Source organism: Microplitis demolitor, chromosome 8 (genome assembly GCF_026212275.2).
Source record: "Microplitis demolitor isolate Queensland-Clemson2020A chromosome 8, iyMicDemo2.1a, whole genome shotgun sequence".
Classification (NCBI taxonomy): Eukaryota; Metazoa; Arthropoda; class Insecta; order Hymenoptera; family Braconidae; genus Microplitis; species Microplitis demolitor.
This window is the reverse complement of record NC_068552.1, coordinates 4,243,230-4,315,318: the sequence shown is the minus strand read 5'-3', so window position 1 is coordinate 4,315,318 and position 72,089 is coordinate 4,243,230. Positions and strand designations below refer to the sequence as shown.

The 72,089-nt window shown below is 27.4% G+C and overlaps 4 protein-coding genes and 2 long non-coding RNA genes across 7 annotated transcripts in view; 3 read left to right on the top strand and 3 right to left on the bottom strand.

Annotated features, from left to right (window-relative positions):
• LOC128668381 (uncharacterized) overlaps positions 1–5,411 on the top strand; it is a 5,985-nt gene extending 574 nt beyond the window's left edge. Inside the window, exons 2-3 of the long non-coding RNA XR_008404114.1 lie at positions 4,884–5,024; positions 5,339–5,411. This is a non-coding gene — a long non-coding RNA (uncharacterized LOC128668381). The remainder of the gene's footprint in view (positions 1–4,883; positions 5,025–5,338) is intronic.
• A 379-nt stretch (positions 5,412–5,790) lies between these two features.
• Positions 5,791–6,804, top strand: LOC128668416 (uncharacterized). The gene is made up of 2 exons (XM_053741356.1): positions 5,791–6,606; positions 6,711–6,804. The coding sequence occupies exons 1-2, from the start codon at positions 5,791–5,793 to the stop codon at positions 6,783–6,785; spliced, it is 891 nt and encodes a 296-aa protein (XP_053597331.1). The 3' UTR covers positions 6,786–6,804.
• A 3,913-nt stretch (positions 6,805–10,717) lies between these two features.
• LOC128668414 (uncharacterized) lies at positions 10,718–11,559 on the bottom strand. Its single transcript, XR_008404151.1, has 3 exons — positions 11,280–11,559; positions 10,919–11,096; positions 10,718–10,831 (listed from the first exon to the last, which is right to left on the bottom strand). It is a non-coding gene; the product is annotated as an uncharacterized LOC128668414 (long non-coding RNA).
• A 7,934-nt stretch (positions 11,560–19,493) lies between these two features.
• LOC106693174 (uncharacterized) lies at positions 19,494–22,693 on the bottom strand. The gene is made up of 4 exons (XM_053741355.1): positions 22,444–22,693; positions 20,769–21,406; positions 19,925–20,708; positions 19,494–19,498 (listed from the first exon to the last, which is right to left on the bottom strand). The coding sequence occupies exons 1-4, from the start codon at positions 22,691–22,693 to the stop codon at positions 19,494–19,496; spliced, it is 1,677 nt and encodes a 558-aa protein (XP_053597330.1).
• A 6,462-nt stretch (positions 22,694–29,155) lies between these two features.
• Positions 29,156–54,714, top strand: LOC128668371 (probable ATP-dependent RNA helicase ddx42). Of its 2 annotated transcripts, none has more exons than XM_053741106.1 (3): positions 29,156–29,340; positions 52,284–52,441; positions 53,846–54,714. In XM_053741106.1, exons 2-3 carry the CDS (start codon positions 52,298–52,300, stop codon positions 54,446–54,448), a joined length of 747 nt encoding a protein of 248 aa, XP_053597081.1. In that variant the 5' UTR covers positions 29,156–29,340; positions 52,284–52,297; the 3' UTR covers positions 54,449–54,714. The 2 variants fall into 2 exon arrangements, with proteins under 2 accessions (XP_053597081.1, XP_053597082.1); XM_053741107.1 differs by lacking the exon at positions 29,156–29,340 and adding an exon at positions 52,017–52,161 and having other exon boundaries at positions 52,289–52,441.
• LOC128668415 (homeobox protein Hox-B3-like) lies at positions 32,869–35,191 on the bottom strand. The gene is made up of 3 exons (XM_053741354.1): positions 34,984–35,191; positions 34,454–34,596; positions 32,869–33,516 (listed from the first exon to the last, which is right to left on the bottom strand). The coding sequence occupies exons 1-3, from the start codon at positions 35,189–35,191 to the stop codon at positions 32,869–32,871; spliced, it is 999 nt and encodes a 332-aa protein (XP_053597329.1).
• Positions 54,715–72,089: the final 17,375 nt, after the last annotated feature.

Genomic DNA, 72,089 nt, shown 5'->3' with positions numbered 1-72,089 from the left:
TTCAAATTTAATTTATTTATATTTGATGATTTATATATTTTTCTTAAACATTAAAAATTAATTATAGTCTGGTAGAATCGTAGTTATTCATTCTTTTGTTTCAGTGATTTATTTCAAATTTTAATTACAAAAATTTCTTAATTATTTCGTGTTCATAATTTTAAAAATTTTTCATTATTTTAATTTATGTGACTGTGAATCTAGTCATTCAGAGCGCATTTAAAGAATTTTAAAATTTATAAGTACATTTTTTCCAATCAATTTATATTTTTTTATTTTTATACATTTATTAATTTTCTGAAAAATGTGTATATCTGCTGGATTCACAGTCATTCTTTGATTCATAAATTTTTTATTACTTAAAAAAATATTAAATAAGTCCTATTTCAAATTTAATTTATAATTTTAGATGGCTTGAAATCTCTTACAGAAATATAGCTTAAAAATCCCTCAATTAATACGACTGCCCAATTTTAAAACACAGGAATTGAAAAATTTTTAAACTTACTTTTTTCAGTATTGTCGCTTTTTCTATTACATGAAGTACACTATCTAATGATTTTTATCTTCAAAGTTTTTCTATTAAGATATCTTTTGGACATAAATTTAGTTTTTTACCAATTTAGAGTGTAAAATTTTTTTTCATGAAGTAATTTTAAAAAATCTAAGAAATGTAAGTTATTGTGTTTTGAAATCGGACAGCCGAATATATTCTAATACAATTTTATTAAGGTAGTACGATCGTAGAGGATGTAGCAAATTTCTCGTGAATGGCAATAGGATTGTTTTGTTGTAGATCATAGTAGTGTACATTTAGCTACATAAGAAATAAAATTTTAATTTCATTTCAATTTTTTTTACAATTATAAACCGGTGGATAGTATTTTTATATATTCACTTATTGCTAGAAGTATTATCTTTCTCATTCATGTTTTTTTTTTATTTTTTTTTTTTTTCAAGCGAAAGTCATCAAACATTGATGTTTATTAATTTATGATCACATTCACTTATTCATTCATAAAAAAAACAATGTATTTTATGTTTTAATTTTAATTCAATTTTTCATTGCATAAGCTCCGTTAACATTCTAATTTAAATTAACGATATTTACTTATTAAATATTTGGAAGAAGGAGTAGTATGACCGTTATTTTGAAAATCTATTCATTTTTTTAGGCAATATTGATTGTAATTTTTATTCTGAATTCTGAGATCGATTTATAGATTTATTTTGGGATGTACACAATTTAAGTTATAAAGTCTGAATTAGACAAAAACTATATAAGATATTAAAAATTACATCATAAATTTAGGAAAATTGAACTTTTTTTTGTTATTTATTTAAAATAAAAAACAAAAGTATTTTTTTTCAGTAAAATTGCAGTCACATCAATAGTATAAAGTTTCTAAAACTGTGAACAATAAAAAATCTTCACTATTCTTTAACCATGACATGAAGATATTGTCAAGTAAATTTTTCAGTTAACAGTCATTAGAAAATAAACTCATGCGATGCATATACTAGGTATTTAAATATTTATAATTATACATCGTAGAAGAAATAATATTTTTATATTTTCAGATTTTGAATGTGTCAATCAGTTTTTATTTTTTTTTTAGCATAATTTTTTATTTGACTTACGAATACAAATCTGAATAATTTATTGTTTTCTTTTGCAAACATAAAATTAAAATCTAAATTCGATAAAGTTAGACGGTCTATATTTTTAGAATCAATATTTATTCTATAGCTGAATATAAATCTAATTTTCAATACAAATTGCTAAGTTTGAAGATTTTTAATAATGTTTCACTGCAAACTTTGTGTATTTGTGCATGTATCATTTAATCATTACGTTAAACATCTCAAAGAACACTCGAACTTGACTAATAAGTTAATCTGCGGATTTAATCATTGTAATAAAGTATATTCCGTTCTAGCGTCATTACAAAGCCATGTACATCGCTGTCATAGTGCGAAAATAACTAATAACGTATCACCAGCTGTTATCATTCAAAGTACCATATCTGAAGGCTGTACCGTAGAATTTTGTACTCAAAAATATACCGATTACAAACAAATGATAAGTCATTTGAGAATGCACATTAATGACGGCATCACAATAAAGTGTGGTTATTTAGATTGTGAAAAAACTTACAATAAACTTGATTCATTTTCATCGCATGTTACAAGATATCATAAAAAAAAACAGTAAAGCAATCATCTAATTTATATAGTGGCAGCAATCATATAGACTCTTCTGATCTTGTAGTTGAAAATGATGATAACTTGATAGAAACAACATTATCTCCAGAGGAACATTATCAATACTGTGAAGAAAACAGTTCAGATATTTTCTTAATGAATTTAGCACACTTTTTTCTCAAATTAGAATTTAAATTCTCTCTACCGGCATCGACAGTGCAGTACATTGCAACAGAAATGTGTAAAATGAATTAAAAAAATGAAGAAATTATACATAATAATTTATCAAAACATTTAGACCAATATAATATATCAGCGGATGTGATCAAAGATATTATCGATGCTTCTTTTGAAAATAATTTATTTAATAATATTGAAGATAAATTAGGAACTAGTTTCAAACGTAGGAAGTTTTATGAAAAAAAATTTTCTTACGTTAACCCAATTCAAATTTCGTTGCCTTCTGAAAATGGCAAAAAACGTTTTTATCACTATGTTCCATTAAAAGAAACTTTAAAACATTTTTTTATAATAAATCTCTTACTCACGAATTGAAATTTCAACTTCCAGAAAATAATAGCAAAGTTTTGAAAGATTTTACAGATGGAAGTGTATTTAAAGAAAATAAATTTTTTCACGAAAATCCAAACGCGCTTCAGCTCATTTTATACCAGGATGCTTTCGAAACGGTGAATCCATTAGATTCTGCTAAATCTAAGTATAAGATTTTGGCCGTTTATTTAAGTATTGGGAATTTTCCAGATAGAATAAGGTCTCATGTGAACTCTATGTATCTTGTGGCATTATGCAAAGAAAAAATATTTAATCACGAGAAAATTTTTGGTAAGATTGTTGACGACTTAAAAGAAATCGAAACTTCCGGGATTGAATTTGCGCCTAATCAGTTCATAAAAGGATCATTAGTATTTGTAACTGGAGATAACCTTGGGAGTCATGCGTTAGGAGGATTCGTGGAAAATTTTAGCAAAGCTCAATATTTTTGTCGGTATTGCTTGATGACCAAAAAATCATTTGATTCAGATAGTGGAGTATTTAAAACTTACCCTGATAGAACAATTGATTCGTATGAAAAAGTTATAAAATGTCTTGATAAAAAAAAAAGTTCTTGCACTAAATTAAATAAAACAAGTAATAAGAAACCAGTTATCATAAAGGGAATCAAATTTAATTCTGCCTTCAACAAACTAAAATTTTACCACGTTTGTCTTCCGGGTTTGCCTCCTTGCTTAGGACATGACATCTTTGAAGGTGTTCTTGCGTACGATGTAAAACTGTTTCTTGATAATCTTGTGGAACAGGGTTGGTTTTCGTATAAATTATTAAACCGAAGAATAGAAAAATTCAAATATTCTCCCGAAGATCAACGTGACAAGTTATGTTCCGTTTCACCAAGCTCTCAAAGACTATCAGGTGCTGCTTGCCAAATGTAGACATTTCTTCGGTTATTGCCGTTAATAATTCATGACAAAATTGATGATATTGATAATGATACTTGGAAGTGCATATTATTGCTGTCGGAAATTATCGAGATTATATGTGCTCCTGCGATTCATGAAACGTTTATTGTTTACTTAGATTCACTTATTCGCGAATACATCGATTTACGACGGTCATTATTTCCAAAGCCTCTTCGTCCAAAACATCATTACCTTTTACATTATCCAGCTCTTATTCGTCAATTTGGACCATTAATGAAATCATGGACATTACGGAGCGAAAGTAAACATTGTTTCATGAAACGAGCAATACGATTTTCGAGGAATTTCATAAATATCACAAAGTCACTGAGTATTAAACACGAACTTTATCAATGTTTTGTGCGTTCAGGCGGCGAAATTGATGCTGACATAGAATTAAAGAATAGCATAAAATTTGACATGAAGAAATACAGCGACAATATTCAACAAGCCTTATCAAACATCGTATTGAATGATGAATTTGTTGAGTGCTATGAAATAGTCAAAACGGTATAGTATATCGTCATGGGGATGGATTATTTGTTTCAAGGGAAGGATACCAATACAACGTGGTTGTAGGAAAAATTTGTATGATACTCTACGATAGCATTGAAGTGTACTTTGTCGTAGAAATTTTGAAAACTGAATTTATACTTCATTTAGGCGTATACAGTTTGGGAAGAGTATTAGAGTACAAATGTTTAACATTTAGTCAGCTCGTCAGTTTTGAAAAATTACATATTTATAATATTAACGTTTTTTCATGTGTTAAACCAAAATACGGGTTAGTCTCGCAAAGTCTGTAAAATTATTATAATTTCAAATTTTTATAAATGTACATAATTTTAACTTTTTTTTTTTTTCACTATAAACCAAGACAGTACTTATGAAAATTTATACCGTATTTAATTAGTTTTATTTCATTTGATGAAATTCATCAATATATTATTTTATTATATAGGATCAAATTCAAAATTTAAACCAGCTAGTGATTGACGGTCACTTGTGTTGCTTACAAACTATAACTTATAAGTAATTGCTATTATTGACTAGAAAATTAAGTAAATAAGGCTATAAAATAGATAATTAATATACACGTACGATTTGAAAATCCAAATGATTCGAATAAGTTTTCATTATATTACATAGAGGAATTATTGTACATAAGCTAATAAAAAAATTTTTAAACTGATTGACAAGAACAAGAACATCATGGCTGCCTTATTCAAAGTCGCTCGGCACGATAAGCCAACTGAAAGAAAAGCCGTCAAAGCTGCGTCAATAAAAGAACTTATTTCCGGAGCGAAAATCAAGTTAAAACTCACCGACGAAAACTATAAGGTACTTTTATTATTATTATTGATATAAATGAGTTTTTTGTTTTATATTGATATGTTTAATTTCATTTTCTACTTTCGTAGTAGGAAAAAAATTTTCAAACTAATTTTAATTTCAAATGATAGTATAATTATTATAATTAACAGATACATGATAAATCATTTACAACTAAATAATTTTTAGTGATTGAGTAATAGAAAAAATTTAATTTTCTTAGCTAGAAGGATTCAAACATTTATCATTCATAAAGAAAAATATTTATACTTGAAATAATTTTTTTATAACTATGGAATTCATGATTTTTACTATTTTTATAGTTGTATACTGATGATTTCACGGAAATTGACGAAGACGAGATTTTAATGGACTTAGCTAAAGCCAAAGGTAGTGATCAACTATTATTGACAATTGTTCCTGAAGAGACCCCTTGGAATGGCAGCATTTCACCAGAAACTGCTTCTGCTTCATCAAGTGGTACGCATGAAAAATTTTTTACACTATGAATAGTTTTCATCGACGTTTTTTTTAAACTTAAGACAATTATTATAGTTTTTTAAAATTAATAACATCAGTCTATTTTATTTTAGAAATCCCAAAAGAAGCAGCTCCTAAAACTTTATCTTCACATCAAGCAGATTTCCCGTCCTCAACGTCATCATCATCCTCAAGGCGAACGGATCATTTGTCAAAAATTTTTCCGAAATTTCCTACTAATGTTCAAACGTCTTTGCGTATGGGTTTATCCTTGTCACCTCGTAGTCGAAAAAGAATGGTTCACACAGTTCGAGATTATCTACTAAATGACTTGAATAATATATCTCGCAAAACCACTCAATCCATAAGTCAACAAATTGTCGACACTTACAAAAAGAGCTTCATAACAAAAATTGCAAATCAGAGTACGGATGGTCAAGTGGAATCTCTCAGACAATCCATTTATTTCGCAGCACAGTATCTCAACGGTCAATCCGGAGATGGTAATGAAAAATTTGATAATCTAGATGACGATTTAACTATTGACAAGCCCAAAGTTCAGGATGAGTATGGGTGCGTCGCTTATTTGCCAGCTCAACCCAAACCCGACGTCTTGGCGTCATTAGAAGAGCAAAGATTGAAATTGATTCAGATTTTCAAGTCTAAGAGAGATGTCGATGAAGAAATAATTGAGTTAATGGACGCGTGTTATTATTTTCAGCGAAAAAAAATTCATACAGAAAAGGAGTTATCGATAATCTTTGAACACTGGTCTTACTTTCATTATAGTAAATTGATTATAAAGCACGCCAATCAACTACTTGGAAAAAATATTAATTCCATATGGAAGTTATCATTAAAAAAACTATCTAAGCCCATCAATCGTTATTCAAAAAATGGAGAAATAGCTCGTGAAGTGACCGCTAACAAAAAAAAGAGTAAAGCTGATGCTGATACAGAAGCAGAAAGTAAATACGTTCGCAACACATTAAAATTAGCTCAACAGTACAGCGATAACTTGAAAAATGATGAGCCATATGAAGCAGTTGTTTTTGCCTTTATTACAAAGTTCATGAAAGAAAATTTAAATTTTTTTTATGTTTTAACAAGTGTAAGTTATAAATTATAAAAAAATAGAAATAATATATGATAGCGAAATTTTGATAAATTGAAAGAATGCCATTTAAATGTTGTAATTTTTTTTTTAATTTTCAGGAAGAATTGACTGACGAAGAATTATTGGAACGTGTACCTGTTGCTAATCCAGTTTTGATGATTAGAGGTATGTAACATTTGTATACTCATGTAAAACTAGCCTTTTTTTCTTCGATAAAACATTGACGTTTTTAATGTTGGACAGATATACATTTTGATGACTTGTTTTTTTTTTTGCTAATGAAAATGTTTTTATTATTTTAGGAAAAGATTTACACGACTCTGGGAATATATATCATATCGTGATTAACAAGTCAATAATGATATATGCTCCATCATTTACTGAAGGGATATTGACAACATTCCTATGCTATTATGTATTTAGCATTGTTTATCCCCCGGAAATCGAAGGCACACTTGAAGCTATTCAGCGGTGAGTGTTAAAAATTTAGATTATTCTTGGACTGATTGACACTGATTTTTAATACTTTTTCAACCCAACTAAAACAGTCATTAAATGAAACAATTGTTTTGTTAATATACATTTAAAAATTTACTTGAATGAGATGATTCTTTAATGCTTATCAGACTAGTTTGATGCTAGTAAAATTTGTATAAGAGAAATTCTAAAGCATAAATCGTAAGATTATTTTCAGAGACCTGTCTTCACTAAATTACACTAGACTAGCTACTTTAAAAACCACAATACTTTATTAATTTCTTATACTTTATTAAATAATTTTCCATGTACGCATTAGGTAAAAATTTCTTATTTGAGATTAACTTATAATTAAATTTCATTTTCAGATTATTTTTGGAAATAAATCCTGAAAAAGGTACGAAACGAGGAGGAAAACGAAAGGGAACGAAAATTCATCCCAAGGTCTCAAAGCTTACAAAAGATATCGACCCCTACATTATTGATTAATCATATTCTTAAACTACTCCTATTAAAAAATACATTTTTTTAAGTTATATTACTTATTTTAGATTACTCTTGTTTTAATTATTTCAGTTTACATTTAGTAAGCTTTCATATGTATATGCAATATAAAGTATAGATTGTAATACATTATTATCTTTGATAACAATTTTATACTTATGTATTGTTCATCTGTTATCTTACTTAAAAAATGATTTATGGTAATTTATCCATTATTTTATCTAATAAAAGATTTTCTTGATTTAATAAACGGAGTAAATAATTTAGTTTGATATCTCGACGAGAAGCCTGCAAATCGCATCCTTTTTTTAATTATTAAATTATCTAAATTAAATCCTTCTAGGTAATCTGGTGTGAATAAACATTTTAAATTATGATCCGACAAAGCTTGAGACATTTATGCAGTTTTTTTAACATAAAAAAATTCTCGAAGCAACAAAATGCTTCATGTTAAAAACTGCGGATATTGAAAAATTTCTTCAGAGTGAGTTAAAATGAGATTGGTAGCATAATAACCATAATACACAGTGCATAAATCACAAAAGATTTTCAATAGAATTAGTCTAATCAAATCACATATTGTTAAACAGATTAATATTCAATACTGGAATTATATAATAAATTAAAATAGATGTATTGTAATTTTAGTAAGCGAATTTTCGGTCGTTGTTTGGTAAATTTCAATAAAGGTTTCGTAATTTTTCGTAACCGAGCTAGAATGAATTGTATAGTAAATTTTGTATACATCATGTTAAAATTACAAAACAATTTAAAAAAAAATTTTTTCATAAAATTATAATATTTGTTTTGTAATATTGCCAAGTGAATATCCGATAATGGTTTGGTATATTTTTAAAAATGTTTTGTAATTTTTGTAAGCTAAGTTGAACTTAATTGTGTAGTAAATTTACAATACATCATTTTGAATTTACAAACCATTTTTAACAGAATTTGTTTGGTAAAATTACACTATTTGTATTGTAATTTTGCTGAGCGAATTTCCGATAATCGTTTGGTAAATTTCTACAAATGTTTCGTAATTTTTTCAAATTGAGTTGAAATAAATTGTATTGTAAATTTACAAAACGGAATTATAGAATTACTTTTTTGTTGTGCGTAATAACTTCCAACATTTTTTTTTGTAAAATTACTACAGAAATTTTTAACAGTGTAAAAATGACTTTGTAGATATTTAGTAGTAATTGAGCAAGTAATTGTTACAATATTTTAATTTTGATTTATAGGTAGTAACTCAAAGACAAGAAAACGAACTAAGTTCTCCATCGAGCAGCTTCGATATCTGGAGCAATTATTCACGGAGAGCAAATTCTTACGTGGCCCAAAAAGAACAATGACCGCAACTATATTAGGACTCGAAGACAAACAGGTAAGGTTATTTTTCTATTTTTATTTTTACTCATTCGAGAAATTGACATTATACAAATCAAAAATAGTTTTTTTTTTAATTTCATTTATAAGTAGCTACATTTTTGATGAAATATTTTATTTGAATTATAAAATTTACAAATTGAATTATCTATTATCAACATCAAAAATTGGTATATTTTAAGGGTTTGTTTATATGTGATACAGTTAGCCAACGTCTAATTAATTTTTTAAAAACGATATACGATAAAAAACGAATATTTGGAAAATTGAATCTATAATTTTTGTACTTTTCTACGTGTGCATATTTTTTTTTTTTGTAATTAATTTATTTAATAGAATAGAAATATTGCTAATTATCTGCTAACTTCATGATCCTTGTAAATATTAATAAAATCATTAACGGAAAAATTATTCTTGTTTAAAATGCTATGGTATTATAATTTAGTTGGACCACATTGACCACGTGGCGGAAATTGAAATAAACACATGCTAAAATGCTATAACTATGGTAAAACGGATAATGATTATATCACAAATTACTGTAGCCATTAAAGATCTTACTATAGTCGTACTAATTTTTTCGTGTGTCTAATTCAATTTCCGTCACTCAGCCAACATGGTCCGGCTTTACTGTGACACTATATTATTTCAATCGAGAATAATATCTCCCTGCAATAATCAATTTAAATTTAAGAATATAGAATTTTTGATTCAATCTATAAATGAAAAATTAATAAAAAGTTAATTGGTTTCAAAATTTGCTACATCAAAAAAAAGTTCTTATGTGATTTTTTACACTGAACATGGAATATATGTTAAAAAATCCGTAATTCGTAATAAAATAATGACTCTGAATTATTATTTAACGATACATTAATATGATATTTCAAAATTATTAATTTCATAATTATTTTACAGGTAAAAGTTTAGTTTCAAAATCGCCGCGAAAAACAGAAGAAATTAGATCAGAAAAATAAAGCGGGCAATAATGGAAAATTTTCCGCAAATAACGACGGAAAAAAAATAAATCAGTTCATCGTCGAAGAAGATGCAAAGTCCCAAAGAATTAATACATCGGTTGGAATTGGGTCAACGGTACATCATCATCATCATCTACCACATAATATCCAGTTGAACACTAAATTATATGATAGTCATTTCTCAAAGTCCGTCAACTTTCAAATTTCATACAGTGAAAATCAACAAACCGGTAATAATAACTACAGCGAAAGTTATAATTATGGATACTATAACACTAACGTATACAATAATAATATCAATTACTGCTACCCTACCAACAACGGAATCAATAGTAACCAAAACAATTATGGTTATTTTTCACAACCCGAAGATAAATACGTAAATTATAATGTCGATAAAAACTACTATACTACTACCCGTCTAGAAATTTTCATGTACTCCCATTTGGGACCCAACTTGGTTTCCCAATTGGGATCCCAAATTGGGACGTAACGCAGAAACGTATTTGGGGCCCAGTGGGGCAATCCCTATTGGTTCACGATTGGGCAGTCCCTATAGGTTCCCGATTGGGTAAGCCCTATGAATTCCCGATCGAGTAATCCCGGTCTGATCCCGCTCAAAAAATGCTTAAAATCTAGTATAGGTTGACAAATTAAAAATAAACTGTAAATTACCAAGCAAATTTTTTTTATTTGTAAACTTATGAAAATGTAACAAATCCAATCAATTACAATTCATTTCTTTAAGCGAAGAAGTCGATGGCCATCCCAATCTCGAGCACCTTGAATTATTGTTGTCATCGCTGACAAAATTGCTTTGTCGTCAAGTGGATTTTCAGGACTGGAAGTTAATTTTTTACTAAAGATTTCTGTAATAATTAGAAAAAAAAAGTATTAATGAAAGAACTTATTTTTTTTTTTTTAATCAAGATACAACTTGTGATCAAAATTTTTACCTTGAATGCTTGAGTAAAAATTAGTATGTTTAAAAATTTTTTTTGTCACATCCTTGGATGATAATCTTGCTGGAACGAATTTTAAAGCAACATCACGGCTCAAAAATCCTCGTAAAACATCACCCATATTTTTTACTGTAGTGTGTTTCGGACTTATCATTTTTCGTAATCTTTTTTTCTGAAAATAAATTGTAAAATTTTAATCTATTAATATAATTAATTCTATTTTTTAGATTTATTTATTGCATTTATAGTTAAATCGAGTTAATTTTTAAGTTCAATTATTATTATTATTATTATTATTATTATTATTATTATTATTATTATTGTTAGTTTATAACTTATGTGAATAATCACTTACTATGAAGCTGTGGTATTTTACTGTTGATATTTATTGTTCGTAAACGTCCTAGTTGACGATTTATATAAGCTCGATCTCCAATTGACATTTTCAATTACACTAAAAACTGTACACAAAAAAAATTACACTTCAAAACAATAAAATTTAATTAAGCGTAAATATACACTAGAAAAGTTTGATAATATCGAATGATGTTGAATTTTTCAAAATTAAAAGAAAACGAGAAATTCACTTATTTTCATTCAATACTCGACCGTATATATTATTTTTTTATCACATATGTTTTTATTATTAGGTTAAGTTATCATGATTAAAAATAATAAACTTCCCCCAGCGCCATCTGGTAAGATATTTTAAATAGATAAAGCGCGGAAAATTCAAAAATGCACAACTGATACTTGTAATACAAATGAAAGTGGAAAAGAATAATATTAAAAGGGAAAAATAGATTATGTAAAAAATGCAAAGTTTATTAATACTTAAGCAAGTGTTTTGAATTCTCAATTAAAAATTATTTTGGAAATTATATTTCTTTTAATTTTTACATATTTACTTATTATAAGGAAATAACTTTAACAAAGAAAATTTTGATAGTTTTTATTAAAGTAGAAAATTTTTTCAGTCAATCAACTGTACTTAGATCAAAAATATATTTGTTTCATTCAAAGCAATCAAATTTTTCAAAATTATTTGCTTTTTTAAGGTCTGAAATTTTAAGAAAAAAATACTTACAGGGTGTTATTTTTCTAGTCCAAAAATTTTTCTTATTAATATTTAAACTTGAAATTATTTAATCAGAATCTAAAAAGATATCCCAAATGAGCCCTAAACAGATCCCAATAAGGTAAAAAATAGTAAAGATTATAATGTTAATAATCTTAATAATTATTTATTATTACCTTGGGCTATCCCAACGCGTTCCCAATTAGGGCCCATTCAGACAAAACCGATGTGTTTATCGTTTAATTTAATTTGGGCTTTCCCAATAAGTTCCCAATTAGGCCCTAGTTGGGAAGAACTATTGTAAAATTATCTATTTTTCCGTTGGGCTATCCCAAAAGGTTCCCAATCGGACCCTGAATGGAATAGACCTATTGGGCTTACCCTATGAAATCCCAAGTGGGCTCCAATATAAGTACTGGGACAATTTCTAGTCGGGTACTACTACTACTACTACTACTACTACTACTACTACTACTACTACTACTCAAATCACTGCTAGTGATTTCAACTTATACGCAATGGGAGAAAATCAGACTTCAGAACAAAATTTAAATTTTTCTAGAAAATCTGAATCATTTAATTTATTCGACGATATCGATGCATTCAATATTTTAAGCACAGAGCTTGGTATATAATGATTTCACAGTACACTGAGATCAAATAGATGGAAAGTTGATGAGACTGATGTTTTTGTAAGTGATGTCAAGTATTAAATAGATATTTAATTCACCCTGACAATTTAAGTATTAGTTCTATTTGTAAATTATGCACTCCAAAGTCAAGCGTGAAGTCAATATTAGCACACTTGTCAAATACTACTTAAATAAACAATCAAAAACTATAGTTTTACTCATGGCCTTAAAAGCCGAACACATTAAATGTGTATTAAAATAATACATTCGTAACACACTTGGCTTTAGATTGTTTTTAGATTGTTTATTCTTGTAAAATTTCGGTCTAGTTACATTAATTATTATTGTATCTGAAAACTTATTATGTCAGAAGAGGAAATACCAAATATTTGTCATAAATATTGTAAAAATTTCAATTTATCATATCACTTTTTTAAATTACTTGTAAGCCGAATATGTAAAGCATTCCTAAAGTATTTAAATTATTGAGATTGCAATGTTAATTTAGTATCATAAATTACACTCGATATTGATAGATTATTCTAAATTATTGGCTTTATAAATAACAGCAAATATATACTTTGTAATAATAGAATATTGGTAAAATTAGTATTAATGTTATAACCACTTTTATACATCGTTGCTTGAATATACATAAGCTCATGTAAATAATAATTAAATAAAAAAATTTTATAACTTTTTAAATGTGTTATTTTCTTTAATTCAATTATCAATTATACGTTAATTATTTATAGTTTTTAGAATATATGTTTAGGTGAAAACTTGTTCACAAGAGGTCGTTTATCTACTCTCTAAAAATGAATCAGTGAAATTCACTTTGAATTAGTGAATATTCACTGGGAAACAACTATAAGTATACCACTGGTTGAATTAGTGGTATACTTATAGCTATAGAAATAGTGACTATCTACTGATTTGCAGTGAATTTCACTAATTCATTTTTAGAGGGTAAATATTTCTTTATTAGAGACAATTTCCATTTTTATTTTTAAAAAAATTTTTTCATAATCCTGACGGAAACAAAGTTCCCTGATTAAAAAAAGGGATTGAAAAAGATTCGAAATAAGAAATTTTAAATCAGGAGACACGGTAGTGTCTCGCGCCAAGTACACGTTCAGACACATGTATATGTGTGAAGTGTCATGGCGCTAGCCTACCGTGTCTCGATACCGTAGACAGAACGGTTTTTAGCTCCAATTTTTAAAAACTTTTTTAAAAAACAAAATATCTAGAAAATTCCTTTTGCAATCGAAAGATGATTGATTGTTCGTCATAAAATTATGAAACTTTACCAATTTTAGTTACGATAACTAATTTAAATAATTAAATTAGGCCAGCATATACTATAGTACCCCCATTTTTAATCCTTTTACAAATTTTTTCATGCGAAAAGGGCACTGCCAGAGAATAAAAAGTTGTAAGAAATGCCATGATTCAGTAAATATTGAAATTTTTCTGTAGCAGTGATTTGTTTTTTCGCCACCAGCGGTGCTTCAGTCTGTATTTTTTTACTATAGTTTCGTATGCAAATTTTTTATGAGCATAAATAAATTCATTTCATAATCATAAATTTTATGAAAAATTCAAGGAAAATTTTATAAGTAAACTTTTGCTAAAGCAAACTGTGCTGTTAGGAATGCTTTTATATAGTTGCAAAAAAAACTTTGACGATTATGTAAAACTCATGTTTAACGTCCTTATGGTGTAGTTCTATTCGCTAAGCAGTATCAACCTTGATAGCCAAGCTGACAGCAAGCTAACGACAATCTATTGCCGCAACTTGTCATCAAGTTGACCGCAGAAATTAGATAACAACTTATAGGAACTCTTCCAAAAGCGGAAAGTAGTCACCAATTTGGTCACATTTAATTGACACCAACTTTTTAATTAGTGCTATGTATATATATTTATGTAGTGATCAATTAAAGTATAATGTTTACTTAGTGATTGCGTTGAAAATCCGTATGATTATCTCTAATTAAGTTATTATTATTGACTAAAACTAAATTTTGCTTTAAATAATACCTTTCATTTAAGTAGTGGTTTTAGTGTTACTGTCAGACAATGACGTTAAGTTGACTGTAAGTTTCACTTCAAATTGATGGCAAGTTTTTCTGTCAAATTACGTTCAGACGGTAGTTGATTTGCATCAATTTGCACGCAAGTATTATCCAGCCATGACTTCCCAGAAACTTATTGTTAAGTTACCCGTAAATGTTCCACTGCAGAACTTGCTAAGCAATTATATTTAGAGTGTGGCTTTTAAAGGTGGTACCAAAACCGTGTCATTTAGCGCGGTGATAGTTACAGATGTTGTCATTAATGGCCGTATTTGGCCGAACTAAATCCTATACGTGTGCCTAATAAGATTGAGTTAAGATTTATTCTAATAAGTATGCTTTGCTTCTACTATGCTAAATCTTAACTTAATTCACAGAGGACTTAATTCAGCTAAGCACGGCCAATACCTGGAATTACTAAACTTACCCTAATAGCATTGAAATTGATAGTAATTTGATGTTGAAATTACCTGAAATCTGCTGCCTGAATCTGCAGACAATATCACAGCAAAAGTTGAAAATAAAAATTTGCGGTTAATTTTTCTTCAATTTTAAGATAAATTTGTCCGAAAAAAAATGGTCGATAATGTTCATTCTTACCATTACAGAAGGCATGCAAATTGATACGTAAAATTGTCTACAATTTGAGCGTAAAAATATACTTAACAATTTTTCAAGTCAAATTAACGATAAATTGACATAAAATTTGCCTGAAAATTAAAGACAACTTTTTTCTAGTCAACTTTTGAAGTGAATTTGCATTCAAATTCGTAGATTCGTAGATTATCGTAGAATATCCATTTCTCATCTCCAGTAACAATTCGATGTAAAAAAACCCTTTCTTTTTTGCCTCTGAATCAACTGCTCACAAGTGAAAAATCGCTTTCAACGTCTCTTGGTTTCAATTCATGAGGAACCCAGTATCCCTGTTTTTGAATCATTCCGATGGACTTTAATCGTACAGAAACTGCTTGTTGAGTCACTCCTAAACTATCTGCAAGCTCTTCTTGGGTTTGACTTCGATCTTCATCGAGTAATGCCTCCAATTCTTCGTCCTCGAATTTTTTTGGTTGTCCGAGTCTAGGCTTATCTTCAACGCTGAAATCACCATCCTTAAAACGTCGGAACCATTCCCTACATGATTTATCAGTTGGAGCATTATCACCATAAACTTCCACAAGCATTCGATACGCTTCCGCTGCACTTTTCTTCCAATTAAAGCAAAAAATTAAAACCTCCCGCAGATGCTGCTTAGTTACCACAAAATTTGACATATTCAAAAAAATTAAAAACAAGTTCTTTTACGAAATTCGAAGTGATGGGAACGGAATGTTATTGACAGATGTCTAACCTCTCTGAAACCACCGAGATCAACTGTCACAATAAAACATTCATGACAGCCAGAGCCATCTTTTAAAATGGACCGAACTAATTTGTACACCGAATATATATATGTAGATCAATTGAAATATTTTTACTTACTACTTGCGTCGAAAATACGCATAATTTTCTCTAATTAAGTCATTATTATAGACTAACAACTAATGACACATCAGATGATTCTAAAAATTTTCAAAACCACTGACAATTTTTTTTTCCGTAGAAAAGTGCAAGAGAATAAGTATATTCACGAATATTTAAACGGTAAATGTTAAGATGTCGATGTCAATAATAAATAAAAAATAAAGACTCATCCAACATTACGACGTGTCAACCGAAGCGCGCAAGCAATAGCTAGTGCATATATATATATATATATATATATATATATATATATATATATATATATATATTCATATGTCCATGGAAATTCTGAAAAAAAAGAAAAGCATACCCTTGGGTCAAAGGAGAGAGAGGATAAGTACTTTGCACCACTTGCTAGTTGTAATAGATGAAAGATGCTGGAAGAGGGGTCAAACTACTAAACCATTTGATATTTAAAATTATTAACAGAAAAGCCCGACGTTGATGAATATATTTGACGTTAATTTTAATGGGGACTGTCGTTAAATAACTGCAACTATTTGTCTTATATAAAAAGATCAAGCAGGTTATAATGTTTGGCAGTACTAATAAATTATTAGTTAGTACTATTATATTGTTTCTAAAAAATAATACTATAAACAGTATACCCTCACGTGTTATATATCACGACTACGCATTACTTTAAGACGAATTTTTTGAGTTTAGTTTGGAAGTCGATTTTTAATAGTATACATTAAAACTATTCACAATCAACACGACAAAAAGAAAACAAATCCTACCAAAAACAGATTCTCTGTAAAACATCGCGCCAAGTACACGTTTAAAATTTTTTACAAATAAGAAAAAATTATTTTTTACAAAAAAAATAAATCAAATCGAAAGAATACCAAGTACTTAAAATCCTACCAAAAACAGATTCTCTGTATAAAGTCGCGCTAATTACAGGTTTAAAATTTTTTAAAAGTAAAAAAAAAAATTATTTTTTACAAAAAAAAAGTCAAATCGAAAAAATACCAAAAGTACCTAGTATGATGCAAAATCATAACAAACATTTTCATAAAATTTCAAAAAAAAAATTGTATAACAAAATTTCAATGTACTTGGTGTGCTTACAAAAGAATAAAAAAAAACATGTTTGATTTTATTAGAAATTAATTTTGCTTGAGTACATGTAGTAACGCACACCAAGTACATTGAAATTTTGTTATACAATTTTTTTTTTAAATTTCATGAAAATGTTTGCTATGATTTTGCATCATACTAGGTACTTTTGGTATTTTTTCGATTTGACTTTTTTTTTGTAAAAAATAATTTTTTTTTTACTTTTAAAAAATTTTAAACCTGTACTTAGCGCGACTTTATACAGAGAATCTGTTTTTGGTAGGATTTTAAGTACTTGGTATTCTTTCGATTTGATTTATTTTTTTTGTAAAAAATAATTTTTTCTTATTTGTAAAAAATTTTAAACAAGATATACAGCTTCGGCCATAAGTGATTTCTAATAATCAGGTTGGAAGCGAGCTAGTAACAACCAACTGCAGCAACTTGTTATCCAGTTGGCCGCAAAGAATGTTGGCATTTCCATAAGTTGACGGCAATTAGTCGCCTATTATCTAAGAAAATGTGTGCCAACAGCTGGCATTCCCCTAGTTGACAGGGTTGTCAGAAAGTTGACTACAATTTTCTCCGAAAGTTGGCGTCAGGTTGCGGCAGTCGATTATCGTCAACTTTCTAAGAATGTTGGTAACAACTTGTAGTTAATAATAACGTCAAAATTTTGAATTTCGTTCTGTTGTATATGAAGTTATGTCTGCTAAACAGTACCAAAATCGGGCAACTTAGTGCTATATATAGGGGTCCCCTATCTCGGCCATTCAGTGGCGATCCAGGCTTGGGCTACACAGTAAAAAATATTGTGTTAAAATCAACACAATCTGTGTATTAAAAACGGTCCACATAATATTTGTGTTATTTTTCAACACAGACTATTTGTGTTGAATTTTAACACAAAATTTGTGTTCATATTTCAACACAAAATCCGAGTAATATGAGAAGTAACTTCAATACTTTTCAAATGACAACGGTGACACAAAAAAAAATATTTTGTACCATGAATTATTTTTTAAGTTATCTAAGGTGTTTTTTTTTTTTCTAATTTGAATTTGAATTTTTTTATAGGAAGTCGATTATATCGACTGATTGACACAGATAAAATAAAAAAGTTGGTCGTTATGGTTTTCGACGCGAATAAGTGTACAGTAATAGGTGGGATAGAATAAGGGATATAAGCGTGCAGCACGATAAACTTGTCACACGGTAGGCTATTCCGTACACAGATTTTTTTCTGTACCTTAAGTCACTACGTATGGTTTTAAATTATTTAATACCTTGAAAGCTTGATATATTTTTTTAACATTGTCGTAACAAGCGTAACAACTCAAGTCATTTCTGTGAGGAATTCAATTTCCTATAAGAGTTTTTTTGTTTTTAATAAATAAATGTATTAAAAAATTTTTTTTTTTCCAAAGTCAAAGTTTATAATCTTGTAGGAAATTTAATTATCTACAATATAGTTTCCAAGTATGTTGTCTGTCTACAACTAACAGTAAAAAAGCTGTGAAGCTTGAAATAATAGTGAATTGAAAAACTTAACGTATCCACAGTTTTAAAAGATAACTTCCGGATTTTATTCTATTATTTTCTCACTTATTTTTTGTATATAAAAGAATTTAAAAAATTTTTTCTGAAAAATCAAAGTACGTGGTCTTGTATTAAACTAAATTCTCTGCAAAAAAGCCTTTAAGTGTTTTCTTGGTACAACTAACAAAAAAAAAAAAAAATTATGAAGCTTGACAATATAGTGAATTGAAAAACTTAACGTAAAGATAATTTTTGGATTTTATTACGTGCACATGTTTTCATGGTGAATCTGTATGCTATGTATAATTTTTGAGACCATAAGAAAAAAATTGCTTTTTTCTCTACACTGCAAATCCAAGTGTTTAACTCAGTGTGTTAAAATAAAACACGTTAGTGTTTTCTACAACTTAAGCGCTTAGAAACAAAACGGTATAAACGTTTAAACAAATGCATAAATCATTAGAAGTGTTTTAAAGGTTCGCGTAACACACTTAAGCGTTTAATCCGAAAACGTTTTATCCGTTTAAAGAAAAAAACACTTCTATCTGTTTTATTATAAAGCGCTTACTATTACATTAAACGTTTAAAAAAACATCGAGTGTTTTAAATTAAAACGGATATTCCGAAATTAAACACTTTGTCAAAAAAAACGTTTAATCTATAAAACATGTATATTATAAAACGCTTAAATTTGTTAAACAGTTTAAAAAAATTTTGTCAGTCGACAAATGATACAAGTAACAATTTCAAAATATAAATGTGTAATAATTTTCAAAAATATTTATGCATTACGATATCGATTTATCAAAACGTATTTTTTTTATTGAAAATAAAATTTTACAAATGATTGAACACGGTTAATATCATCCAATGAATTCTAAACGATCATAATTTATTAATAAAATAAATGTTAGATTTTTCATTTTAAATGATGATAGAGAGTGAGGAAATATTAAGTCGACAACATTTATAATTTCTTGTTGTTGGTTAAGTAGCTTCTAGTATTGATAACTGTTTACTTGAGGGTTATAGCAAATTGTTTCAAGCCGTTTGATTACAAATAAAATTTTACAATTTAGTATACAGATATCATCAATTTCCGCAAATATAGGCATTATTTCCTCGTTACATTCTAGTAAAATTACACTTCCATGGCTATAACTAGTACTATGAATAGTAACTTTCGGTGATCTCATAACAGAACACACGCTCCTTTCAAAGTCATTAACTAGGTCATCAAATAATTTTTTATATGGTAGATTGACTAAAAGTACACTTGGTCCAGGCGTTATGTTATCACCTTCGTATAAAAAAGTTTTCGATGATTGACCAGGATTAACAAAAAGTCTGGAACACATACGTGATTGATAACGATAACACATTGTGTCAGGCATATTTTTAAAACTTCGCACTATTGCTACAAGAGCTTTAAAGTAGGCATGTGCAGCTTCAAATCGAAAGCACCATTGCTGTCGTGCTGGACCAAACAGTTTTATATATCTCGGTATATGTTCTAAAAAGTGAATTTTGGGGATAAATTTATCTGGGAACATTGAATTAAATTTTAATTTAAACGTTTCAATCATACGACTTAGAGTATCAATTGAGTCATCGTGTATTTCATATGCCAGACACAAGTTCATTATCTGCAGTAATAAAATTAAACAATCAAGCCTTTCAGTAACACCTTCGTCATCGCTATTATAAATCCATTGGCCAATTAAAAATGGTAAAGTATGTGCTAAAACAAACATTTGTGCTGCACTTTGTCGTAATTTCTTATCATCAGCAAGGTCATTATTTTGGATTATTGCTGGTTTATCTCGGCTAAAGTGTCCGAATTCGAATGCAGTTAATTGTTCATTGAGCTGTTTTATAGTAAATAATTTTTTCTCTGTAATACAATAATTCAAAAATAATCGACATACAAGTTCAGTAACTCCTTCATTTAAAACGTGCATACAGTCTTGTGGTAAACACATAGTCACATCAAAAAATGGAATATCTGCTAACGGACTTACAGTATTAATTCCATAAAATAATTGCCAAAAATTTTTTGTAGCTTGAGTTGTATTATCGTTGATTGCTTCCAAATGTTCTTGATGTGTATCTTTGTTTCGTAAAAGAAAATCAGTCTCTCTAACATGTTGTTTGATTTCGTCTTTTGTAAACATGCAAGTTCGACATGGGCGATGTGCTGACACAGATTCTTTAAAACCACCCATTAAAGCAGAAGCAGGAGTATCACCCGAAAAAAATAATAGTGAACCTTTATAGTTTTTCGGGACACCATTGATGGTGACGTTAATTCCTTGGGTTTGCAAATTTTTAATATCATCGATAAAAGGCTTTAAGACTTTATTCAAAGCACCTGGCTGTTTTAAATAACAACTTTTAACTATAGCTAGTAATTGGATCGCATTTTGTGATGAACGCAAATTTGGTTTAATGTTAGCAAGAGTCCAATAGAACATTGTTAACTTTTGGGTTTTAGAACTAGAAGCTAGTGGATTAGCAACTCCTAACTCATCCATGTATAAAACTATAGCTAAAGCGTTTGCATTTTCTTTGAAAAACGAATTTTCTTTATAATATTCACCATCAAGTATGGTTCGGAAAATCCCTTCTTTATAAACTAAAGGATTATCAACACAATCTCTAACGTCATCATTCATCATAAGGTTTTTCAAGTTTTCAGTAAACGGAACGACGTACGCATTGTGTTGAACTTCACACAGTTGAGAATTATTTTTGACGTATCGTTTTTTTTTTTCCAAACTAACTTTTTCGCAATAAGTGATTTTTTTGCTGGTACCATATTTAGCTCATTAATTAGAAAATTATCTAAGTCAGTTTTAGTTTTAATGGAGGAAAAAATAATCGTAGGAGGATATTCTTGAACTAATACATTTTTTATATCTTCAAAGTTAAGTTTCTGGGTATCAGCGTCTTTTCTCTGGTGACATTCTTTCTGTGATTAATAAGAAATAATATTTTAAAATAAACATATGATGAATCGAAAAAAATTGTCCAATCGAATCAGCGTACTTACAAGTATAACCAAAGAATAAAGCTCCAATAAATTTGTCACGTCATCAATTATATGTGTTATTGCAGTTTGGGATATTCGGCAATTTTCACGAATATTTATTATGAATTTTCCTGCATGCCACTGAAGACGCTTCATTACAGATTCACTTGATTCATCTATATTTTCTAATAATAAAATTGTACAATAAAAAATTTACAATTAATTTGTGTATGTATAAGTTGTCTTAATATTTATGATAATATTAAATAAAAATCTGATAATAATTAAAATAATTTTTTGATAATCTTACAGTTCAGGAGGTGAAATTTTTTTATTTAATTGAGATAAAAGTTTAAAAACAAATATTTTTCACAAACACAAAAACAAAAAAAAAAAAAAAAAAAGAATAATTCTTTATATTTGAAATAAACTCTATAATAAAAATTTATTGCTATTATTTAATATATTTTCTTATACGCATTTGATAAAAAAATAATTAATTAATGATGGATAATTTAAAAAAATGGTTAATTGAGTTTTTATTTAATATGTATGTATAAATTAACAATTACCATCGTTTTGATCGGTATCAAGAGGCACATCATCAGCTAATCTTTCTTCAACTAGGTTGTTGATGTCATTTAACCTCTGAGACAAAACTGAATGTTTCCTAAAAATATGTTGGCGAAATGATTTCCATTTTTTATAAGTTGCACCGCATCCTGTTTCTGTACATGTCACTTTGAATAGTGGATCATATTGGTGATTACGTACAATATGACACATTAATGTGTCCGGTGAATTACAGACAACAAAACACATTTTGCATGAAAATATATGGCCACGATCTATATTATTCATATTATTGGAATTTTTTTTATTTTAATTTGAATTTAATTTTATATTATTTAAATTTTATGTTATTTTAATTTTTATAAAAATATGATTTTTATGAGAATATTATTTTTCTCTGTCCCATATTTGTCATGTACTCGTACTCCATTATGCATGTGTTAATATATTGTAGTCCCAACGAAAGAATGGTAGTGGGGTGACTATTCTTTTGGTGGACCGACTATACGTACGTTCACATACTCGGCTCTCTAGAATCCATGTATACTGTTACATGAGATGCGCCCTTAGACTCGTGCGAGTATTGGTGTACTCGATACACTCAACTCTCTCAGTAAACCAAGTATAGACCAGTTGATTTTCATTTCTTTCTTCCATTGTTCATTTGCGCGTTTAATCATATTTATTTATTAAGGTTATTAAAATTATATTATAGTGAACTTATAGTTGATATTAAATTTATAATTATAGTAATTATAGAAATTTGATCAAACAGTAATTATTCTAGTATGGAAAAAAAAATTTTTTTGTGCCGTAGAAGGACGGAACAATGTATAAAATTTGTATCTGTACCTGGTATACCTGATTTAGAAATAATCAAAACAAAAATCAATGAGATTTGTCAGCGTGATGTACTATTGAAGTCACTATTATCAAAAAAGATAATGATTATCCAAAAAAAAGATTCAGATAATGATATTTGGTGTGATGTTAAAGAGGACAATATAATAGAAGATAAAGAGAAATTAACCATTCTTTTTTTGCCATTACATAACTCGACATATATTACACCTGCTGTGAACCATGATAATTCTGCAATTCAAGTACTATACACTGAACCTGAAATAATACAACCTGATATTCCACCAAATACTGACTCTATTGCGAGTAAACTTGTAACGCCAGTTGAAGGTGTTATTATTAGTAGTGAATCTAGTGAATCTATTGATTGCTCATTAAATGAAGAGAATAGCAAGGTAAGTTAAATAAATTTTTAACTGTGTACTTTACAACAATTACTCGAGTAACCTAAATTTTTTTTTCAGTCTTCATGTGACAGTGCCCAACAATGCTCAAATAGTGGTTCGCTGTCAAAAGAATCTCATACTTTGCCCAAATCAGAGCTTGAGGTGGTACCTGGACCAATTATGGCGTCAGCTAGTTTACCATCTTTAACCTATGATTTATAAAATAAGTTAAACGAACACGGGGTGCTAAAAATACAAGCCAAGCTTATGCACTATTGGGGACCATATTTATGGCAGAAGACATCAGGGCGTCCCTCTAAGAAAGATTACCAAAACTTTGCCGATGCTATAATTAAAGTTTATCCGATGTTAAAAGGTGGCTCATCGGAAAATGTAAGTTTTTCTTTTTATATATTAATTTATTAACCTATATTAAGGAAATAAAAGTTTTTTGTGTAAAAATGAGCCCAAAATGAAAACGTGTTGTCCTTTTTATCAGAGCATCGTAAGATTACAACTCAGTACATGGATAAGAAATCATAGATCTATACTAAAAAAACAAGAAACTCAGGCTGCGCAAAAAAGACACGCTGCTGGAGAAATTATCAAACCAGCTACTTCTTTTGCAGCTTTAACCAGCAGTGAAACGTAAATTTTTTTATTTAAATTTATATAAATTAAATTAATTAATAAAAGCTATCCAGAATAATAATAAAATATTAATCTATAGATCAGAATCTCCAAAGTTAGACATAAGTCGAGCGTTAGTAGAGCTGGATAAGAAACAAGGGAAGGAAGCAAACACACCCCATGTTAGAAGACTTTTAAAACTAACGTATGACGAACGACGGCTTTGGATTCAAACTGAAGCAAAATCCATTTTTGATATTATTGAGAAATATCCACATTTAAAAGATTATGGTTCTGTAAGTATATTTCTTAAATTTAATTTTTATTTTGGATTTAGTAATATACCATCGAAAAAATCCTCACCAAATTTCAGCCAGATATCTTTAAAATTGAGCTATCACAAAGGGGGGTCCGCTTTGCCGTTTAAAATACATGTGAAAATTTTTCATTTTAGTTTTTCTTTATTAAGGCTATCAAAAAATTTTTTTTTGACAATTTGACAAGCATGTTCTTGTAAGAAATTTAATTTCCTACAAAAAGTTACTGATATCATATACACGTCAAATAAATGAGAAAAAAATTACAGGACTTTAAATGTCAACAAAAAATGAAGTTCACTTTTCATTGACGTTTAAGTTAAAAAAATAATATTCTTTAAACTTCATTTTTCGTTGACATTTAAAGCCCTGTACCTTTTTTCTCATTCATCTGACGTGTATATGATATCAGTTACTTTTTATAGGAAATTAAATTTCCTACAAGAACGTGCTTGTCAAATTTTGGAAAAAAAATTTTTTGATAGAATAAAAATAGAAAATATTAAAATAAAATTTAACACTGAGGAAACTAAATTTTTGTTGATGATTGAAGCCCCGTAACTTTTTTCCAGTTCGTTTTATGTACATAATGCTTCTGCACTTTTTTTGTAGGGAATTTAATTTCCTATAAAATTATACTAGGCGGAAAAAAAAATTTTTTCATAGCCTTAATAACAAATAACTAAAATGAAAATTTTCACATGTGTTTCAAACGGGAAAGGGGATCCCCCTTTGTGATAGCTCAATTTTAAAGATATCTGGCTAAAATTCGGCGAGGATTTTTTTTATAATATAAAGTAACTTTTCAGCCCATAAGAGGTTGAAAAAAAATCTTCTTTTTTTTTTTTGGGACACTAACTATTAAATTAAACTCAACCTTTTGATGGACTTTGGATGGACTTCTTTTGTTATATCGTTCTATTGATACAGTTAAAAAAAAAAATTGTAGTTTTCAAATAACAACTATATCAACTATATCAATAACGACTATACTGTCTACTTTCAGATTCTAAATGATTTTTATCAATTGAAAAATACAACTGCTGAAGCAATTGATGAACAAATCAGTGAAATGTTCAAAAAATTAAAGATATTTTTTGAAGTCGACGAAAACTGCAATTTTGAAAGTACAATACTTTTAAAATTATATGACAAATTGACAAAAAAACTAAAAAATCAAGCGAAGCCATTGTTCATTTTTCAAGAGGTATGATCACATCTATTCATGATGTTAAAAAATTAACAACGATTTTTATTAAAACTTGATAATTCTCTTCAATTTAGGCACGTTCGAGTACCGATAGTTTAATAGCAGAAGAAGGTGAATCTCCTCGTGCAGTCATACATACTGAAAATAACGAAATCAATAGTGCATTTATTGTTGCTGATAACAACATTATAGTTACAATTGAAAGTCCAAAAACATCAAAAGTCGTCGCTTGTTTGTTAGCAGCTTATTACGTATGGGACACTAAATTTCCTAAGCCGTATTTAAATGTATTGCAATACATCGATAACCAAGTTCTTGGAACATCTATAAAAAATAATGTCGTCTTTAAATTCATCAGAATGCGAGATGAAGCTTTTGTTTAATTGCGATATTGTAAACCTAAGATTTTCAATTTTTTTGTTTTTGTTAACTTTGATTTCAAAAAATGTCTTTAAAAAAATCTTCAACATGTAACTTCTTACATATTAGCTTAAACTTTTTTATTTTTTAATGTAATTTGATTACTTCTTAATACTTAATACTTAATACTCCAACAGATAATTCTACTTTGGACTTTTTTATAACTCAATAAATAACTAGCTATTTTAAAGTTACTTCTATTGTTTCTAATTTTTTTCAAAAAAAAATTTTTTGAGCTTTTTTTTTTAGTAAAAATACATATCTATTTTTTATTTATACTGAATTCCATTTCTAATTTTATGCTGAATGTTTGATGCAATAATTATCTGAATCTTCTGATAATAAAAATGTGGTTCCAGGTTATGACAACAAACAATAACGACTTTTATTCAAAGGCAACTATTATTTTTAATATTAGAAATATTATTTATAAAAATTTTATTTATTGCACTTCAATAGAAAAAGTAACGAAGTTACATATTTGTATACTTTTAACCAACACTTTATATCAGGTCCTTATTTTTTATAAAATATTGTCATCATTGTAGTTTACGATTTTTTCTTTATTAATTGATTGTTAATAAACAATTGTTGACTGCAGTATCATTACAATGTTTAGTAAAAAGTAAAGATCTAAAATAAAATACTGATTAAAAGTACAAGAAAATAATAATTTTACTTTTTGCAAACTTTATTTCTTTTATTGTTGTAATTTTGGTTGTAATAATTATAACATTAAGTGTTATAATTGATATTCAAATCTAAATTACTATTGTTTATTATCGTAACCCATAGAACTATTTTTATTATAAAAATATTTACATAATTAACTAATGACACTAAACACTTAAAGTGTGTACTGATGCCTAAACGCTTTAAGTGCCTTATTATCTAAAACACTTCATGTGTGTTAAAATTAAACGTTTAAAATGTTTACTACACTTTAAACACTAAAATAGTGTTTAGTTGGTAACTACAAGTATTTAAACGCTTAAAGTGTTTTAAAATAAAACACTTGGATTTGCAGTATAACACTCTGATATATATACAATTCTATTGGGACGTTTGGTGAATTATTTACATGGCTATTGATAAGTCCTGAAAAATATAAATCATATTTCGAGTTTGATAGCTTTACGTTTTGTCCTTAAGCTCATTATTTACCGTATTAATTTTATTAACAAAATAAATCTATATCTTTCCAATGTTGTACTCACATCTTACTTCATTAGAATATATGTAGCCCATCGGGCGTAAATTATTTTTTGTAACAATAGTATATAATACTTTAAGTGTAGATCCTAAAGTCCTTTCACAAACAAGATTTGTTTGAAATGGATAATTGAAGACTGTAAAGGCTTCATATATCTATTGAATTTATTGGCTAGACATTGGCGCCGGATTTTTAATCCTGGGACCCTTAGCGCCTAGGTATATATGGGCCATTCTTTCACTTTTAACCCTGACCTCTTTTGATTTGGCTGAAAATATTTTTTCCTTTTCTACCCCATCAAAATCATATTTATGGGAATTTCCAAATTTTTTTACCCAACCCAAAAAAGCTGAGTTTCTCAACAATAAGGCTATTATTTTTTTAAATAGCTATAATTCCTTTGAAAATAAACTAATTATGACGTTTTTTTTTCAAAAGTTTTGTCTTTGAATTTATCGACGACTTCAGAGTTTGAAAAATTGAGACAAAAAAATTAATTGAAACTGGTAATTTTCGAAAAAATTTAAATTTTTTTCAAAAAAGTGAGAAAATAAATAGAAGTTACCTATAAATAATTTTATTGTAATTTTTTCGAAAACTACACCTGAAAACAAAGAAACTATAAAATAAAAATTTACCTTTGGTTTATTTTTCGCTAAGTCACGAGCTTGCGAAAAATAAATCTAACGCACATCGCTATTCTACAAGCCTGTGACTTTTGGTCAAAAATAAACGAAATGACAATTTTCAGTAGATATATAGAAATCTATCTTTTGCATTTGTCCTCATGATGGAATTTTTAAAGAATTTTGCTATAATCTATAATAATTCATCAAGTAGGTTACAAATGAATTAAGTTCTTCTCCATCTTCCAGTTATGATGATGTCCAGTTTGCTGATAATCCACTAGGAAATATTGTGAAAGTGAAGAAAGATTTAAAAAAAACACAAGGTAATTAAACATTTATAAATGCAAATTATTTTTTAGACTTTTCTTAAAATTTATTTTTTCAATTACTGATAATCACGCTAGTAGTTCAAATTTTTTTTCTTGAAGTGTGTAAAGTTGTCACGATATTTTAATATCGCGGCAGTCTCGCATCAGGTCGGTGGGCAACAGAGGGCAGCACACGCTGCTCACACGTCTCATCCGACACTGTATTATAATTGTTTGTTTACATGTAAGATTTTATTTAATTATTGTGGTAATAATACATTATTGTTTTCTTAGGTATAAATTGTATTGGAAGCAGGAGATTTCACTGACTAATTAGAGTATATATTTGGATTTTGTAGCGCTGGGGAAAATAGTTGTGCATTTCATTTACGTGCTTATGATTATTTTGAATTGATTGGCGCATGCGCGTCAACGCAACAGTTAGCATCTGTAGGTTTATTTATTATAAATAAATCTACTAGTTTTATGAATAAATCATTGGTTGATTTATCGGTAAATAATATTAAGAATTAATTGTGGAAAATACAATTGGTCATTTAGCGTCGGGAACTTGATAAATTACACGGCCACAGTTATGTAGTACGTTGGTGGTACTGTAAAGGGAAATAACATGCGACAGTTGTATATCTCCATTGGTCAAAGTGAGATATACGACAAAATGGCGTCGGCCTAGGGGCCGGCGTGAGATTCACGTGCTGCCATGGTCAGACGTGGGATAGTCTCTGTAAGAGTAGCGTGTGTGCTCTGTTACATTAAACTAATTATAAATTTGTCGCCATTTGGTATTTTGTGTAGATAATATAAACCCATTGGCATTAGTTTAGCATTTGGATAACTCACATAAAGGAAAATACATTTACCGTATTAGAGTGCAACCAAGGGAGTTGAATAATACGTAACTGTAAGTACTTTTTGGCTAATACATTGGCGTGTAATTTTGGTTCCCGAGTTGGTGATCATTTGTATATAGCCTAAGCGTGAGAGAGAGATAGTAAATTCTGAGTATTAGTAACTGGTCATAAGCATATGATGGAATGCGTGAATGTTATACTCAGTAAATACGAGTACAGTCAGTGAAATTATTCAATATTTGAGTATTATTTATGAATTATTATTGATTTGATTTATTAAGTTATGATTTAACGGAATATTGCTTAAGAATTCTTATTATTTAGCGTATTGATTATTCCTAAATTGAATTATTAATTATTATTTATTTGAATATTGATTATGAAGTATTATTAATTTGCGTATTAATATTAATAATTTGAGTTATTACTTATTGTTTAACTGGATATTGAGTGTAAATTATTATTAATTTGCGTATTAATTATTATTAATTTGAGTTATTAAGTATTGTTAATTTGAATTATTATTATATGTAATTTGAGTTTGATTCATCAAGTCTTATTTAATTATCACGTGAGAGTGATCAAAGTATAAATACCAGTCATAAGTATTATACCCAATAGGTGATATTTATTTTATTATTTGTGTCCACAACAATATTATTTTGGAATACCGTAAATTCACCAGTGGAATTTACTAGGAATTTGTACTGGAGAATAATTTAGCTATTTCTTTTGTCTATTTTCATGTGCGAGTGAAATATCAAGTTTTACCAGAATTTTATTTTACAATACATTTATTGTTTATGAATTATTATTATTGTTTGAATTAAGTTTATATGCGCATACTACTACTATTATTTTCTTTTGTAAGTGATTTACTATTATTTTGTTGAACATTATTTATGTGAGTATGCGTTATATATTGAACTGATTATTTTAATTAATTAATGGATAATTAAAGCAAATGGTCATCAACCCGGTATTTATTTAATTTTATTATTTTAATTACTGCTATCTTCCTTGCTATCCTTATTCCTAAATCTGAAATCGCTATCCTGTTATTCATTTTATTTTCATTTTCATTTTCTCCGTTGTGTTATTTTCGAGTTAATTTTGTTCGTGGGGCACACGAAATGGCGCCCAACTAGGTTTTCTAACCCAGCCTGAGCAGAGCAGCCAGTCTAGGGAGATTCAGGATATCTCCAGGTGGGACATTTGGTTCTGGGTTTATTTTATTTTCAGTTTTCGACCAACGGGGAGCCATAACGGCTATTGAGCGCCAACCACACTCCGCCGTGGGACGCGTGAAATAGAAGAGAACGTTATAAAGTACTTTTAAAAATTTAATTTATTATTCATATCCGTTTATTATATACTAGCTTCTTGAAATCTTATTGCGTCGGACTGTAGTTTTAATTCATTCAATATAGATCAAGTGTTCTTTGTAGAGTATTTTATAAAAAAAAAGCTTATTAGTAAAATTTTTTGTTCTTTCCTTGCAACTTATAAAAATCAACTTATGATTGTCAACTTTTTGCAAGCAACTTTTGCCACCAACTTTTTCAGAAAATGTATATCAACTATTGGAGGTACTAACTATTGGCGGTCAACTTAGTATCCAGTTGCGGCTGCAAGTTTCTCGTCAGTTTCTCGCCAACTTGGCTATCAGGGTAGTGGCAAGTTACTACTATAGGTTGTCGCTAGCTTGCTGCCAGCTTGGCTATCAAGGCAAAAGCTATTGAAGAACACAGAACGCCATTTGCTTTTTATTAATTATTAACCAACGATCGGTACACAGCCATTTTCAAGATATGATAAGGAGCAATAATCAGGCATGCGTTCAATAAAATATTTATTTATGATGATATCCATCAATATTTGCTAAGTCCTGCGTGAATATTTATTCTGCATCTTCTCCATATTATGACAATATAATAAAATATGAAAAAAAAATTGTCATATTTTCTTTTGCGCTGGATATTTGACCAATTAATTTTTCAAACGACTATACTTATAAAAATATAATTTTGTGAGTAAAAAATAATAGCTGCTTATCATCAGAACTGAATTCTGATTACCTGGAATGGTAAACTAATTTTATTAGGTAAATTAGATTACGAGAAAAGTGGAGTAATACAAAAAAGGTTATTATAGAACTCGTTAGGAAAATGTAATATTCCTTCTTTTTCACCGGATGCAAACGGAAGTAAAATATACTTAAAATTCAAAAAAAAAAAAAAATACTTAAATGATGTTTTCTTTAATTTTATTCAATATATATATATATATTATATCTAACTATCTAATTTGATCTGGATGAATCTAGACAGAATATAGATTTATACAGATCTAAAATATCAGATCAAATTAGATCATACATTGGATCCAAACTTTGTTTCCATCAGGATTATAAAAAAAATTTAAATAAAAATAAAAATTGAAATTTTTTCTAATAAAAAAATATTTAGATAAACGACCTCTTGTTGTCACATTTTTACTTAAATATATATTTTGAAAACTATAAAAGATTAACTAATAATTGATGATTGAATAGAAAAAAAAATAGCATATTTAAAAAGTTATAAAAATATTTTATTAAATTATTATTTCCATGAGTTATATAAAAGCAAATACAATGTATAAAAATGAATATAATATCATTACTAATTTTTATCAATATTCTATTATTACAAAATATATATTCGGTTTTATTTATAAACATTAAATAATTTAGGATGATCTATCAATAACGTGTGATTTATGACAGTAAATTAACATTGTAATCACAATAAGTTAAATAGATTAGGAATGCTTTATACATTCGACTTACAAGTAATTTAAAAAAGTGACATAATAAATTAAAATTTTTACAATATCTATGACAAATATTTGGTATTTTCTCTTCTAACACTATAAGTTTTCAGATACAATAATAATTAATGTTACCAGATCAAAATTTAAAAAAAAATAGAAAAATCTAAATACACTTTAAAGCCAAGTTTGTTACGAACATATTACACGGAGCGAAAATTATAGTAACATAGTATATATAAATTATAGTAATATAGTATATATATTACGGTAATCATTCCTATAATTATGGGTATAATTTCCATATGGAATCGGAATAGTTTCTATGGAATCATGGTAATTGTTACCACGTAACTATGATATTGTTACCATAATATTATGGTAATCGTTACCGTGATATTATGGTAACGGTTACCATAATATCATGATAATAATTTCCGTACATTATGGGAATGATTACCATAATATTATGTTTACAATAGTATTATAGGAACAGTTACCATAATTTTCTCTCCGTGTATTTTAACACACATTGAATGTGTTCGGCTTTTAAGGTCATAAGTAAAACTATAGTTTTTTATTGTTTATGGCCAAATAGTATTTGGCAAGTGGACTTATATTGACTTTACGCATGGCTTTGGAGTGCATAATTTACAAAAAGTATTCATAATTTAATTGGCCGGTTGAATTAAATATCTACTTAATACTTGACATCACTTATAGAAACATCAGTCTCACTCAACAACTGTATATCTATTTAATAATCATTATGCATTAAGCACAGTGCTTAAAAAATTGAATCCTTTGATATCGTCGAATGAATCAAATGATGGTTCAGATTTTGTAGAAAAACTCAAATTTTGTTCTGAAGTCTGATTTTCTCCGATTGAGTATAAGTTAAGATCACTAGCACCGATTTTAGTAGTGGCATAGTAGTTTTCATAGTCATTACAATTCATGTATTTATCTACAGGTTGTGAAAAATAACTACATGTGTTTTGGTTATTATTAATTACGTTCTTGGTAGAGTAGCAGCAATTGTTATCATTATTATATACGTTGGTGTTATAGTTTCCATAACTACAGCTCTCGGTGTAGTTAATATTTCCGGTTTGCTGACTCCCGCTGTATGCAGTTTGATAGTTGACGGTATTTGAAAAATAACTATCATATAATTCGGTGTTCAAGTCGATATTTTGTGGTAGATGATGATGATGATGATGTACTGTTGACCTGAATCCAGCCGATGTATTCATTCTTCTGAACTTTGCATCTTCTGTGGCGATCAACTGATTACTCCTCTTGTTTACATCGTTATTTGCGGAAAATGAACTGATTTTTCCGTTATTGGTGTCTTCATTTTCCTTCTCTAATTTCTTCTGCTTCATGCGTCGATTTTGAAACCAGACTTTTATCTGTAAAATAATTATGAAATTAATAATTTTGAAATATCATATCAATGTATGGTTTTATAATAATTTGTAGACATTATTTTGTTACTAATTACGGATTTGCGAACATATTCCTATATTAGGTGTAAAGAATCATGTAAGAACCTGATTTTTTTTTTTATGTAACAAATTCTTACACCAATTAACTTTTAATTTATTCATTTATTTATTTATCAAATCAAAAATTCTATATTTTTAAATTTTAATTGATTATTGCACAGAAAAATTGTTTTCGTTTGAAATGCTATATAGTGTTATAGTAAAGCCGGACCATGTTGGCTACGTGACGAAAATTGAAATAGACACATGAAACAATTAGTACGACTATAGTAAAATTTCCAATGGCGACAGTAATTTGTGATATAATCACTGTCTATTTTACTATATATAGTAATTTTAGCAAGTGTTTATTTCGATTTCCGCCACGTGGTCAATATTGTCCGACTAAACTATGATACCATAGCATTTTAAACGAGAATAGTTTCTCCGTCTGAGATTTTATCAATATTTACAAAGATCCTGCAGTTAGCCAACAATTAACAATTTTTTTACTCTATTAAATAAATTAATTAAAAAAAAAAAAAAGAAAAACTAAAAATATGCACATGTAGAGAAGTATAAAAATTATAGGTGCAATTTTTGAAATATTCGTTTTTTATCGTTTATAAAAAAAATGATTAGACGTTAGCTAACTGTAGTATCATATATAAACAAACCCCTGATACTAATTTTTGTTGGTGATATTAGATAATTCAATTTGTGAATTTAATAATTCAAATAAAATATTTCATCAGAAAATTAGCTACTTATAAATAAATTAAAAAAAAAAAAACACTGTTTTTAACACATATAATGTCAATTTCGCGAATAAGTAAAAATAAAAATAGAAAAATCATCTTACCTGTCTTTCTTGGAGTCCTAGTTTAGTTGCGGTCATAATTCTTTTTGGACGACATAAGTATTTGCTCTCGGCGAATAATTGTTCCAAATAAAGAAGCTGATCGTTGGAGAATGTAGTTCGTAGTCTTCTTTTTGAGTTACTACCTATAAAACAAAATGAGAATATTGTAATAATTATTTACTCACTTAATAGATAAACATTTATAAAGTTATTTTTATAAGTTGCAACAAAAGAACAAATAAATCATCAAAAATATTTACTAAAAAGCTTTTTATACTTTTTTTTTTTATAAAATACTCTAAAAATAACACTTGATCTATATTAAATGAATTGAAACTATAGTTCACCGCAATAAAATTTCGAGAAGTTAGAATATAATAAACGAGTATGAATAATAAATTGAATTTTTAAAAGTACTTTACAAACTTCAAGAAAAAAATTTTGAACAACTAGCGTGATTATCAGTAATTGAAATAATAAATTTTAAGAAAAGTCAAAAAAATAATTTTCATTTATAAATGTTTAATTACCTTGTGTTTCTTCTAAATCTTCCTCCACTTTTACAATATTTCCCAGTGGATTATTAGCAAACTGGACTTCATCAGAACTGGGGGATGGAGAAAAACTTGATTCTTCTGAGACAGCTGATCGTATACTTTCTGGTGAAGATGCGTAAGTTTGGAACTCCAATGATGGATTGTGTTCATTCAATATAAAGTCGAAATCGAAAGTAGACATTTTCACTTGGTTGTTTATTAAATTGTTAGATTTAAATAAATATCGGAAGTTTCAACAGTATGTACTAAGTTAGAGCTTAGATTGCGATGCTAACTTATGGAAGTCGCTGAGGTAACTGATGTCTGAAGCCTCCAGGTACGCCAATTTATAGGCAAACGTGGCTTGTACGTCACCGAACTGTATTCTATTTTCTCTGTTCAAAATTATCTACTTCTCCCTTCTCTGCCTTGAATATCCTGTCGGCTCCCAAGTGAATGTTTCACACTTACAGTAACTGCAGACAATGTATATATATGTACCTAGGCCATGAGGGTCCCAGGATTAAAAATCTGGCGCCAATGTCTAGACAATAAGTTCAATAGATATATGAAGACTTCACACTCTTCAATTGTCCGTTTTAAATAAATCTTCTTTGTGAAGGAAGTTTAGGATTTACACTTAAAGTATTACACTATTGTTATAAAAAAAAATTTATGACCGATGGGCTACTACATATATTCTAATGAAGTAAGGTGTGAGTGCAACCTTGAAAAGATATATTTTCATTTCATTTTTGAAATTGGTACAGTATATAATGAGCTTAGAGACAATTCGTAAAGCTATCAAACTTGAAATACGATTGATAATTTTCAGTGCTTTTCAATAGTCGTGTAAATAAATCCTTAAACGTTCCAATAGCCTTGTATATATACTCTGTAAAAAACCTGTATGGGTTCACGCGATCTTCATCACTTTCAAGTGGTACGAAGTTACAATAATACACCGACGCTTTTAAATGGCTTGATGCAATATACAGTTTGGTTGTTGCAGCGATTTGATTATTTACCCCATAGTATTTTTCGGAAAAAATATTTTTTTTTTAAAGTCACTTTTATTCTTTAGAACAATTCTTGAACATTGGAAATTTTTATTTCTTTGTCTTACTTATTGTGCACAAGTATACTACATATACGTATATAGTAGAGTATTTCGAAAAAAAATTATTTTTTTTCTGATGGTCTCAAAAGCTAGTGTTGAGTAAAAACAAAAAAAATCTTCCCAAAAGAGCAGCTTAAAGAATATTCATATCCTGTCATTTTTTAAAAATAAAACTATTAAAAAATTTTTTTCTTCGAAAATCAAATTGAATAATTTTGTAGGAAATTAAATTTGTAGGAAACTAAAGTTATTTAGTCTTTTTTCTTGTTAGAATGCTTAGAAAAAATTACGAAGATTTAAACTATATTAAATAATATAATTTTATGTTTCTATGATATTAAACTGTTTTTTGACAGAAATTTCAGTTTTTTTTTTATTTGAGCTAATGCCATCTGTGAATTTTTTTTTTTAACTTATGAAAATAATTTTCCTTACTTTCAAAACAGAACGTTTTTTTTTTTTTTTTTTTTTTTTTTATTTAAAAACAAAGAAAGAGAAAAAATTTTAATTTTTCAAAAAAACTATTTTTTTTTTAAATCTATACAGAAAATAAGCAAGAAACCTTTATAAAACAGCTGATTGATTATAAATAATATATAGATTCACCGTATAAAAATTTATATGCAATAAAATTCGGAAATGGTTTTTTAAAACTGTGTGTATTACATTAAGTTTTCGAATTCACTATTGTTTCAAGCTTCATAACTTTTTTTCTAATAATCGTTAGAAGAAAAGACTAAATAACTTTTTTGTAGACAATTTAATTTCCTACAAAATTATGAACTTTTATTTTGGAAAAAAAAAAAAACTTTATAGAAAATTGAATTCCTCACAAAAAAGTCTTGAGTTGTTACGCTTGTTACGAAAATACAAAAAATATATCAAGCTTTCAAGGTATTAACTAATTTAAAACCATAGCGATTAACGTTTTTACTTTATCTTTGTCAATCAGTCGATAAAATCGACTTTCTGTAAAAAAAAAAATCAAATTCAAATAAAAAAAAAAAAAATATCATTAATTAAATACCAAAAATGAAAAACTAATAATTACACATAAAAAAATTTTCCTTGAAAAATAAAAAAATAAAATGTACATACGTGCATTTTAAATGGGAAAATAAATTTTATTAGCGCCAGTTCAATTTTTAACATTTCAAGCTGATTTTTCAGGAAGATTTTTTTGAGGACCTAAGAAAACTTTTGCAACTAGGAGACCTGAAAAAAAAAATTTTTTTTTTTGCTGGCGCATGAATATAAATATTACTTAAACGCATACGAAAAAATATATATGTGACATATATGTATCAATGCATTGGCTATATGGGGCATATAGAGGAAGGGGCGAGGTAGGTAAATCGGAGTACCCCAAAATTCTATAAAAAAAATTTTTACTTTTTAAACATTCCAAATTCACTTTTGTAAACATAATTGAATATTATTTTGAATATTTTTTGTTAAAGTTTTTTTAAAAATTGAATTTCAGTCCAAAAATGTTGATGGCTTTTGATTTATGATAAAAACCAGTAAAATTTTTTTTTCTTTTTTTGCATCCAATAATTGTGTGAAATGTAATGTTTCTTTATGTAAATTGCTTACAAGAAAATTTAATTTGATCAATTTTATTTAATATGTAGAATTTTTTTTTTCGCATTTTTTAGGGGATACTCCATTTTTCCCGCCAAAGTGAAAAAAAATCTACATTACTGTTTCAAAAAAGGATTAAGTTTCATGATTGCACATATAATTACTATTCGTTTAAGGCAACACGTGATTCATACGAAAAAAAAAAAACGTCGAGATAAATAAATATTTTGGAAGTTGTCAAGATTTTTTGAACATATAACCGCTAATCACAGTCGTGATGTAATGTCACATAGATAAAAAGTGTTTTATGGATGTGTATGACAAAAAGTGTAAGTGCACTGATTATCAGTAAACTTATTTTTTTTATCAGAAAATTATCGTATACGCATAAGTATTTTTCTAAAGGCTCATTCAGAAGTACTTAAAAAATAAAATTGCGATTGACGTCATTCGAATGCTAAGTAGCATCATAACTTCATACAAACATGATGTATATGTACATAAATACTGTAGTGAAGTAGTTTTACAATGAAGTCGTTCGAGGCGTCACTGTAAAGTTCAACCATTACTCGTATAGTTAAGAAAACGCACTCGACGTAAAACTAGATATTATTTTAGAAAAAAGAAAATTTAATTTTTCATTTCCTTTTGATTCTCTGTTTTCAAAATGATGTTTTGGAATTTTTTTTTTAATACTTTGCAGAAACTTTAATCAAATAGTTTTAAAATAATATGTTTCCGTCTCATTAATCTTTATTAATTTTAATGATAATTCATTATATTGATTGAGTAATTTTGAAGAGACCGTCATCTAAACATTTGAACAATAACCAAAAATTTTTTTTTTTGTACTTAAAAAAAAATTCAAACACGAAAATTAGAAAAATAGATAAACATAATTGTGACTATAAAAATCTTAAGAAGAACATAACATTCATAATTTAATGAATATTACGGTTATCCATTTACTTATTTTAATCATATGAACAGAACTCGTTTTGACCTGATTGAGAGATAGAAAATTCAAATGCTTCTAGAGAAAGGAGAATTATTAATGCTAATGACAAATGTTATCTTATAAATTCATGTAATTTCTCTAGACAACGAAGTGTAAAGCTTTGAAATTTAGTACTTATATTATTTTCGGATACTTAATATACGAACAATAGATAGGTAAGTCTATAGCAATAAGGTGTCTCGACGTTACGGCCTCTAGTTAAAATCCTATTTACTCTGAAGCCCAAACCTTAGTGGTTGTAAAACTTAGTGTCTCTCCCGAAGCTTAAGTGTGAATTCCCAGCAGGGTGCAACATAAGGATCGGTAGCCAAAATTACACGTATTGACCATTGAGTGATTTATGTATATTTATCTTTGAGGCGCCATAGTATTTTGTCTAATTTCCACGTCTTCGATTTAAGAACGGTCGCTTTCGAAATTTTCAACTCATTGTCTATATACGCCTTATTGTTTTACTGGCGACAGAAAATGATTCTACTTGATAATTATTTCGTAACTTTTTTTGTTGACTACGTATATTTCTAGTTATCTTTACTTATTAGTTGGAAATTTTCAAAACTTGATAATATTTACATTTTTTTATCTCTTCCTATATGAATTATTATTTTTTTTTTATCTAGTATATAGATTTATAGTAAAAAATGCTGTGGTCTAAACAACAACAATAGTGGTAATAGATTAATTGATAAATTTTAGAAAGAGATAAAGGATAATGTAAGGATAAAATTAGTACTGCTTCCGACTTAATAAATAAAATTTACGATCGTTAAATGAATCATGTGATCCTTAAATGAATAATCAATCATGGATATATATTTTGATGAGTATGAAGAACTTCCATGCTATATTTCTATCTGTACTCTCTTTATTGTTGTAAATATCGACGATAAGAATACATTTACGTACTTTTTATACTATAGGATTCACATAATATTTTTTGATGAATATGTATGAATGCATGTATAGGGGGTGAAGGGGGTACTTAAGGAAATACTAAGTTTTCGAGGATTAAAATATACTAAATCTTTTTATATTTATTGACATTCAAGGTAAATAGACAAAATTCTTAGCTGCCGTTATAAAATAAAATTTTATTTTTGGCGGGCAAAATCAAGTACCCTTCAAAAAAATAAAAAAAAAAAAAAAAAATTCTGAAAGTTTATCAAAGTTCATTAAATTAAATTTTTTAATGTGACATACATGAAGAAAAATTACATTCCACATCAGTGGTGAATACGAAGACAGACGACATTTTTTTTCTTTGTGGGCCAGAGAGGCTTCCCTCCAAAAAATGATGAATATTTTTTTTAAATTGTTTTCGTCATGAAGAATGTTTTTCTTTGTCTTGACAACTATTTTTGGTTTTATAAGACTCAAAAAAAATTTTTTTTACGTGTCATGAATCGTTCCCCCTCGATTAGCTTAATTACTTATTGTTATTCAATAAAAAAATCACTTCTATATTTTTTATTTGTCATTCTTTTGAATCCAAAAACGTGTTTTTTTATTTTTCAGATTACAAATTATTTTGCATTATTTAAAAAATATGATCAATTAAAAGATAAAATATTATTTTCGAATATTTTTAATGGCCAAATTTGCCCTAGCTAAAGAAAATCAGCCAAAAAATGGAATAATATATTAACTTTTTTTTAATTTTACAATAAAAATATGAAGGAATCATTTTTTCAGAATTTTCGGGTGGTCTATTTTGCCCCAGGTGACATGCGTAGAAGTAAAAATGCGCGAATATATAGGAATAGTAATTAGACAAAAAAAAATTTTTTATTTTAATTTTGGAGGTACCCCGTTCTGCCTACCCCTTTTTGCCCCCTCCCCTCCCTCATGTGTATTTGATGTAAAATTTTATGGTGTATAAAAATTAAAAATATAACTAAAAATAAAAATTTTTGCACCAATCCGGGCTCTTAATAATGATATTAAAGTTTGCCTCAATCCATTTTTTATTTTCCATTTAAATAACACGGAAAAAAAATTTTTTTTTTTTTTTTAGAATTTTCTAGCTCATAAACTAATCAACGAGTTTTCATGCACGATATATTTTTTTATAGGAAATTGAACGCTCGACAAAGAGAGTCTCCTATCATTTTTTAATATATCCTACCGTTTAAAAGTTATTTAAGCCTTAAGTCAAATCTATAGTAAATTTTGAGATTTTTTTACTTTTCCAGCGAAACTATCAGTCTTATCAAAAAATCTCATAAGAACTTTTTGTAGATAATTTTATTCCTTACAAATTATTATAAATAAAGTTTTTCGAAATTCTACATTGTTCACAAGTTATTCTCATTTCAATGTTAAGCTCTTAAAAAAATAGATTTCTGATTGATTTTAAGAGCTTGACATTTAAATGAAAATAACTTGTCAACAATGCGGAATTTCGAAAAACTTTATTCATAATAATTTGTAAGAAATAAAATTATCTACAAAAAAATCTCACGATATTTTTTGATAAGACTGATAGTTTCGCCGGAAAAGTAAAAAAATCTCAAAATTTACTATAGATTTGACTTAAGGCTTAAATAACTTTTAAACGGTAGGATTTATTAAAAAATGATAGGAGACTCTCTTTGTCGAGCGTTCGATTTCCTATAAAAAAATATATCGTGCATAGAAATTCGTTGATTAGTTTGTGAGCTGGAAAATTCTAAAAAAAAAAAAAACATTTTTTTTCCGTGTTATTTAAATGGAAAATAAAAAAATGGATTGATGCAAACCTTAATATCATTATTAAGAGCCCGGGTTAGTGCCAAAATTTTAATTTTTTATTATACTTTCAATTTTTGTACACCATAACATAAAAAAATATTGGATTTTTTAAAACACTCTAATATATATATATATATATTATATAGATTATATGCTTGTGTACACCTACAGTTTTTCAGGTATAGTGACCATTAGTTCAAACGACAAAATTTATAGTACCTCAATATTCAAGAAAATGCGGCCAGGATTTAATCGGATTATTTTTGAAAAATAAAGTAGGTATTGACTGTCCGTACAGTGCTTATTTACAACATGCTTAATACCGATTTTGAATAGCTGAAAAGATTTCGACGTGTCAGTATGGCGACAATTTCTAACAACTTTACAATGTCTGAGACGCATTGTTTAAATGAATTTTCCTAGCAACATATTAGATAATTTAGTAGTAAATAAATTTTTATTGTGTGTCGAAATCAAATCTGTAGAATAAATACTGAATTATTTAATTACTATAAAATAATTTATAATACAAGTAGTTATTCTCTTTAAACTGCTCCAAAAGTCCATACAGAGGGATAGTGATAATTGTAAAAGAAACTTTTGAATTTATAGCAGTTCTATTGAATATTAAATGATAATAAATCTACTCTAACAAATTATTTTTTAAATTAAATATTTTATTGACATTATATATGAATTGTATTTTCTAGTACGACCATGATATCGGGAGTAATGTAATCGTATAGGGGAGGTTGGGGCAAGACGGCTTATCTAAGCAGTTAATTATTTAATGTAGTTTTTAAGCATCGGGTATGTATGTTGTTTTGATCTACAGAACTAATCCGTCATAATGATTCCCCTTATAAAAAAAACTTATAAAAAAATATATTTTAAAAATATATAAACAATATATAAATATATGGGAAATATGTATAAAAAATTAATTTTGAGTAGTTAACTTTTCACGGATTTTTGTATACATGTGATATACTTGGAATATATTAAAATTATGTATATCTTAGATTACATAAAAAATATGACTATGGAAGTATAAAAATTATTTATAAGAAATTTATTTTTTATATAAACTTTACATCTTTTTATTTAAGTTGTTGGTTTAAATAAAGGACATATGTTTATTTATATATTTATTCAATAATTATATTTATATGTATATATATATATATATATATATATATATATATATATATATATATATATATATATTTTTTTAAAATATATAAACTACATACGAAAATCGGCCAAAAGTTAAGTATTTAAAATAAATTTTTCATACATATTTGTATATTATTCATGTATTGTTAATATATTATTTTACATGGAAAATACATTTTTTTTATATTTTCACATATATCTTTTAATGAATTTTTTTCATAGGAATCTACAATTTAAAAAAGAAATTTTTTTTCAGGAAACGATGAACCACTTCCAAGAAATGATCAAAAAAAAAAAAAAATTGAATTTTTTTTCTTTGTTTTGTTTTCCAAATGTAACTGCAGCCTTTAATTTCACTTGAATTGTATAAATTACTAGTAACTTATATGTGTGTGACAAAAAAAAAGTCTGTTTCGGAGAAATAAGTCATATTCGCCAATATCATTTTAAAAAAATCTTATTTGAAATTTTTTTTTTTTCATCCAAAAAAAAAAAAATTATTTAAATGCTTGAAACTTACAATATTATTCATTTTTTCTCAAATATAATCTATTTTTTTCTAATTTTAATGTTGATAAATTATTTTTTTCAACCAAGTTATTTTTATTAATGCAGAAATCGGAAATTTTTTCGGTAAATTCGAATCAACGACTTATAAAAAAAATTATGATAGAAAAAAAATTTTCAGTCAATATAATATTTTGCTTTCAAATAGTCACCATATTTATTTATTATTTTTCTTTTTTTGATAAAAATGTAGGGGAAGAATGGCGAAATAAGCCTGTGGGGGCCGAATGGACTTCCTAAAATTTTGAGTGCCTCGAATGATTTGGGGGTGAAATAGATCCCCAACCGTTTAGAGGCCCATTTTGCTTTCTCCCTTTTCTCCTACAGTATTTGATATTGTTTTATTTAAAAATTTTAAATATCTGTTCTGGAAAATTTTTTTCTATTATCAATAAATTTAAAATAGCATTATAACAAAGTTATCCATATGAAAATAATATATTAAGTCAAAATTTATGATAAATATTAAAAAATATATGTGGCCAATTGAACTATATTGTATGATATATTTTTTTTTTATTAAACAATATAAACCTCATCATTTACAAGTCCGTATATATTTAACATACATAAAATAAATATTTCTATCATATACGAAAAATAAATGAAGATATATATATATATATATATATATATATATATATATATATATATATATATTTACAATACATAAAACACATACGAAAATCGGCCAAAAGTTAAGTATTTAAAATACATTTTTGATGCATATTTGTATATTTTTCATGTATTGTTAATATATTTTCATACATAGAAAATATATTTTTTTTATATTTTAACATATATCTTTTAATGAATTTTTTTCATAGGGATCTACAATTTAAAAAAGAAATTTTTTTTCGGGAAACGATGAACCACTTCCAAGAAATGATCAAAAAAAAAAAAAATTGAATTTTTTTTCTTTGTTTTCTTTTCCAAATGTAACTGCAGCCTTTAATTTCACTTGTATTGTATGAATTACTAGTAACTTATATGTGTGTGACAAAAAAAAAGTCTGTTTCGGAGATATAAGTCATATTCGCCAATATCATTTTTAAAAAATCTTATTTGAAATTTTTTTTTTTCATCCAAAAAAAAAAAAAAATTATTTAATTGCTTGAAACTTACAATATTATTCATTTTTTCTCAAATATAATCTATTTTTTTCTAATTTTAATGTTGATAAATTTTGTTTTTTCAACCAAGTTATTTTTATTAAAGCAGAAATCGGAAATTTTTTCGGTAAATTCGAATCAACGACTTATGAAAAAAATTATGATAGAAAAAAAATTTTCAGTCAATTTAATATTTTGCTTTTAAATAGTCACCATATTTATTTATTATTTTTCTTTTTTTGATAAAAATGTAGGGGAAGAATGGCGAAATAAGCCTGTGGGGGCCGAATGGACTTCCTAAAATTTTGAGTGCCTCGAATGATTTGGGGGTGAAATGGATCCCCAACCGTTTAGAGGCCCATTTTGCTTCCCCCCTTTTCTCCTACAGTATTTGATATTGTTTTATTTAAAAATTTTAAATATCTGTTCTGGAAAATTTTTTTCTATTATCAATAAATTTAAAATAGCATTATAACAAAGTTATCCATATGAAAATAATATATTAAGTCAAAATTTATGATAAATATTAAAAAATATATGTGGCCAATTGAACTATATTGTATGATATATTTTTTTTTTATTAAACAATATAAACCTCATCATTTACAAGTCCGTATATATTTAACATACATAAAATAAATATTTCTATCATATACGAAAAATAAATGAAGATATATATATATATATATATATATATATATATATATATATATATATATTATAACAGGGCTAGGCTGTTACTCTGGTCGTCCTTAAATTACCTTTTAAGGGCGCCACTGGAAGGATTAACGGTCTTCCAGAACCGGTTCTTAATACTCAGGGTCGGTGTAAAAGTTAATTGTAAGAGTAGGAAAAGGAAGGATAATTTTATAAATAACTTAGATTTAGTTATTACAATAGTATTACCTTTTATTTAATTCACAACCTTTCAATTAAAACCTTATAATTTTATAACTTATGACCTTATAACTTTAGACCTTATAACTTATACCTTATAACTATTAAACCTTTAGACCTTAAACCTTTAGACCTTATAACCTTTAGACCTTATAACCTTATAACTATTAACCTTTTTGACCTTATAACTTCTGCCAATTACCTTTGGACTTACTTTACTTAACTACGTAGCCACTACCTTGGCATCACACACACACTCACACTCAGTTAAAATCATTGCCAACTACCTTTGGACTTACTTTACTTAACTACGTAGCCACTACCTTGGCATCACACACACACTCACTCTCAGTTAAAATCATTGCCAACTACCTTTGGACTTACAATTAAGATCGGTTACCTCCCGTATTATTTATCTCCTATTTACACGTTAAAATTTATTTCCCACACATACTGTACTCAAGTCCCCTGGACTTTTATCACACACACTGACTTTAAAATTGCTTTTTCCCGCCACACAATTATAAATTAATTAATTAATTTATGAGAAGAATTATGATTATTAATTAATTAATTAATTTCAATTAATTCATTTCCAATAACTAACATTATTTCTTCAATATAATACTGATCCGAATTTACTAGAATTAATGTTTTAAGTTTTAGTTAGTAAAGTCTCATTTCTAATCCTGACTCAACTTTCCCGACTTTTGTTTTCAGATTTTCTTATGCCGAGAATATTTCATAATAATTTTATTAACTAATTTTATTTATTACTAATTTACTTTAATTATTAGTCTGGTCCGAGTAATTATTTTAATTAATATTTAATTTGGTTGATTTAATTATTTTAATTAATAAATTAATTTGTAACAACGCGGACTAAACTATGGAAAATTCTGGCTCATCGGCCTAGAAATTTCTACGACGCAATAACTCCGGCGACGGCCTGGAATTTCAAGACAACGCCCTGGACCCGGCAATTGGGCCTGGACCCGGTTAGACAACCGTCTGGCTTAATTTTATTAATAAATTAATTTTACAACTAATTAATTAAATATGGGCCTAGACGCGGATACCTCGACGAACGACTAAGTATTTTTAAATTAAATTAATATTTCGGCTTTGGCCTAAAATAATTAATTTAATTAATACCTGATTATTTTCTGATGCGGTTCTCTTTGTTTCGTCTCTCTTTAGATCCTTTTCCTTCTCGTTCGTCGCGTTCTCCTGCTTGTCTCTCGTGTCTTTTCTCTAGTTAATTCTCGCCTCACTTTTAATTTAGTTGGTGTTGGCTCCTTCACCTGCTTTTCCAGATAATTAATACAGTGATATAAAAGGTACCGGCTAACGGCCTGGTATCAATAATATTTAATGTAATTATCGCTTGGTTCCACTAAAGAATCCAAGTTTAGAATTAATTAATTACCTGTGTGATGGAAGCGTCTTGGTGGTTCGGCGTCTTGTCCGGTTGTGTGTCTCCGTTTGGGTTGTCTCTTCACTTATCACTGTACACCCACTCGACCGAATTCGGCTACTTCCGGAAAATTAGCTACCCCTACTTATCGCTAAGTGGGACTGACAGACAAGCCCCTACGATTTCCGCTCGGGACGACAGTCGCACTCTACCCCGGATAACCCTGGGGCAGTAATAGATTATATCGACCGCGCACATGATAGAAAATCACGGTAATTAAGCGCGGAAAATTCAAAGTTCCCTGTTACAATATTTATATATTGAAAATACATAAAACACATACGAAAATCGGCCAAAAGTTAAGTATTTAAAATACATTTTTCATGCATATTTGTATATTTTTCATGTATTGTTAATATATTTTCATACATAGAAAATATATTTTTTTTATATTTTAACATATATCTTTTAATGAATTTTTTTCATAGGGATCTACAATTCAAATAAGAAATTTTTTTTCGGGAAACGATGAACCACTTCCAAGAAATGATCAAAAAAAACAAAATTGAATTTTTTTTCTTTGTTTTCTTTTCCAAATGTAACTGCAGCCTTTAATTTCACTTGTATTGTATGAATTACTAGTTACTTATATGTGTGTGACAAAAAAAAAGTCTGTTTCGGAGATATAAGTCATATTCGCCAATATCATTTTTAAAAAATCTTATTTGAAATTTTTTTTTTTCATCCAAAAAAAAAAAAAAAAATTATTTAATTGCTTGAAACTTACAATATTATTCATTTTTTCTCAAATATAATCTATTTTTTTCTAATTTTAATGTTGATAAATTTTTTTTTTTCAACCAAGTTATTTTTATTAAAGCAGAAATCGGAAATTTTTTCGGTAAATTCGAATCAACGACTTATGAAAAAAATTATGATAGAAAAAAAATTTTCAGTCAATTTAATATTTTGCTTTCAAATAGTCACCATATTTATTTATTATTTTTCTTTTTTTGATAATAATGTAGGGGAAGAATGGCGAAATAAGCCTGTGGGGGCCGAATGGACTTCCTAAAATTTTGAGTGCCTCGAATGATTTGGGGGTGAAATGGATCCCCAACCGTTTAGAGGCCCATTTTGCTTCCCCCCTTTTCTCCTACAGTATTTGATATTGTTTTATTAAAAAATTTTAAATATCTATTCTGGAAAATTTTTTTCTATCATCAATAAATTTAAAATAGCATTATAACAAAGTTATCCATATGAAAATAATATATTAAGTCAAAATATATGATAAATTTTAACAAATATATGTGGCCAATTGAACTATATTTTATGATATATTTTTTTTTTATTAAACAATATAAACCTCATCATTGACAAGTCCGTATATATTTAGCATACATAAAATAAATATTTCTATCATATACGAAAAATAAATAAAGATACATTTATACATTTTAGCCATATATTATTTTGTCATACGGAATACATATTCTGAAACATTTTTCTCCGAGAAATGAATTTAAACATTTATCAAAGATAGTTTCTAAAGTATCATACAATATTACCAATAAAAATTGTTAACGTATATCGAAATATGAATATTTTAAAGCAATTAGAAGACTTCACCGAAAACAGAGACAATTTGAATATAGTAACAAAATTATCATTGAAAGATCTGTTATAGCGCCAAAGTAATTCAATAAGAGGATTTTAAGAGACGTATGTCGTTAAATACGTATACACTTAACGGAATTTTACGGCGCCTCAAAGATAAAAGGACATAAATCATTCTATAGTAGGCACGTGCTATTGTCGTTGATCTGTGTGCTGCACCCTGCTGTTAATTCACACTTAGACTCGACTGAAGGCGCCGAGTTTTACAATATACTTAAAATTTTAAGACGTCTGCTAAATAAAACTCCAGCTGTAGACTATAGTTACATACAATTGTAGACGTCACCTAATTGTTAGACCCTTATGTACATTTAAAATTTTGCCGACAGAATTTTGAAACTAGATCCATCCAGTTTCTAATGAACACAATTCATTTAAATAATTTTTATGAATATAAATTAATAGTTAATAATAAACAATATATATGTATATGATAAATACAAATTCAATGATGTATAAAAAAAAATATTTGTGCTCACATTTCAAAAACTCAAAATGACGTTGGAGCTCTGACTCAGAAAAAACAGATTTTTTAAAACTATTTACTATACTAATTGTTAGCTTCACTTTTCATGAATATGTCTAATGACTTCATCGCTGGACTACAGTAAAACATGAGCACATATTACGATTTTATCTGTGGCGCTACTTTGGTTTATGACGGCGCCTTCCGCAGTGTACAGCAAATTTACTTCTTAAGTATTTTTTAAACTGAGCATTGCAATCAGGAAAAAAAAATACTTATGCGTATGCGATCGTTTGACGATTACAAGAAATTACGTCTGTTACTATTGTTATCAAAGGATTTATTATTAGTCGCTGTAGTACTGATAGCCGACGCACAATCATAGACAATGATCTTTGAATACGTATACTACTTTATTAGATAACGAACTACAATGAGCCGTGATTGAAAAAAAAATGAAATTTTTTAAGCGTTTTATGTTTAAAAAAAATTTCTTTTGAAAATGTGAATCATTGATAACGTTCGCACTCCAAAGTATTATAAAGAATAGATGAGGTGAAAGCCATATATTTTTAAACATGTATGTACATTGATAGATAATTTTATTACATACTGAAAAAAAAAAATTACAATTTTCATAATTATTAGGATATTGGAGTTAAATTGATCCATGTTTTGCATGACTCAATTTATTAATATTTAATCAAAAACCATTAACTCATATAAACCAGTCATTTAGTATACATATATATATCACGTAATTAAGCATTAATTAACATTGATTTGAAGCATAACAAAACAAACGTTGTTTAATTATATGTAATTATGTAAATAGAATTAATGACTTACCAAATATATCTAATCTCATAGCACAATTTTGTATTGAATTGGTACTGATATTTTACTGGGACACGATAGACGATTTTAAAAATTTGCTAAAGAAAAGTTTATTTTCATCACCATATTTCTACGAGTTTGATATATTTATCAAGTTTCAGAGTGATATGAAAAACTTCGGGTATAACAAACCCCCAACAAATTAAAAAAAAAAAAATTTTCATAATTTTATTTTATAAGTGATCTCATTTTTGAATTTCTCTATGGATACAAAAATATTGTGTCATTAAAAAAAAGTTTTTTGAAAAAATAAAAAATATACCGAAGCGTAGACATTTTCTTTTTTTAATTTAACATTTTTTTTTTTTTAATTTAACATTTTCTCAAGGGAAGAATTTCATCTGACTTCCTTTTTGGCGGCTATTTTAAATATAAAATTAATTTAGAATACGTACAATTATAAGTATGCACTCATTAAAAAAAAAAATTCTTCATAAAATTAAAAAAAATTATTTTTTAGTGGGGGTTCGTAGTAGTGCGGAATTTTTTTATAAGTGGAATAGGGACAGGGGGTAGTGGGGGCGGGGCGTCATGACCAGTTCCGCTTTCTTTAAAAATATCAAAATTTTCAAAATTAATGAAAAAAAAAATTTTTTTTTAATCTCAAAGATTTTTAAAAAAGTATGAATAAGGGAGAGTTAGCAGTGTATAAAGTTTTGAGTATGATTAAACATTCTATTTATTGAGAAAAATAAAATATAAACATGAAAATTCAAAAATAATAACTATATTCATAAGGAAATTAGAAAATTTTTTTTCCTTATTCATTAAAACGGCTAGAATATTTTTTTTTTTTTTCAAAATTCGAAAAAAAAGAGTTCGAGCCACGACAGTCCCCCTGAGCAGCTAATTATTTTTCGTGGCAGGTACTATTTATTTGATCTATCTCAAACAAAGTCATTAAAATTTTACCATATAAAAAAAACTTCAGGGCACGACGAAAACGAATTATAGAGGATGGGACAAGCAGGCCCCCCTGAAATTTTGGTAAAAAAAAAAAATTTTTATTTTTTTCGTCTAATTACTATAAATCCGATATATGCAGACATTTTTGGCCTTACGATGAGACCCGGGGAAAAATGGACCAGCCGAAAATTATGGAAAAATGATTTTTTTCTATTTTTATCGTTAAATAATAAAAAATTTAATATACTTATCCTAAATTTAATATATATATCTTACATGGATATTTTTCGGCTGATTCTCTATAGCTGGGGCAAAGTCGGCCACTAAAAATATTGAAAAATAATAATTTGTTTTTTAATTGATAAAATTTTTTAAAAAAAGCAAAATTATTTGTAATCAAAAAAATCAAAAAACACGTTTTTTGGGTTAAAAATAATGGCATATAAGAAATATAAAATTGTGTTTTTTATATTAAATAACAATTAGCAATTAATCTAATCGTGGGGGAACGATTCATTACACCTCAAAAAACATTTTTTTGACTAATATATAACTAAAAATAATTGTCTAGAGAAAGAAATACTTTGCTACAGTATTGTCTAAAAGTTATGAGCCATATGTATGGTAAGAGTAGGTTAGATTGTAGTTAAAACAAGGCTTTGTTTTTGTTTGATACTATACCCGTGAGACGTTTACCTACAGTCTACTCATATATACATATACACACTCTTGAACAGTTTCTTAGATTATAATTTGACAACGTCGCATATACTCTATCAGTTGCTGCGTAGTGTACTGAGTAACTATTTAAATTTACCGCTCAAATAGTACTGTGCATATTCGTGTACAGCGTTGTCAAATTGTTTTTTTCTTATTCATCGACAAGTATATTTTTTCATTTATTGTTGAACTTTGCGTTGCTAAATCTCAACAATGACATGGTAAATACTTTTTTTTTTTATTTTTTAAAAAATTCAGGATGAATTCATTAATTTTCTGTTTGTTTCTCAAAAGTTTCTGACTGTTTGTTTTTTTTTTTTTTTTTTGGAATCACGAAAATGACTCGAATCGCATACACCTCATTGCACACAATGTTAATGATCCAAACTTTGATTATAAATATCTCGAATTAGAGATGGCCAATCGACTTCTAATTTTAATACTAATTGTATACTCTTAATAAGTATCAAAAATTTTATAACTTTTTGACACCATGTCCAACACCCGACAATTACCTTAACAATGAAAACAATTTAAAATAAATTTTATCGTTTTTTGGAGGAGGGCCTCTTTGCTCAAAAAAAAAAAAATTTTTTTTCAGAGTTTCGACAAAATGTCCATAAATTTGTTCAAAATAGAACAAAAGTAAAGTGATCTGATGGGTGGAAGCCACAAACAGTAATAATCAGCTTAGGGGGGGGGGGATTACTTCAGTTATAATTTGACGAGTTATAAAATCTAGAAACAAAGCAAACAAAATTTTTTTTCAGTTAATTAAATGAAAACCCGAAATATGCGATGACTAGACTCTAAACTTTTGAATTGAGGATTTGTGTTTCAACACAATTTCTTTTGGACATATCCTACCAATTTATAGTATAGGTAAGTGAAAAAAAATCTGTTTTCTCGCGTACCCTAATATATGCATAAATGTATTTATTATAAATTTAGGTTTGTAGAAATATTTTTGCGGAACGTATAAACGATTTTTCCCATTCATACAGATCAGATTGCACGTATGAGAGTACGGACACGAAGAGTACGGACAGCATTCACTACTGAGCAACTCAATGAGCTGGAGAAGGTGTTCTGTGACAATAATTACGTATGTCGACCAACGAGAATCAGCACTGCATCTCGATTAAACCTCAATGAAAAACAGGTAAGGCAGTTTGCTATTTTTGCTATTATTTATTAGTGTCAGATTCATAAGATACGGTAGAAAATTTTTTGTTTTCTTATACTATTTAAAAGATACATTTTTTTGAAGTCGACATCTTGGGTTACTACAAAAAAAAAAAGATTTTTATTGGGAATAGATAAATATCAATAAACATTCAATAATTACATAGAAAAGATAAATTTAAATATATATCCATAATTTATTACAGTTTTAAACAGTAGCAAAGACTTTGAAACAGTCAATTTCACATTATTTTTGATACAGCAACTTTTTTAGTTTCATAAAATAAGATGTTTTTTCGGTCCTTAATAGTAAATACATTTTCAACTGTTATATTTTGAGATAAAAATTAAAATCCCCCATTATAAATTCACGTCAATTAATATACGTAATATATTATATCATCATCATCTCCGTATTTACTGTCAATATATAAAATTCTAAGTTTAATTCTTTTTCTTCGATGTAAAAATATGAAAATGATGACATATAAACGCATATCTACCAATTTGTATTTCGTAAATAACATAAATTCCACTTTGTCAACTATGATAGTAAAGTTTTATACATATTTTTTAATTTTTTTAAAAGCATGCTCTATTGTTGCGACCAAATCTAAAGTAAATAGCTTAGTTACATAATATTTATTACTATATTTTCAAACCTATTCATTTTGCTGATCGAGTCGTTTGATTAAACAAAAATGACGATGACAAATAATATCATATATGATTATTTTAAATTATTTTTATTCAATAAAAAATATGCATTCAAATTTATTTTGCAATATTCTATTTATAAGTATAATTTAACTCTATGAGTGCAATATATAAATCTATACAGTTATATATAATTATATCAAACCATCCGAAATTATGTATGGTCAAAACTCTCATGATATAATTGTTGCTAGAAATTTGTATATAACTTTAGATAATTATATAAAATTTGTCTTTCCTGATCTACATTACCAACAAATGATAGTTTTTACAGTTTCTTCTATAAACTATACAATTTTCAATTGAAAAAGGATAAAAAATAATGAGTAAATGTCATTTTCAAATTGATATAAACTAAAATTACATTAAAAATTATAAACTTGGTATTTATAGTTTTTATAACTTTATTACAAGGATTAGTCTAATTATTACATGTTCTTGCACTAAAAATTGGAATTTCTCCACTGCTCTTTTTTCCATATAGTTCAAAGTTAAAACATCAAATTTTTAACCCAAAGTTTTAAATATATTTCTGATCATTTTATCGAAAAAACGTAAAGTTTAGATATTATATTCAAACGTAGATATATCCATCGCTGATAATTAAACCACTCATTAATGGTATTTTCTATAATTATTAAATTTATAATTAATTATTTTACAGGTGAAGGTTTGGTTTCAGAATCGACGAATGAAGGCAAAGCACGAAAAATTGAAAATTGCAGCTACCAACGGCAAGAAAATTTTATATCCTTCGAAAGGAAAATTAAGTCAGTTCGTTGCCACAGATGCCATAAAGGGTGGAAGAGTAAACACATCCGGATTAAGTGCCACCGTACATTATCATCAGTTACCACCAAATCAAGATATGAATGCCAAAAACGACGGTAACTGTTGTAGAAATGAAATCAACGACCGAACAGCATACAGTGGAAGTATGCCTAATGGCAACATTTACAACGATTCTCCTGACGTTAAAATATACAATAACAATAATTATTATTATCAAGCGGTCGATGGGTTCAATAATAATTGTACTAATAATTATAACTTTGGTTATTATGTAAACCCTAACGAATTCGCAAATTATGACTGCAAACAGTACAATGCTACTACTGCATATCCGGCTAACAATAGTAATTTGTACGGAGTAGCTCAGACCGCAGATCAAACTATTAACTCTTTTGAAGATATCATACCATCGATTGAGTTCAACAACGAAATCGATGGGTTCAATTTTTTAAGCACCGCCCTCAATGCCTTTTAGTTTCAATAAATAATAAGATTTAACAGTTGTAGTTGTGTATTAAGGCTGATATTTTTGACTCTTTAAGTCATATAAATAGTCATATAAAATAGTCATAATAAATAATGATCAAGTATTTGATTCATGCGTGATAAGTGTGAAAACTCAGTGGATAAATTATAATTAACTAATTAGTGAAGATGTAAAATACTAAATTTAATTTAATATCTAATAATATATTACAAATACTATTGATTATTTAGTATGCAGTTTTTTATACTTTTTAAAATTACTTATTGGAATATTTATATTAATTAATTTTTCTTTCGTAAAAACTTATAGTGTTCGTTACGAAAACACCAAATATTTATTGTAACTGACATTGTAATAACTTTGCTTAATTAAGTTATCTTTAATGCTATTGCTTGTATTTTTTATTTATTAATTATTTTACGCATTTAAGTTAAGCTTTTATAATAAAAAATATGTATATTATTTTGAAGGATAATTGTAAACTATAATAATAATATTTTATTTAAGATTGTAACAACTGTCTGTATACTTAAAAAAAAAATTATATGAAAAATATAAATGAAATTTTATTAAGTAATTTTGTTTTTTTTTCTGTACGCCGTATTACTTTTTATAGATCCTAAATTATCAACTGCAATCATAACTTATTCCTAAAAACCATTGTTTCAAAATTATAATGATAGACATAATAATAGTAATTATTGATTTAAATCATATTTAAAATTGAAATATATAAAATTAGTTATTACCCTTAAAATCTTATTCTCAATATCTAATACAAAACCTAAATTTCCTGAATATGAAGTCATTGAAGTTTGAGAGAATCTAATGCAAAAAAAAAAATTTTCCAATTTTAAGATTTGACACTTAGTATATACATATAAATGCTCTATAGATAGATTCTCAATGTTTGAAAACGATTCACTGTCTAGTTTCTTAGAAAGAAATTTTAAAAAATGACATTTTCAAAGTTCTTATATAGACTTTTGTGTGGCTAACAAGTTTCCGACATGACTTATTCGTTTTTTTTTTTATTACGACGTTCTAATTAGCAAATGGTCTAACGTCATTTCAGAAAATCCTTTATTTATGCGAAAAAAAGGAAGTTTAAAATGTTTTTTCATCTGAAATTCAATTCTATATCTAGTATATGTATGGTATTTTTGTCGAGGTTACTCAAATGGTTCTTCCTTTGACTATTAGTATCTGAAAATTGCCCACAATCACCTTCGAAAAATAATCAGTTAGACTTTTCGCTAATTAGAACGTCGATTAACTTCCCAAGTTTAAGAATTAAAAACCACATATTATAAACTTGAATAATTTCAAAATCAAATAACATTTCAAGAATTTAGTGTAACCGGTGTAATGATTTAAATAATTTAAGTTGAACTTTATTTTTTAATCGCGATAATCGACAAGTTCATAAATAAATTTTTTCCCGCTTTAATTTGAATGTCAATGTGGGTGCATAAGAGACATCCGAACGAAAATGTAGCCAACGCTACAAATGCAAGAAAATTTAAAAGCAAAATTGATCAATATCAAAATATATACATTCCACAGCTTATATATTACACTAAATGAAGAACAAATCAAAATAGAAACTCTAAATTGATATGACACTCACACTTCAATCGTAAAATGTGATAATTGAATAAAAATCCAGTTACCAACATGAAAAAACCAAATAGTATGAATAACAAACTCTTAAAAAGTATCTAAGCTAAATTTTTTACAAAAGAGACAATTCACATCACGTCGAACAAAAATTCAACCGTCGGTAAAGTAAATCTTGGTAGGTAACTGACAAACTAGGTAATCAAGTCTTAAGCTATAATAGAATTTAAAAAATTTTTTTATATTTTTAAATTTCTGTAAAATGCTTAAATGATATAAAGTATTTAATAATAAATTAGTCTAAAGAAAATTATGTAAAAAATTCTTTTTTATTTCAGAAACCATACAATCATTTAAATTATCTTATAACTAATTATGTAATTATATTTTTATATAAAAAGTGGAAGTAAAAAATTTTTTGTCTTAATTAAGTTCCAAAAATAATTCTAAAACATTTTAAATTATTAAAATTGAAATAACATTCAAAAACTTTTTAACGTGGAAATATTATTATGATTTATAATTAATAATAATAATAATAATAATAATAATAATAATAATAATAATAATAATAATAATAATAATAATAATAATAATAATGATAATAATAATAATAATAATAATAATAATAATAAAAGAAAAAGTATTAGTTTGGTCAGAAAAACTTTAAAAAAAATTTCGGGACAAGTTATCAGCAACATCAAAGACCGCAACGATTTTTTTTTATTTAAAACAAATTATATACTTTTGTGGAAATATACCCTTGCTTGAGAAATCCGATTCATTGCAATTGGATTCAATTGGTAATTTCCGATTGAATGCGATTGAAATTCGATTGGGATCGGAATATAATCGGAATCCTTAACTAGTGATTATACACTCAAAAATAAACATTGACATGGAAAATTTAAAATATCATTTCAAATGATGTGACAACATCGGCACAAAGTGGACAAAGTAAATTGGCGAGGAGTATTAATTGCTGAAAATCGACGCTTTGAGTGCCCAATATGTCGAAGCCCAATTTTACGTGTTGTCAATGTTACTGCTGCTGCTGCGTAAATTATTGCCGAAATTTTTTTTAAAGTTTTTCTGACCAAACTAATACTTTTTTTTTTTTATTATTATTATTATTATTATTATTATTATTATTATTATTATTATTATAATTATGATTATTATTATTATTATTATTATTATTATTATTATTATTATTATTATTTTTTTTTTTTTTTTTAGTTAAATGCTCAGGGGGTTATCCCCGGTAGTCCGACTCTACCGAGGGCCTCACCTGAGCGCCAAATCATTACTGCTGCGATGCTTCATCAACAAGATGATCAGCATGCGCAGCAGGCCAAGTTTCGTTGCCTTAGGAGACGGAGGGATCCGAGAATAACAGCCTTTTGCATCCGCGATGCCAAAAACTCAACTTGCGGAGAACAAGTTGGGATTTTAGCCAATGCAGACACAAAAGTCTGTTTCATCCCTCCTAGGACGCCAACAATAAGTACGACAAGCTTGACACGGTAGCCTGGGTAGAGTTTGCCAATTTCAAACAGGAGATCCTGATATATTTCGTGTTTGTGCTCTTCTTTAACCGTGATGTTATACTCAGCAGGTGCTGAGAACTCGATAACATAAATGTCACGAGCGGTTTTATCAAAGAGCACAATATCAGGTTTATTTTATTATTATTATTATTATTGTTATTATTATTATTATTATTATTATTATTATTATTATTATTATTATTATTATTATTATTATTATTATTATTATTATTATTATTATTATTATTATTATTATTATTATTATTATTATTATTATTATTATTATTATTATTATTATTAATTATAAATCATAATAATATTTCCACGTTAAAAAGTTTTTGAATGTAATTTTAATTTTAATAATTTAAAATGTTTTTGAATTATTTTTGGAACTTAATTGAGACAAAAAATTTTTTACTTCCACTTTTTATATAAAAATATAATTACATAATTAGTTATAAGATAATTTAAATGATTGTATGGTTTCTGAAATAAAAAAGAATTTAATAAAAAATTTAATTAAAAAAATTATGTATTTGCAAAATTTTTTACATGGTTTTCTTTAGACTAATTTATTATTAAATACTTTATATCATTTAAGCATTTTACAATAATTTAAAAATATAAAAAATTTTTTAAATTCTATTATAGCTTAAGACTTGATTACCTAGTTTGTCAGTTACCTACCAAGATTTACTTTACCGACGGTTGAATTTTTGTTCGACGTGATGTGAATTGTCTCTTTTGTAAAAAATTTAGCTTAGATACTTTTTAAGAGTTTGTTATTCATACTATTTGTTTTTTTCATGTTGGTAACAGGATTTTTGTTCAATTATCACATTTTACGATTGAAGTGTGAGTGTCATATCAATTTAGAGTTTTTGTTTTGATTTGTTCTTCATTTAGTGTAATATATAAGCTGTGGAATGTATATATTTTGATATTGATCAATTTTGCTTTTAAATTTTCTTGCATTTGTAGCGTTGGCTACATTTTCGTTCGGATCTCTCTTATGCACACGTCAATGTTTAAGAATTTAAAGCGCGCTGTTGCCACGTTCTTTATTAAAACTATATATGAGTCAAAAATAACGAAGTAATTTCATTACTTCCTTTAATTAAATAAGTAATAATTATTGATCGATAAATTCATTATATCATTATAAATTAAAATAATTCATTCCTATAACTATTGAGAGAGTTTGGTAAGCAACAAAAATTTTAATACTACTTTGACTGTCTAGTTTCGCTTGAACCTCCGTAAAATAATTTAAAAAACCAATTCTCTGAAATTGCAGTAATAAATTTCATTACTAAGTACTTAAAAAATAAGAAAACTAGGTCTCGCTATTTTTATAAATAGCCCATATAATCCACTCATTGTTTATAAACGATTACTGAGTAACAAAAGAAATAACTGCAGTTACAAGTTCAAATAATACATCATCAACAAAAATACAACATCAACAACACAAAACTCTTTGTATAAATATATTATTGTTTTCTATATTTTGTTTAATTTTTAGCCAATAGACAAAATATTAAAAAACATTAAAAAATTTTATGATCAAGGGGATTCTCAAATTAAAACCTCAGGATACTCAAAGTAAATTTAGAAAAAAATAATTTATTTAAAATTTCAGTCAATCAAAATTATACTAGAAAAAATAGAAAAGAGAGGAGGGAGAGACACTAAACGAAATATTCGGTTCAGAAGAAGCGAAAAATAACATGATTTGAAAATTAAATAAATTTAATAAAATAAAATTGTTTATAAACAATTTGGAGATAAAAAAAGTAATTTTAACATAAATATTGTGTACGAGCGTAAAAAGTAAATTTGTTTAATTTTTAAATTTTTGAAAAAAAAAAAATTTAATAATAAAACAAATTTTAAGCATTTCAAGTTGTATATGAATCATAAAAGTTATTAAAATAATAATAATTTTTGCATTGGGTTACACCAACTAGTTACCAATTGGATTCCGATGTGGCAAAACCGATAAAAGTAATTCAATTTTGCATTGGGCTATTTCAACGAGTTCCCAATCAGGTCCCACTTAGGATAAACTGATGTTGGGTAGATAATTTTTGCATTGGGATATCCTAACAAATTCCCAATCCGGCTCCGACTAGGGTAGACCTACTGGGCATGCTACAGCGATTCTCAATTGGGACCCAATATGTGTATTGGGACAATTACTAGTCGGAAACAATGCAACAATAAAAAAATTGCATTATGCTTTGTAACTAATTTTTTTTTTTTTTTTTGAAGTTTGATGAAAGTTGTCAAGAAAAATTGCGGAAAATTGTTATAGACATTGATTTCTCGGCTAATTTCTAAATTAAAAACTTTTTCTTTAAATTATAAATTCAATCGCTAGAAATGTCACTATACCGCTTCCGCAGCGCCATCATACGGAAAGATAGATAAATATCCATGTTTACCCGAGAGAGCCAGGCTACTGGAATAGGGAGGTTGGGACAAGTTTATGTCGCTGGTCCTTTTTTCTGTTGCATGCCATTTTTTTCTATGAAAACACTACCATAATATCGCGTGCGTCTGTAGCATTTCAGAGCGATGGTTGATCGTACCGTGATTTTCAATACCGATAGTAATAAAGAGCTCTCCAATTTTGTCACATCTGTTAGATGTCGTTACTTTAATATTCAAAACTTTCATATACCCTGATAGCCAAGTTGGCGAGAAACTGACGAGAAACTTGCAGCCGCAACTGGAACCAAGTTGATCGCCAACAGTTGGTACCTCCAATAGTTGATGGACATTTTCTGAGAAAGTTGGTGGCAAAAGTTGTAAATCCAAAAAGTTGACGATCACTTTTTGAGAAAGTTGGTGGCAAAAGTTGCTTGCAAAAGTTGGTGATCATAAGTTGACGGTAAGTTTACTTTCAATTTCCTCAGAAACTTGCATTCCAGTTGCGGCTCCATACTGCCGCCAACTTTCTGAGAAAGTTGGCGGTAACTTGTAGCCAAAAGTTGCAAAAGCTGAAGTTGTCGATAACTTGTCGTCAAGTTGGTCGAAAACTAATGAATGACCAACTTTTTCTCGATCAACTTGTCTTATCAGGGTAATTCTTAAAAACATTAAAAAACCACGGATCATGAATGGTTCAGTAAATACGGTATCATCTTTAATAATACATACATGAGCGATAATATTTATCAGGATACTTTTGCTTGTAGGAAAAAAGAAAACAAAGATAGAATACTTTTGAACGAATACCCGGGGAAAATGATGTTGCCTAATTATATATAATTACTTATATATGATCAGATCCAAAAATTGGCCAGATCTGATTATATATAATCATATATGATTAGATATAATCATGCTTGAACGAATATAGTCAATTTTAAAAGCTTATTGAAAATATCTGAAATTTATTAATTGAGTATTTTAATTAGAATTAACTGTCTTCATGAATATAAATTTTGGTTAAATTTCAATTTAAAATAAAAAAAATACTAACGGTCAACTATTATTGTACTAAAGGGTCACCCATCCAATTAATGATTTACGTTAATGATGCTCGATTTTGGTAATCGCTGGATGGTAGTCAAATCCTCTAGTCTGTTACACACTCATAATTATTAGAAGTTTATGGCATTACTTAACTCAAATAATCAAATTAATGCATCCTACGTAAATAATGCACCTAATGATGAATTTGGTTTTGTACATGAATTACAATAGAATTCATTATATACATATAATCGAATCTTTTTATCTATAAACTTATAAATATTCGTATATAAATCGATATCGATGTATACTTCTAAATTGCTGTCGAAACCTTTGAACATTTTTTAAGTATTGCAGATTTAAGTTTGATTGATAGTTAACAAAATAAAAATTTAATAACATTGATATTAAAAAATTATCATATTATGTACGGTGAGAAAAAAAATGTTTTTCTAAATTTTTTAGTTTTGTTTTATTATTATTATTATTGTTTACAACTATCCTTCAAAATAACATACATATTTTTTATTATGAAAACTTAACTTATATGCATAAAATAATTAATAATTAGAAAATACAAGCAATAGCATTAAAGATAACTTAATTAAGCAAAGTTATTACAATAATTAAATCTTATTATTTACTGAAGTTGGAAGGCATTGAGTATAGGGCTTGAAAAATTGAACCCATCGATTTCGTTGTTGAACTCGATCGGTGGTATGATATCTTCAAAAGAGTTAAATAGTGGATATGAGGTCTGAACTACTTCGTATGGGTATAAGTTACTATTATTAGCCGGATATTCAGTGGTAGCATTGTACTGATTGCAGTATATACCCCCGGTGTATGCTGTTTGGTAGTTGGTATCATTTGTCCTACAGTTACCGTCGTTTCTGACATTTGGATCTTGATTTGGTAGCAACTGATGATAATGAATGGTGGCACTTAATCCAGATGTTTACTCTTCTATCCTTTATGGCATCTGTGGCAACGAACTGACTTAATTTTCCTTTCGAAGGATATAAAATTTTCTTGCCGTTGGTAGCTGCAATTTTCAATTTATCGTGCTTTGCCTTCATTCGTCGATTCTGAAACCTCACCTCCACCTGTAAAATAATTAATTATAAATTTAATAATTTTAGAAAATACCATTAATGAAGGGTTTAATTATCAGCGATAAATATATATATTTCTGAATATAATATCTAAACTTTACGTTTTTTCGATAAAATGATCAGAAATATATTTAAAACTTTGGGTTAAAAATTTGATGTTTTAATTTTGAACTATATGGAAAAAAAAGCAGTGGAGAAGTTCCAATTTTTAGTGCAAGAACATGTAATAATTAGACTAATCCTTGTAATAAAGTAATAAAAACTATAAATACCAAGTTTATAATTTTTAATGTAATTTTAGTTTATATAAATTTGAAAATGACATTTACTCATTATTTTTCGTCCTTTTTCAAGTGAAAATTGTCAGTTTATCGAAGAAACTGTAAAAACTATCATTTGTTGGTAATGTAGATCAGGAAAGACAAATTTTATATAATTATCTAAAGTTATATATAAATTTCTAGCAACAATTACATTATAAGAGTTTTGACTATACATAATTTCGGATGGTTTGATATAATTATATATAACTGTATAGATTTATATATTGCACTCATAGAGTTAAATTATACTTATAAATAGAATATTGCGAAATAAATTTAAATGCATATTTTTTATTGAATAAAAATAATTTAAAATAATCATATATGATATTATTTGTCATCGTCATTTTTTTTAATCAAACGACTCGATCAGCAAAATGAATAGGTTTGAAGATATAGTAATAAATATCATGCAACTAAGTTATTTACTTTAGATTTGGTCGCAACAATAGAGCATGCTTTCAAAAAAATTAAAAAATATGTATAAAACTTTACTATTATAGTCGATAAAGTAGAAGTTATATTATTTACAAAATACAAATTGGTAGATATGCGTTTATATATCATCATTTTCATATTTTTACATCGAAGAAAAAGAATTAAACTTAGAATTTTATATAATGACATAAAATACGGAGATGATGATGAGATAATATTATGTATAATAATTGATGTGAATTTATAATGGGGGATTTTAATTTTTATCTCAAAATATAACGGTTGAAAATGTATTTACTATTGAGGACCGAAAAAACATCTTATTATATGAAACTAAAAAAGTTGCTATATCAAAAATAATGTAAAATTGATTGTTTCTAAGTCTTTGCTACTGTTTAAAACTGTAATAAATTATGGATATATATTTAAATTTATCTTTTCTATGTAATTATTAAATGTTTATTGATATTTATGTATTCTCAAAGAAAACATTTTTTTTTTGTAGTAACCCAGGATGTTGACTTCAAATAAAAAAAAATTGATTTTTAAATAATATAAGAAAAAAAAATTTCCTCACTATATCTTATGAATATGTCACTAATAAATGATAGAAAAAATAGCAAACTGCCTTACCTGTCTTTCACTAAGGTTTAATCGAGATGCAGTGCTGATTTTCGTTGGACGACATATGTGATTGTTTTCGCAAAAAATCTTCTCCAACTCACTAAGTTGGTGAGTAGTGAATGCAGTCCGTGCTCTCCGTTTGTTATTTTTTTCTATAAAATGAAAAAAAAAATAACTATTACGTCTGTTTATCACTTATTGGTTGTGAGTAATATCTAAGCAGTTTTTATAATTACAGTAAAAAAAAAAGATCATAGAAATACGTTTTCACATACTACTGATACTTATTTGTTAAAATATTTTAAAATTTGATAAAACATTAACATCTTAACTGTTGTAAATAAACTTCAGAATCATAGCCCGCCACAATCTTACCTTCCGTGCTAGCTTGCTCGACTTTCTGCAGAGATGATGTATTGTTCTGCCGATGATCTTGTTTTTGCTGCTTTTGGTCAGCATCGAAAATCGTTAACTGATCATAATTCACTGATTGATTATAGTTGTATTCACTTATGCTCTCAAGTGACGACGGATACACTGACTGCTCGACCGACGGGGTAAACTCTTTGCATGCTTGTTTTAGATTATTGCAAGACATTTTGAATTTATTTTGATGATCAATTATTTAATTTCAAAGAAAAACGAAAATTTTTTTCTAACACGTTCGTATAAATGTACGTTGCTAAAACTCGATGGCAACTTGACAGCGGCTTGAAAATGATTGAGGTCTCTCTGGTCAGAGTCTGCCAATTTGTAGAAAGGTACGTAGTTACCTGCTCGACCTATCGGAGAAGGTTATTGGTTTGGGACCGCCTTCAAAATTCAAGTGGGGAGAGTGGGGTCAATTAATCCAGTAAGCTTAAAAAATCAGAAAAAATATAAAAATGAGTCATCTTCTTGGAACTATATTTTAATACACCAAACCTTAGTCTGACCAAAATTTGGAACCAACATAATGATTTAATTTTAAATCATTCAAGTTTTTGTGTTTTTAGGCATGAACTTTGTTTTTCAGCTCTTGACAAATTGTTTAATATTTTTTTATTTTTCAAATGTAATCTTAAAATTTTTTTTGTAATACCTTCATACATATATTATTCATAAATTTCTGACTTTACTTCTAGTAAAATAGTTCTTGATTATTTTTTTTAAAACTAATTATTTCAATAAAATCATATGGCCAATTTAACTATATTTTTTCTAATATATTATTTTTACATTGAAATATATAAAATTTATCATATACGAGTCTGTATATGTTGAGCATATATAAAATATATATGTAAATCATATACAAGAAATATATTTTTATCATATACAAAAATGTATATTCTTGTCATATACGAAAAATATATTCATATTGTGTATAGGAAAAAAAATTTTCCTATTCGTATGACCAACTCCAATTAAATTAGGTCTAAATTTTGATATACTCCTTCAATTGCAGTTTAAATTCTCAAAATTAGTTAATTCGATGCGAATATATAAGCATGCGAGTAAATATAACAAAGAAAATATATGATGCCATATATAATATAAATTATATGCTAGCATATATTTCATTTCATTCATTTCTTATAAAAATTTTATATTTTTTGAATATAAAAAAAAATATATATCAACTCAATATAGTACTTTTGGTTGAAAAAAAAAAAAAAAACTAAGCTAAGTGACCCCTCTATCGGCCAGTTAAGCGTATTTTCTTTTTCGAATTGAGAATTAAAATATAAAAAACTAATTCATGTATAAAACGGTGATAGAACCTCGAAGCTTATACTTTTAATTTCAAATGAAAAAAAAAATATATGCAAAAATATTTATTAGAAATTAAATAATACATGAAAATATAACTTCAATTCCTGATGTCCCCTCTATCGGCCTGCCTAGACCCCCTTTATGGGCCACCTTATTGATAAAATTTTAGCCGATTACACTGAAAGAAATCTCAGTAGTTGCCATAACTAAAAAGAGACAACTATTTTAATTTAGTTAGTGTAACGAATTCAAATAGTTATTGTAACTATTTATTATTCAGATGACTTTAAAAAAATAGTTGAAGTAACTAAAATTATTTTGTTATTTATTTTTAGTTATCGCTATAATTAAAGTTTAATAGTCACAACAAATACTAACTAGTTGAATCAAATATTATTTGGTACTCAATTTAACTGAAAAAAATCGTAGCAGTAATTATATACTTTTAACTATTTCGAAATAGTTGATTCAACGATTTTTTTTAAGTTGTATCCGTATATCACTATATTTTTGCTGTTGATGTAACAAGTTTCAGATAGTAGTGGTAAAACATTTTACATGGTTGTATCCAACTATTTTTATTTAGTTGTTGTAACTACTTTAAATAGTTATGATAATTATTTATTATTCAAATGACTTTAAAAAAATAGTTGAAGTAACTAAAATTATTTTGTTATTTATTTTTAGTTATCGCTACAATAAAAGTTTAGTAGTCATTACAAATACTAACTAGTTGAATCAAATATTTTTTGGTACTCAATCTAACTAAAAAGAATCGTAGCAGCAACTATATATTTTTAACTATTTCGAAATAGTTGATTCAATGAATTTTTTAAAATTGTATCCGTATATCACTATATTTTTGCTGTTGATGTAACAATTTTAAATAGTAGTGGTAAAACATTTTACATAGTTCTATCCAAGTATTTTTATTTAGTTGGTGTAACTAATTTAAATAGTTATGATAATTATTTATTGTTCAGATGCCTTAAAAAAAAATAGTTGAAGTAGCTAAAATTAGTTTGTTATTTATTTTTAGTTATCGCTACAATAAAAGTTTAGTGGTTACAACACATACTAACTAGTTAAATCAAATATTATTTGGTACTTAATCAAACTAAAATTGGGACTTAGAAAAAATTTCGGGGTTAAAATAATATATTATTTCGATATGATCTACATATAAATCGTTAAATTTGCGTTCGACAAGTATTATTATTATTATTTTTTTTTTTTTGAGCACCGAAATCTTTTTAGTCCCGAAACTTAAAATTTTTCTAAGTCTGAAAAGTCTAAATTGTTCTAAGTTTCTGAGCCCAAAATTTATAAGACAAAAAAATTTGGCCAAAATTTGTGTATGTCAGTCGATTCGGAGTTTCGTGACGAACTTCTGTTTTATAATAAAATATATTTTTTTTAGCGTGATATGTGAATTTTTTTAAGTTCTGAAAGTTAATTTGTGAGCGAAAACAATGGTTGCCGTAACTAAATTAATTTTGTTGCTGTAACGAAGTGAGTACTTGTACGCTTAGCTTATAAGTTAAGTAACGTCTATGGCTACTCGTCGGCCGTGTGGCGTAGCGGTACATCGTCGGTCTTGCGTGCGTAGGGCGCTAGGTTCGAATCCTTCTTAGGGCGACTGCGAAATAATTATTTAAGAAGCATAGGAAGGTTGTTAAAAATATAAGTTTAAGCGCGTGTGTCAGATAAATTTGACAAAAATATACATAAGCCATCTCCCATCACAAAAAAAAAAAAAAAAAAAAAAAAAAAAAAAAAATCATATAAAATGAAATAAACTTAAAAGCCTCGAAAAAAATAAATAAATAAATAAATAAATAACCTAACAAACCATTAAAATTAACATTGTAAACAAAAAATAATTTTTTTTTTCCTTAAAATCCACTAAATTTCCATGGAGACAACAACTAAGTTTTTTTTGTTAGATGAAATATAATTTCATCGCACTGGTAAATAAAAATTAGTTGTTCTCATAACTACATATATATGGTTAGCCGTACTATCCTACTTTAATTACTGTAGCTAAATATTATTTGTGTAAGTAATTATGAAATAATGTTAATATTCACTATTATTTTATAGTTTTAGCAACTTTAAAAATTTCGTTATGTTTAGTAAAAAATCTCAGTTGATTTAACGATTAGGGTTTAGTTCTTTGAATGACTGCTTTAAATTAAATATAACTATTTTTAGTCAGTTACATTAACAGTTAAAACGTTGAATTAACTACAAAATAGTAACTGCAACTAAATTTAATTGTTATATTAACTAAAATTGATTTGTTATCGTAACTAAGAAAATATATTTGTATCCGTATATCACTTTTTTTTTGTAGTTGCAGTTACTGATTTTTTCTCTCAGTGTAGATGTATATGATTTATTTACATCTATTTTAAATATTTATAATTATTTTGAAATATAACTTAATCAGTTTATTTATTCCTTTTGATATTAATAATTTAAATTGACTATTTTGCAAATAAGTGCTAATAACCTCAAAAAAAATAAAACTAATGTGGCCGACAATGCATATAGAAGTAATTTTCTTATATCTATAGTCGGCCACCCGATTTTTAATATAAATAAGGCAAACATCATCAATTCGTTAACTCCTAAAATTACTATGAAACGAGCTAATAAGATTACAAAAAAAGATCGGACTCTTATTGTTATTTTTAATTAGTAATAGGTTATTGAAAAAAAGAGAAACCTTACCCAAACTGATAAGAAATCACCAGAAATCGCATCTGACGCACTAATATTTTTTTTTTTTATTTATAAAATAAAATTTTACAATAATCAAAGCATTTTAAACTATTCACGCATGAATATATGATTATGATGGAAATATATCGATGTTTCGATTAAGTGGCCGATAAAGGGGACCTGGCCGATATAGGGGTCACTTACCTTATTTATCGAAATGAAAATTGAAAAAAAAAATATCGGAGGTATATAGTGAATAATATTGTAGAGTTCTAAATAATTGAATTACTTTTTTTTTTGGATAAAAAAAAAAAATTTAAAAAAGGTATTTTGAAAATGACATTTTAGAATATGGCTTTGTGCTCCGAACCAGACCTTTTATTATCACAAATATAAAAAATTACTAATGCTTCATCCAATACAAGTAAAATTTAAGGATGCAGGATTGCTGTGCAGAACAGTAATCCAGTCAATTTGCGTGTTTGGGCGAAAGATTGAGCATAGTAAAAGCATATTTTACTATACTTATATTTATTCGATTGACTGGATTACTGTTCTGCGCAGTAATGGTTACTGTTCTTTTTTCTCTGTGTATAGTACTTGAATAATTTATCATTTATTTTAAAAATTTGAGTCCAACGTAAAATAAAAATTTATTTGAATTTATTTACTACAAAATCATCCAAAATATGGCGTCAAGAAAAATCATTTTCAAACAACACATCTCGGTGTTCAAAGGCATTACCTACTTTATTTTTCAAAAGTAATTCGGTTAAATCCTATCCACATTTCCTTAAATATAGGGGTATCATAAAATTTCATTGTTAAAATTATTTACTGTACCTGAAACCGTTCTAAGACGAAGACTTACGGAAACATTGACGTAATACTATGTCGCAACAAAGACAAAAAAACATGAATCTTTCAACATCCAATACGTATAATCTTCAACTTGAATCAACAACCACTCGATTCTGGGTTTTTCCCAATAATCATACTTTGTATTTATAGAACAAGATAAAATTAAATACGGACAATTTTTCCGCTTATTGTAGAATATATTCTAAAATCGTTTAGTACATTTTTGATAAACCTAACGTTAATCACACAACATTTAATGTAACGGTAAAATACATATTTTAATATTCACAGAAATATATATATATCTATATATATATATATATATATATATATATATATATATATATATATATATATATATATATATATTTTTTATACCAAAAATTTTTTCTTGCTTTACAAAGAAAAAGAAAAACATAAAAAATATTTTTTTTTGAAAAATAAAGTACATAATTCTGTCGAAAATTGAATTTTCTACAAAAATTCTTCTGAGTGTTTTTTTTGTAGAATTAACAGAAAAAGAGTTATGAAGCTTTATATTAAATTAAATAGCATAACTTCATGTTTCATTTATATTAACGTTTTAACGCTTCTGGGCGTTTCCCTCACCGCGAGTCCTGTCAAGTGGACGGTGTGTATCCGCATTAGTGTGTATCCGTGAGCTCTGGTGAGCAGTACGGTCCGTGAAGATGAGAATTAAAAAAAGTAAAGAAATTATAAGAAATTCTCAGATAGCACATTTGCCTTTATGACATCTATAAGATATCAGTTTTTAGGCTACTTTTTGACATGTCAATAAGGCATCAATATGTTGACAAAACGATCAAAAATTTATGTCACCGAAAAAATACTTACTTAAAAGACTTAAAACAAGTGACGACAAAAAGTAAATTACAAATAGTCCCCAGACACTCATAGGCGAGATGCCAGAAAACTGACAAATAACCAATTTCAAGTAGCAAAGTTTACAAGCATGAATATCACTGGACTTGTAAACTTAAGGTGAACCTTTAGACGCCACCGTCCATCTTACGGCTTTAAATAAATTATATTATTATTATTTGAAATTTTTTATAATGTGAAATTTGTGTTTTTTTTTTGACAAGTTTTTGACAGGTATCTATCTGTTCGAATGTGCTCGAAAGTGTTCCGAAAGTAGCCGAAAGTATCCGAAAGCATCCGAAAGCATCCGAAAGCATCCGAAAGTATCCGAAAGCATCCGAAAGTACATCGAAAAGTGTTCTGAAAGACTAAAGAAATTATAAAGAATAAAATCAGTGCGATAACCAACGCTTCCACGTTGCCATCCATTGATATTTGGACCATATCGATTGTATTCTGCGAGAACATTTATTGTAAGTAATTGAAATTATCATAACTGGCAATAAACTTGCATACTTTCCTTTCTACCTACTATCTTTTATTCATATTCTAAAATACTAGTAAAATTATGTAATAAGATCCAATATTTATTGATTAAGCTGCATAAGATAATTGAATTAATTATAAGAATTAATTTATAAATAACAAGCCGTGAGGTAAGTTGATGAATTTTCATATACGTTGTCGAGTTTGAATAAGTGCAGGTCTTTGCTTTGCAAGAACCCCAGCCCACTGCTCTGTCCAAGTAAAATAAAAATTTGTTAGAGGCCAGCCTAAGCCAGGGTTCAACCCGCGAATTCTGGTGGCTGCTGGTAAAAATCGCGAAAGCGAAAAGCGATTTGTCTCAATATATATATATATATATATATATATATATATTAGGGTGGGCCAGAAAAAAGAACTAATTTTTTTTTTTTAATTACCGTGAAAATATTGTTAAAGATGATGAAAATAAAAATCTGGTGAAGTTTGAGCTCTTAATATAAATATTAAGAGGTGGCTCATCGGGTTTTTTTAATTCCCGTTTAAATAACATGGAAAAAAATAATTTTTTAGTTTGGAATTTTTTACCTCGGCAATGGCTCATCGTACGAATAAGCCTAGCATACATTTTCGTAGGGAATTTAACGCTCTACAAAAAAGCTCTCTCATCATTTTTCGATAAATTCATCTGTTCAAAAGTTATTCGAGCTCGAAGTCAAGTTAGAGTAAATTTCGAGATCTTTTTACTTTTTTGGCGAAACTATCGAACTTATCGTAAAATGTCATAGACTCTTTTTTGTAGACAATTTTATTCCCTACAAATTATCATTGAAAAATTTTTTTCAAACTCTGCATTGTTTTCTAGTTATTTCCATTTTAATGCCAAGTTCGCGAAATCGATCAGAAAACTTCTTTTTTAGGAGCTTAGCATTAAATGTAACTTGGCATTAAAATAACTAAGAAAAATAACGAAATTTAAAGAAAATTTATCAGAGATAATTTGTAGGAAATAAAATAGTCTACAAAGAAGATTCTATGACATTTTATGATGAGTACAATAGTTTCACCGAAAAAGTAAAAAGATCTCGAAATTTACTTTAACTTGACTTCGAGCTCGAATAACTTTTGAACAGATGGATTTATCGAAAAATAATAAGAGAGCTTTTTTGTAGAGCGTTAAATTCCCTACAAAAATTTATGCTGGGCTTATTCGTACAATGAGCCATTGCCGAGGTAAAAAATTCCAAACTAAAGAATTATTTTTTTCCATGTTATTTAAATGGGAATTTAAAAAACCCGAAGAGCCACTTCTTAATATTAATATTAAGAGCTCAAACTTTACCAGAATTTTTTTTTCGTCATCTCTAACAATATTTTCACGGTAACTAAAGAAAAAAAAATTAGTTCTTTTTTTTTGGCCCACCCTAATATATATATATATATATATATATATATATATATATATATATATATATATATATATATATATATATATATATATATATATATATATATATATATTGTAACATGATGGAAAATTCGACATCGACTCGTGGTTTGAATTTATTTCAAATAAGAAATAGTTACCGGATGAGCAAATTTTAGTGACATCTAGAATCGAAAATTTCGACTTTGACCGACTAATTGATCCAACCCACGGATCGTGATGGGAGATCCGGACTAGACGCCGTACTGAACGGTCACGTTTTACGATTCGAGAAATTCGACCCGACCAAACGAACAATTTTGATTACGACTCTGGAACAAC

Bases quoted from the DNA above. Each gene is read 5' to 3' on its own strand.
- LOC128668416 (XM_053741356.1), top strand. From the start codon at position 5,791: ATGGTTCACACAGTTCGAGATTATCTACTAAATGACTTGAATAATATA. The intron at 6,607-6,710 runs GTAAGTTATAAA...TTTAATTTTCAG, and splicing joins TTTTTTATGTTTTAACAAGT to GAAGAATTGACTGACGAAGA.
- LOC106693174 (XM_053741355.1), bottom strand. From the start codon at position 22,693: ATGTGTTTTGTTGTCTGTAATTCACCGGACACATTAATGTGTCATATT. The intron at 21,407-22,443 runs GTAATTGTTAAT...CGTTTTTCAAAG, and splicing joins TGATACCGATCAAAACGATG to AAAATGCAAACGCTTTAGCT. The intron at 20,709-20,768 runs GTATGTCGATTA...ACTATAAAACAG, and splicing joins ATGAAGGAGTTACTGAACTT to CTCAATGAACAATTAACTGC.
- LOC128668415 (XM_053741354.1), bottom strand. From the start codon at position 35,191: ATGTCTACTTTCGATTTCGACTTTATATTGAATGAACACAATCCATCA. The intron at 34,597-34,983 runs GTAATTAAACAT...TTTGTTTTATAG, and splicing joins AGATTTAGAAGAAACACAAG to GTAGTAACTCAAAAAGAAGA. The intron at 33,517-34,453 runs GTAAGATGATTT...ATTATTTTACAG, and splicing joins TAGGACTCCAAGAAAGACAG to ATAAAAGTCTGGTTTCAAAA.
- LOC128668371 (XM_053741106.1), top strand. From the start codon at position 52,298: ATGAGAGTACGGACACGAAGAGTACGGACAGCATTCACTACTGAGCAA. The intron at 52,442-53,845 runs GTAAGGCAGTTT...ATTATTTTACAG, and splicing joins TAAACCTCAATGAAAAACAG to GTGAAGGTTTGGTTTCAGAA.